Below are 72,089 nucleotides of genomic sequence, written 5' to 3'. Positions count from 1 at the left end.
CTTATGTTTGGCTGACGAGAAAATGGAGGGGAAAGGAGATAATAGAGTACTGTGCGAGCTGTTTTTCTTTGTTTATGAAAGTTTGAAGAAGTCAAAAGTTCACACGGGAAATTGTGCTTTTTGTTTTGTTTTGTTTTTTTTTTTTTTTTCTGACGAAATAACAAGTTGGGTAATTGTTTATTATTTCTCTTTTTGGATCTGGAAGAATTTAAGTTTGAAACAAGTAATGGATTAGATATTGAGGGCAAAGACCGTTTAATTTGAAAGAACATGGTATGGCGTTACCTGAGTTTGGACTTTGGACTTGGAACTTCTGTTTGTTAATATCAAATGCACTGCCCACTTTTCATACATTAGCAGCCTTTAATTTTCTGGCTTTGTTTTAAAGTCTTCTGCGGGAGTTGGGATGATAACTTGACACCAAGAAAGAAGTTATTTGATTGCAATTGTATAGCATATCATGAACTGATTGTGATTGTTCCAACCGAACGTAACCATTTGCCACTTTGTGATTTTACCTAATGTGCATCCTTTCCTCCATAGTTTTGAATTCTTAATATCAAGGAGACGAGAGTATTTGTGTTTCTGGCATCTGCTTGCTCCAATGGTTTGGACTTGAGTAGGCTGAAAAATAAAAGTACCCTCACTACACTTTTTGATCATCTTTAGTCATATATAGCATTTATTATAATACCGATTTTTCAATATAACCACTACTATGTTGAAAATCTAACTACCCCCATCCTTTTAGATTTATGTAGCATAATATAACTGGATTTTTCGATATGTTTTAAAATCAATCTTCCCTCGGTTGGCCGCTATTCGTGGGAAGACATCCAAACTTTCATCCCTACACATATCAAACTGTCCCAGAAGTAAGCATCGAGTGAGATGAAATCTTTTTAACGTCATAACCACCATAAATTTCTCTTGTGGTCAATAAAGGCCAATGAAAATAATGAAGGGTTTAGAGGGGGTAGGTTCAAACCATGACTTCCAACTGCTTACTATTTAATATCCTGTGTTTACTTATGAACCAAATACGGTAGCACCATGCATTAGTTGATCTTAACTCACTGATTTTAAAGAAGAAAAATGTCTCACACTTGGAAATTGATTGAACTAGGAGGCAACTGTTACGTTTCCACTGGTATTGTTCAATGCATGTATTAACTTAAGATTTTACTTCTCATACTTTCATTTCAGACTGTTCGAAGGTTTATTTAAAATCAGTCGTAACACATAAGCTCATGATTATTTATTATTTATTCTTCTGGTTGCTTTATGCAGATTAAACGTGAGATATCAACAATGAAATTAATTAGGCATCCAAATGTCATCCGTATGTTTGAGGTTAGACTTGTGCCTTGTTGTTTGAACTAGATTGTTAATGTTCTTGTTTGTCTGCCTTAATGCTCTCAATTTCATGTATTCGTTCCTTAAGGTTCTTTTTATGACCATTATTCAATGTACACTTTGCATTTGAGATGACATCTAGCAGATCCTTTGTGTAGGTGATGGCTAGCAAGTCCAAAATATATATTGTGTTGGAGTTTGTCACTGGTGGGGAACTATTTGACAAGATTGTAAGATTGTGATTGCTTCAGTATTCTGCCTTCTTACATGTGAACAATCTTTGGATGGTGCTTTACCTCCCCCCCACCCCCAATCTCTTGGGTATTATTTTGGACCAGGTTAGTAGAGGCAGGATGAAGGAAGATGAAGCAAGAAAGTATTTCCAGCAGCTTATTAATGCTGTGGATTATTGTCATAGCAGAGGTGTTTCTCACAGAGATTTAAAGGTTTATTTCTTCAAATATTTATGGGAATCTCTTAACTGACTGGAGAGATTGAAAACAAAGTTTCTTAGATGATACTAGATTCAAATGTTACTATGATTTACAATCTCAGCCCGAGAATTTGCTGCTTGATGCTAGTGGTGTTCTTAAAGTTTCAGATTTTGGTTTGAGTGCACTACCTCAACAAGTTCGGGTGAGTTTGACAATTTCATTTATTATATATTTACTGTAATTTTGTGATCTTATTTGAAGTCCAAAATAAGCGTCACTAACACTCAAAGCAGCCTTCTAATCCATCCAGCCTTCACCTAACATAGTTCAATTACTAGAAATGTTTACTTCTCAATTTCTGTTATGATCATCTTTCCTTAATTTGAGGATCGAAATATTGGTAATTGATTTTCAATGCTTCAGGAAGATGGATTACTTCACACAACATGTGGGACACCAAATTATGTTGCTCCAGAGGTATATTGTATTAGATTTTGGTTCAATTTTATTTTGTTCATTTGCACAACTAATCCATTTAAATCTTTATTTTAGGTGATCAATAATAAAGGCTATGATGGGGCAAAGGCTGATTTGTGGTCATGTGGCGTAATTCTTTTTGTTTTGATGGCTGGTTATTTACCCTTTGAAGATTCCAACCTAGTTGCGTTGTATAAGAAGGCAAGTCTCCTTTTCCTGAACCTCTACAGGCATCGGTGAAGAAGAAAAAGAGCAGAAAGAAAAACTGCTTGTCACTTATTTTTCACTGAAGCTTTATACCTTAATTGTTTTCCCATGTTGTGTCTTGAACAACAAGAATCTAAATGCTCTTATTCAAGTACTATTAGGATTCACTCGAACTACTTTTACCGCTCTGTTTTGTCCTTAGTCAGTCACTCTAATTTGATGATGGCTTAGTTTGAGATTGTTGGTAACTATGCTTTTACAAGAAATTAGCTGTTATAGGAAACAAAGTAGTGTTTGGTAAAGTTTAGTTTAGGTTTAGACCTCAACAAGTTGGTTACAGTATTTGATAAATAAATACTAAATTATTATATTTTAGATATAATAACTAAAATAGACCTACTAGTAATTTTTTTTAATATAGTTTATAATTTTTTAAAATAATGTTTTAAAATGTTATATTTTGTTCAGTTTATTTAAAAAATCAATATGATTTGATCTAGAAAAAATGGTTCCGTCTAATTTAAGAAAAACTAGGAGATAGATTTTGGTTATGGGAGAAATATTCTAGATGTATAAAATAAATCTTAATTAAGAGATAAAATTGAAAATTTATTTGAAAGTAACATATGATTCTACGAGAATCTAGAAGCAAGTAGAGAACTGATTTTAAAAACGACGTGGAAGGAACATATGTTATAGGGATGATTTTAATGAATTTAAGCACACTCTGTTTTACCAAACAAAAAAATGATCAAGTTTCTTTTCAAATCAATTTTAACCCTCCCAAAACGCACCTGGAGAGATTTGCATATCTTGGACGAATCAAAACTCCTAGTGTTCTCCTTTGGCTAACATAGTGTTAGGAACCAAGGTAGTATGGGATACCTTTGTCCCACATTGGTTAGAATGGGATGACCAATGTGGTATTTAAGTGTCTTGGCTCTTCCACCTCAATAGATGGCTTTTGGGGTGTGGTTCTCCAAGGTGCTTAAGTACCTAACAATGATATCAGAGCTGGTTGTTGACGTTCTGGAGTGGAACCGGTGAAAAGTTCTGATCAGGTGTGGCCGAGTGAAGTACCGTCAAGATGTCGGCTTTCCAGGATGGGATATTGTTAGGAACCAAGGTAGTATGGGATGCCTTTGTCCCACATTGGTTAGAATGGGATGATCAATGTGGTATTTAAGTGGCTTAACTCTCCCACCCCAATAGCTGGCTTTTGGGGTATGGTTCTCCAAGGTGCTAAGTACCAACACATAGCTTCATGCAATTTTCTTAAATTAGGATGGGAAAATGGATTAATGAATTAAAATACATTTGTTCTCTCCATGAATACATAAAACCATTGAGAGTAAAGTATATGGTTATACCCTTTATCTCTTTTCTTAATACATCCTTTGTCTCTTCAAATTATCTAATATATATGCACAGATACAGCCAAATCAGTACATTTGTTCGATTCTCTGTTAAAACTTAATTGAACCATGTTATGATCCTATAAAATCATGTTGCCTTCTTATGTTGTCTTATTTTTCATCTCTTTACACTTTCTGCTACCATGTTTGAAAATTTTATGACTAGGGATTAGAATCTTTCTAACTGGATAATTGTTCTTTTGCTCTCACAATCCTGCAATCGTCCATTATTGGTTGGTTAAGCATCTATCCAGGATAAACAATGGCCTTGATAACTGCAATGTCTATTTGTTTATCAAGATATTGATCCAACTACATGTTATATATGTGTACGTGTATATATGACTGGTTTTTGACTTTCAATTGCCATTTGTTCTGATTCTCAGTACAGTACTTGAGTAATGTTTTTTTTTTTTTTTTTTGATAACTATGATGAGAAAAAAATTCAAGTTGTATAGTGTTCCCCGACTATATGATCAATTTTGTGATTGTATGCTCTTCAAAGTTCAATGGTTCTTTGTTAAGTTTCACATTCATTCTATCATCAGATACACAAGGCTGACTTCACTTGTCCACCATGGTTCTCTACAAACGCAAAGAAACTTATCAAAAGAATTCTGGATCCCAATCCCTCAACGGTGTGTTCTTGGTCCTTTCTCAATTTGGTTCGAGTGCTTTTTAGTTTTTTGCAGTCTAGAGTTTTTCTTCAAAGGCGAAAAGACTCCAAGATTATGCTAGTTAAATGACAGAATATCTAAGAAGCATAAATATGGGCACAAGGCACATATATGATATATATGATACTGACAGCGCAAGGACACATTTATTAAAAATCAGAATATAAATAATTTTTGTACAATGAAGAAATTTAAGTCAATTGGTTCATTTATTTATGTACTTTAAAAATCAGTTTAATATCCATATCTATTTATTATACATGCGTAACAAATGTTTGACCCATATTCACTTTGTACAACTACTGTTTGACAAACTACTATTGTGCCAATAAGTGTCTGACATGCATCCCAGCGACAATTGTTGGTGTCTAACATGTACTCAAATTTAGACATATAATCCAAATAAAGCATTCGTACTTCTTAGATGAATTTGGAGGGGTAGCAAAGATAATATGAATTTACTGATCAATTCGAGCTAATGTGAGAATTGTATTTCAGTTTGCATTTTTGTTGGATTGAAAATTATTCATATTGCTGATATTTTTATGTATGTTAGGAATGACTGTTTCACCAGAGCTGATTATTATTGAATAATGAACGTCTATTGCCATTAATTAGCATTTGATATACCAGCTTGATTTTTCCAACAGAGAATTACTATTCCAGAGGTCATTGAGAATGAATGGTTTAGAAAAGGTTATAAGCCGCCCACTTTTGAACAAGCTGATATAAGTCTTGATGATGTGGATGCTATCTTCAACGAAACAGGGGTAAGCAAAGTACATTTGGGTATTTTTCTTATTAAAAAAAAGAGTACATTTTGGTATTTCTAATCCAACATTTAAGCATGATCTTCACCATACCCTTGGCATTCAGGATTCGGGTACTCTCGTCGTGGAAAGGAAAGAGGAAGGATCTCAAGCCCCTCTTACTATGAATGCATTCGAGCTTATCTCTAAATCTCAAGGCCTCAACCTCAGTTCTCTTTTTGAAAAACAAATGGTGTGTTTCACTCTAGTACTTCATTATGGCATTTTTTGAGTGAGATCCAATTTGTCATGTAGAAAAGCTTTATCATTTTATCTCTTTAATGAAATAGTTTTTGCTTCTAGCAATAAAAGATTGTTAAATTGCAATATAGTAGTTCAGCTATCCATAGCCTACCGACTTCTTTTCTTATGATTTGTTCACAAACCTGAGTTGATAAAAATTGTGGTGCCAGGGGATTGTTAAACGAGAAACAAGGTTCACATCCAATCGACCTGCAAAAGAGATCCTTTCTAAAATTGAGGAAACTGCAGCACCTTTGGGTTTTGATGTGAAGAAAAACAACTACAAGGTAAATGCTTTTCCTTTTAAAGTTGTTGATGATAAATTTGGGGAGAAATGCAAGTTGTGGACACGATGGATGCTAATTTTGACTCTTTATCAAAGTCATTATATATGTGTGTGTGTGTATTTCCTTTTATATTCAATTTCCTTTCCAAATTCTGTCTCCTGAGTGTATATCATAATCTGATGCATTTCTTGTAGATGAAACTTCAAGGTGAAAAAACAGGTCGTAAAGGCCATTTATCAGTGGCAACAGAGGTGCTTCTCGTCTTACTTCTTTATATTTTAGAAGCATCTATTATATGCCAACTAGTTGAGCTATGATGGTCTTATTTTCAGATTTATGAGGTTGCTCCATCATTGTACATGGTTGAGCTTCGTAAGGCTGGAGGAGATACATTAGAATTTCACAAGGTAGGATCATCATTAGCGTATTCCTTGTTTTTTTTTTTTTTTTTGATATCTATGAGTGTTTGGGTCAGCTTACGTGCACCTTGACTAATTTCACAGGACAACCTGTCTGATCCTATAACATTTGAGTGTTAAGAAAACTCGTAGGAAATTAATTCTTAGGTTGGTGGCTACCATGGATTGAACCCTTGACCTCTTGGTCATTTATTGAGATTATGTCTCCCTTTTACCTCTAGGCCAACCCATGATGGTTTAACTCTTGGTATCTAAGAGACTAAAACATTGTCTTTAGGTATATGTGATTCCTTAATAGTTCTGTTTGGTCCGGTGATTTTGACCTTCACGTGTTCACAGAAGTTTATATGGATCGAGTCAAGCAATTATGTTCTCCTAACTGAAATGCAAATGATCAGCTACCCTGAAGTATAGCATTTTTGAAGTTTTTGTAGAAAGAAACCTGTTTAACTGGCTTGAGTGCATCAGAATTAGATTGCAAATCTCGTTGATCTTGTTGCATGTGTAATACTATTATTTTTAATATTTAAATGTAATATGCCACTGCTTTTCAGTTTTATAAGAACCTCAAGACTGGGCTGAAAGACATTGTCTGGAAACATGAAGAGGAACCTGACGAAGGAGATTCTGGTTCGTAATTTGCTCATAAACCTCCTGTTTATTCTTTCGTGCTTTCTTTTTGCACCTTCTAGCTTCCTCTCTTAGAGTATTGCAAATGGGAAGGTAACCAGGATCAATACCCAATACACACACAACACACATATCAGCCACCTCTCTGCAGTCAATACAAAACCAAAGACAAGACAAAATACAAAAAGAACAAGAATGAATTCTAGTCGTATTCCACACCTTCCAATGAGTTTCCCCTTCTAATCATCCTCGAATTTCTCTCTTGCAAAATGATCCACAGGATAGCAAAACCCAAAGCTCTCCTCCCTCACCTTGCAGCTATTAGGGGACATTTAATTTCACTTGATAGTGTGAGGGAGTTGATGCATACAAATGGCAGCACCCTGCTGTTGGGGTTTGATTACGACATTAATGGTTTTGGTTGTGCTTGAAGAAAAGGAAAATAAAAGAATAAAACATTTCTCTCTATTGCAGGTGCCAGTGTCTCGCAGTCGAGGTAATTATATTTTTCTCTGGAAGTTGTTTTATATTGGTTGAAGTATGAGAGTGGATAATTCAGTCGACTTCTTGTACCTTGATTTTAAATTCATATGGTATTTTGCTGTCATTTGATTTAACCAAGAAGTTCTCCCTGGTTATTGATAGCAGCAGCATATTTGAGTCTGTATTGTGGTTTCATCCATAACGTCATAAATGGTTAAAGTATTGTTTCTATACGTGAATAATGCCATTGCAAAATAATAATTTTATGTTCTATACATAACTTCCTAAGTGGTTTTGAGTTAAGGGGAGAAACGTTTTTGCTCGGTTTTGACAAGGATTCATTTGGAAAATGGTAAAAGAATTCAGATCAAACTTGAGTAGGAAGTGCATTTTCAGTCTGTTTTTCTTCATCTATTCTGAATACAATACACTGCTAATAAAATAAACTTACACGAAGCTACTAGCGGAAGAAAAGAAAGAATGAAGAGACCAACTGCTAGTTGTTGGTCTGAAGGAAAGTTAGAATGAAATTAATGGGGGGGACTAATTACAAAGATAATAATGAATTCTTACAAATGAAAGTTGTACTCTAAAGATAAGGTCAAAAAGGTGTTGTACTGCTTTAGATGCTTGCAATGCAGAAAAGAAAAATTGGGCTGCTATCTTTTGGCGAGATTCACCTGAAATTAGAAAAGGGCACCTATGCCCGCCTCAAGGCTCGGTCTAGGTAGACGTCAAGGGCTTTTGGTATTTAACCCCTGTGGGTTGCTTCTTTGAACTTTATGATATGCAATTGGCTCCTAGGAATATGCATGATCCTAATGATTTTGCGAACCCTTTTTGTGAAAGATAAAACCATACTTTTGAGTACTAGAAAGCAGGAACATGGATATGTCCGAGTACATGGGAAGACACGATGGACACTTTACAGACACCATTTGCGCATAAAAAATTAAACATTTTAAGGACACGTTTGTGTTTGATAGAGTCAGTCGACAACAACGTTGGTTAGAGACTGTTGACTAAATTCATTTGAGAGGAAGGGAGATTAAAAGGTGGTGGGGAGAGAGGTTGGGAAGGGATATTGAAAGTTGGAGAGAGGGAGGAAAAACATGAGAATTGGATCAAAGGAAGGGTTAGGGTTTCTTTAAACAAAATATAAACCTCTTAATAAATGTTATTTGGCAGGGTTTAGTAGGATTTTCCCTCCTAAGGATAATGGTAAATATAGCACGAATTTGTATAGAATATAAAAAGAATTTACAAATATAGTAAAATCTAGATTTGGCTCTCATAGTTTAACAATGATAGATCATATCTCTTAGAGTGTATCACTAATATAAGTTTATCAATAATAGAGTTTATCATTGGTAGATTTGATATATGTTAAGTTAATTCATCGACTAACTTGAAATTGATTTGATAAATGATTATAAACTTTACATCTGCATAAATACTAGAGAAATTATTTTAAATGCTAAATTTACTGATTATATTTTCAGATATAGCTTAATGTTAGTGGTAGATCCCGATAAACATTGATAGATATCAGTTAGTGTCTATCAGTGAGCTATCAGTTTTTATCACTAATAAACATTGGTATTTTGCTATATTTGTAAATATTTTGATTCATTTTACATTTGAAAACAACCTTAAATACAATACATTGTTTAAATAATGATGAACATTAAACTATAACTATTTAGATTTTTTTAAAAGAATATTGTTGGGGACACCAAACAAATAGTCAAAACAAAATGATATTTTTGAAAAATGGCTAACTAGATTTTTCTTGGTGAAAATGGTCGACGTCTCATTCTAGTAGTATTTAAAATTGAACTAGTCAACAAACATCACATGAAATCTTGTAGGTTTGATTAAGTTTGTAAGGAAAAAATATCATTTTGATCTCTTAATTTTTTAAAATAGGTGTGTTTAGTCCTTAATGTTTCAAGTAGTCATTTTAGTCCTCAAGAACTATATGAAATGTTGCCAAAAGGGCCAACATAAAAGCATCAATCTTTCCAAGTCAGGCCTCGATCAATTTATTAAAAAAATATAAAATTAATAAAAAAAAAATATGATGTGGCAAGATGAGTTAGACAAAAATATATGGGCTTCAATATCCTATGTGGGAAGATCGTATAACCCTTATATCACCATTTGGCTAAATATACCATCTTTTTTCTTCTTTCAACATGTGTACCCTTATTTAACAACTCTCTCAGTTTCTTCACCTCTACTTCTTATGTCTCCTCCCTTCTCATACCTGATCGTCAATCTCTTCTCCCTTCTTACTACCCACCTACATTTTTATTTCTTCATTCTTTTCTTGAGTTTATTCATTATACTTTGATTGTAATTTTTTTCCCACTATATTCATTTTATTAAGATCAGTGTCTTATGATAGAGTGTATTAATAATTTATTATTTATAAACTATGTCATCCAAGTTTTCATTTTTATTTGCTTAGTATATTATTATTTATCTATATAATGTCCATTAAAAAAATCACAATATTTTGAATTAAATCTTTGTACACAATATCTCAAAAAAAAAAAACTCTTCATATACAACATCAATATTCAAAATCTACTATTCAAAAGTCCATTATAAAACCTCACTAGAAAACTCATCCATGAATATATATGAGAAAAGTCTCAACGAAATCCCTAAAATCAAATAAAAGCATAACTTTTTTTAAATGTCTCACTAAAATAGTTAACTGGTCATTCATAACCCTCTAGTTCTGGATAGTTTTAAAAAAATAAATTTATAAATACTACTTTCACTCGTTTATTTTTATTTTTTATTTGTTTTATTTTTGAAGACTCTTTTCAAAATTCAAGTCATGATTGAAAATTATATATATAGGATTAAAAAGTGGGAAAGTGTTTTAGAAAAAAAGTTGGTTCGTTCATCCCTGGCTTAGAATTAAATTTCGTATTTTTAAATGTTGTTATTTCATTGACTATTTACTATTAATCTTAAATTTTGACTGAATTTTTTAAAACAATAATAATAAAGAATTATTTAAAAGACAATAATTGAATATAAAAAGCTGGTAGACAAATTATTTTATAGTACAAAAACTGACATATGAACTCTGCACCTCCAAACACGGACATATAACTTAGACATAACAACTTTGTACACTTAAATACAAACATATGAACTTACGCAATACAATTTTGCATTCCAAACACAGACATCAGAACTCCTCATATCCTATATCATCTCAACGTCCAAACAACCCCTATATTTTTTTTAATATTTTTTACTTCTCTCTCCTCTTTCTTCTTTTTCTTCTTCTATCTTCTCTCTTCTCTCTCGTCCTCTCTTCTCCATCTCCATATTGTTTTAAGGATAACAAGTAACACTGCAGTAGCAGGACCAGCCCATTCCAAGTGTAAAACTTGATGAAAAAGGCCAACATATTTATGCTTCAATGGTTTCATCTAATTGTCATTCACTCTCTAATCCAATTTAAAAAAATATATATGGATGGAAAAGAGAGGCTAGAGAAAGGAGGGAAGAGGAGAAGAAAAAGAAAAGAGGTGAGAGAGAAAAGAGAGAAGTGGGAAATGTTAAAAAATATATATTTTTGGTAATTCATCTTGCCACGTCATAATTTTAAGGGCAAAATGAACTTTTAGGCCCTGAAGTATGATCTTTTTATGTCTATTTGATCTCTAAGATTTGAAAATGAACATTTTAGTCTCTCAAGTTTGAAAAATAGTTTTAAATGGTCCATGAAGTTATTTAGACCGTTAGTCAACTAATGGTAAAATGACGTGCAATCAAATAAGGAATTAGATAGTTGATTCGACAAATGTTATTAATTTAATATTAATTTTTTTTAATGACGTGACAATTGTGGCTCATAATCTTCTGTTTCTCTTCTCATTTGTTTCAATCCTCCTCCAACGAACCTTGAGTCACCATCGCTGCACTCCCCAGTTGCCCGTTGTCATCGACCAAGAAAAACGAGGACCTTTGTTGTCGATGTCGAACTTTGTTGGGTAAAAAACAAGGAAGAAGAGGTTTTCTCCTTCGTTCAATTTCAGATCTGAACGGAGTCTTTGTCCTCTTCTCGTTTATGTTTCGTATTCCACCCTCTATTTTGGAAAATTGTTTCTGTTGTTGAGTTGGTTCCATGGGAGGCTAGTCCCATTTGGGAAAATTGGATCCCTCACTTGTAATCTTCACCGAGCGTCATGTCCAATAACCAGCTGCTTCTTCTCCAACAACATTTGTTAGTGCTTATCTTGTAGCTTTCTAGTAGCTCTTGTCCAATAACCCGACTAGCAACATTTGATTGAGGTTGAAAGAGGTATAAATGAAGGAGTTTCTAATATGAAGCTTTGTTGTTTGGCGGCATCGGAGAAAATCAAATTTGAACCAAGAGGTCGTTGATAATTAGATCTTAAAAAGAGGGAGAAAATGCAAGGCAAAGATCGACACACGAAGCATTCGGAACGGTGTGGTGAGGGTGGCAACTGGAAAAGCACAATGACAGCAACAAAAGCTTCTTTGGAGGAGGGTTGAAGAAGATGATGGTGAAGATGAAGATGGAAAGAAAAGAATGTCAAGTCATTGAAAAAATAATATTAAAATAACAAAATTTCCAAATCAACTATCTAATTCCTCATTTTATGCCACATCATTACTACCGACCTAATTAGCTTTAGGAACCATTTAGAATTATTTCTTAAATCTTAGGGACCAAACGTATCTATTCTTAAAAATTCAGAAACCAAAATGGTATTTTCTCTAATTTTTAAAAGTGATTTATTAAAATATAATAAATAAATATTATAAAATATTATGTTGGTTACCATCAACTTTTGAATGTTAGATAATGAAACCATTTTTATTTTAGTGTTTTCATATCATTGTTTTGTTTGAGCAAAAAATACATATAAAAAAATTAGCCTAGAATTTGAAAAAGCTATCGAAAGTGTCGATATAAAAAATCTAAAAATGCAAACTAAATTACTTGAGGTGAGTTATTCATTGATGTATTTTTGTAGGTTGTTTTCCTTGTCTAATTTTTAAAAATAATTTTGGACAATGTTAAGTCTAACTTTTATCCAAAAAAAATGTCTAAACCTAAAATATTTGATTAAAATATACTTTAATTATTTGAACATGCAGATCGATATGCCTCTAATTGACCATCACCATAATTACACACCATATATGTATATATGTATATGTTTAAATACAAAACTAATTAAAAAAAAAATTAAAACTAACAAAAGAAAATCTAACAATCTAAAACTGAGGATCCGTTTGGGTTGATTTGAGAAAAATATTTTCCGAAAAAACTTAGTATTATTTAAACTCTTTTGATAAAAATGAGGTAAAATACACTTGAAAATATATTTTGAATGGTTATATACATATTTCAAAATGACTTATTTTTTAAATTAAATATTTAAAAATAGATTTCAAATACACTCTAATTAAATAAAATTAGAATTATTGGCAAATAATACTCAATTAAATTAAGTAAACTTTAATTCTAAAAACCAATATTTAAAATAATATCTCACAAATCAATATCTTTAAAAGCAAGGTTACCTTAAAAAATACAAAATTTAGAAAATGTAATTACACATTTAAAGTGTATATAAAAGATCACTATGGAATGAAGTTGAGTCACAAATACATACACTATACTAAAATATAATATCAAATAACTTAAATATTTGTTAGACTAGGCCCATAAATACCTCGTAACGTATATCTCTTCTTCAAATTGAGTATGTAAATACGTATATATGGTATACTAGATGTTCTTAGAAAATCTTGGCACACCCTCAGAAATAATTTTCCTATCTTTGTTAAATTATTGATATTCATAAAAAGAATCTTCTTCGAAAATTCATGAAGAAACAAGGTAATGTTGACTTTGTGTGGATTGAAATTTAAAATTTAAAAATCTAATCCCACAACATAAATGAGCAAAAAGAGTGATGAACTTTGAATTAAGTCCATCCTTAGTTTCCAACTTTAATTGTCTCCATAATCAAATTCCTGGTGACCTAGGGTTTTCTACACTCTCTTTATACCCTAATCATACTCTTGTTATTTTTTCAATAACATAGATCTTTGTAGCTTCATTGAGGATTACAATAACAACACTAAGGTCATCTATCTACAATTAGTAAATTTTGTTACGATCTCATGACATTTGCTGGTTATAAGTGTGTTGTACAAATATTTTGATACATAATAAAATAAAATAAGTATGGAAGGAAGATGAATTTTGTAATGGTGGGGAGAGTATGATCGTTGTTGCTCATGTTGAGCCCTTGCATTTAGCTGCGTAGCTATGGAGTATCACACTCTAAGGAAGAAGGAAGTTTGACATTTCGGTATGGATAAAATTCTCTGAAATAACACATAAGTTTTTCTTACAAAACTAACATGATTTTTCAAAATTCATTAGAATAACTTTTCTCGGACGATCTATCTCGCCCGAGATCGGCTACCAAACTTTGATTAAAAAAACAACTTTTTCTAACTTATTGATGGTTTTGAGCCTTTTCGATGCATCTCGCCAAAATTACACACTAAGTTTTGCTAATTTTTCCAAATGTTCTGTAATCTTCCCAAATCTTTCCAAAATTAAAAAATCGCACTAGACACAATTTGGAGAAATTTGAAAAGATAATTGGTAAATCAATTTAGAAATTCGTGTTATGTGGATCTCGATGTTAGTTTCGGGCAAAATAATACTGAGATTTTATATATTTGAACTTTCTTGATGAAATCCGGGCATAATTAATACTGAAATTCGATATATTTGAGCTTTCTCGATAGAATCTCGGGAGGATTAATACCAAGATTCAATATATACCCCAAAGCTTACCCAATTTTCGCAAAATTTGATATTTTCCAAAATTTGAAAATGACAGTGTAATAATTTTGAATCAATTTGGAAAATATATTTTAATAATTGGAAAACCGGCCATTTGAAATTTTGGTAATTCATACCATTGTAAAAGCATAAATTATGTTAAAGATGAAAAATTACATAATAATTTAATATAATATTTAGTAAAGATAACCGAATTTGGAGAAATTTTGAAAAGGTAGAAAATTTGGGAAGATTACATACAAAACTAGCAAATCTCGGTGTGTAATTCGGAGAGATATACCGAGAAGTCCAAAATAATCAATGACTTAGAAAAAGTTACTTTTTTAACAAAATGTTGGCGGCTAAGCTTGGGTGAGATAGACGGAGAAAAACTATTCTAAGAATTTTCAAGAAGTGTATTAATTTTGTAATGTGAAAATTTAAACGTGTTACTTGTGACAATTTTCCAAAAATATGTAAATAGATAGTTTATAGAATCAGAGGAAATTGAAAATACTAAAATCTATAATTACAGATTCACGCTTAAATTGTAATTAAATGAACTAGACATAATAATTAAGTTTATTAAATAGAAAGATACTCTATTCAGTTTGTAGTTAATCTCAATACTAAAATCAAATAAAAATTTTTACTTAAAAAAACATCAAACAGTCTTTAAACCTAAAAATTAGGCATGCAAATTGTTGGATGGCAGATTTGAAAGAAGCCATAAACGAATACATAGCAATTGAAAATTTTATACATTTTTCAAAGAATTTTTAAAATAGATATTTTCTCAAACCTACCCTCTCATTTTAGATATTTTCTACAAGTTCCCAATCTTTTATATAGTATAAAGAGAGAAAAATTATGCTAGTAATTAAATGGTAATAGGTTAATATTTTAGTATTGTAATATAAATAATGCAATAATTTTTATTTTAATATTTTCACATATTTATCAGGAAGTCATTCACATACACGAAATGATGCATTGTTTCATTTTATAACTACTTTTATCGGATTAAATTCTCTGAATTTTATTTGTACTTTTTCTTTAAATTTGGATCACATGAATTTATTTCATGTAAGCAAAAGTAATATTTTGTTTTACTTTTACACTTGCATCTCACACGTGCAATGAAAAAGTCGTTGCACTAGTTTGATGTCTAGCCACCTCCATCCTGAACATATTCATCCAATTGACATCAATTACATTTAATAGGTTCAACAGAAAAATACTATGGGAGAGTTACATGTCCACTCAATAAAGGGCAATATAGTAGTTTATAAAAAAATGTAAGGGTAAAAGGGTATGTAAAGATGTTTAATTTTAAATATAATATAGATAGTGGACAAAAATATCCATTTAGAGAAATCTATACGATTATGGTGTATTAAAAAAATATATAATAAACAAAACCATCCAAACAAAATAAATAAGGTTGTTTTTAAATATAGTAAAATGAATCAAAATATTTATAAATATAGCAAAATTTTATTTTATTTTTTGTTTGAAAAAATCAAACGAGGTAGACCTCATCAGGCCCAGAAAGGGCAGTGCATGATACAAATAATTAGCATATGGTTAACCTAGCCGTACGTGTAAAAAATGCATCTTATATCTTCATAAATACGATGTATATACAAAATAAATAACAACCTCTATGACTCTACGTGGGAAAATGATAGGCATATTCAGATCTCCTTCAAGTTTTGTCATAATTAATGCTAAGTTTGTGCCATTTCCTTATATAGAACTGTAATGCGTGGGACATTTTAGCTAGCTGAAAAGATTTACAAAAGCATTATGATAAGAAACTTGAATTAGGGGAGGGTGCAAATAAATAAAAACCGATTACATACCCTTTGTGTTCAAATATGTACGTATTCTTTAGTAATTATTTTGTTTTTATTTTTGTTTTTCAAAATTAAGTTTATGAACACTACTTCTACCTCCAAATATCTTCTTTCGCTATCTATTTTTGACCAATAACTTAAAAACCAAACCAAATTTTAAGAACTAAAAAAAGTAGATTTCAAAATTTTGTTTTTATTTTTGGAATTCGGCTAAGAATTCAACCATTGTATTTAAGGAATATGCAAATCATGTTAAAAAAATGTGGATGAAATTGACTTAATTTTCAAAAATAAAAACAAAAAACCAAATAATTATCAAACTGAACCCAAATTATCAAGTAATGTCATCTTGAGGCTTGAAGAACAGTCACATAAACACTCATCTCTGGGAGAAAGAATAGCAAAAGCGTTGATGAAAATTACTGTATTTAGTTAAATTTTCTTAAAAACAAGGCAAAAAGGAAAGTATGTTGATCTAGGGATAGGGACACTACAAATCTGATAATTAATTAAGAAAAAGAAATAGAATTTTAAGTTTTCAAGTCCTAAAGTAAATCGAATCTCAAACCAAATTTGTTTGTTTATTTTTTTTCAAAACCACCTAAAAAGGAATCCACTTACATCTTCCATGAATCATGTTGCAATAGAAATATAGGGTATTCGTCAATGTAAATATGGAAAAACTTAACAAGTCGTGGGCTCCTCCAAAGAAATCAGTGACTATATTTTAATAAATTCAAAAAGTAACTATCTTTCGAAACTACACTCACATTTCAACCATCTCTTTATAATTTTTCAATATTGTTTTATGGAGTGAGTTGACATTGGGCATGGGATGGGCCCATTGTGGGCCACAAGGCCATCCACTCTCGATGAGGAAAAGATATAAACCCCTAAAACTGTTTTTACTAGTTATTTATGCTTAAACCTTCTTAATTATGTGTTTAATGTCATAGTAAGTATATGTTTATGATAATTGTAATGTTTGTAATAATATAAAGTGTAAGGGCATATATGTGATGTTAAGGAGAAGAAAATTTCTAAGCGTTATAAGATGGGCTATGGCCGTTTTGAAGGTAGGAAATGTTCTAAGTATGAAGTGTTGAGCTCTCGGATGAATTGAAGAGGAGCTCAAAATGGAAGGTCCATGTGACAAAGTCATGTCAATGTATACGGCCAACCCTTCCAAAATGCTATGTGACCAAGTATTTAAGGAAGGGAAACTATACCCAAGTATAGCCCATGAAGTAAGTGGAAGTTCATGAAAGAAGTCAAGTTAGCTGTCGAGTTTTATGTGTAGCCGAGGCTAGTGAAAGAGGTATACGACCAACTTCACCTAAGGTTGAGAAGGCTAGTATAGGTGGCATGCAAATAGCTAAGTTGCCTAGACAAGCACTCCAAAGGGGACGCTAAGACAGAATACTAGGATGATCGCAAGAGAATTAGGCCATGAAGTGTAGAAGTTGGCAGGTAAGACTACCATGGACAGATGCAATGATGGACCACTCAGTTGATGTGAAGAGGTGTGTTAAAGAAGTAAAGATTGACAACGTAAGGTGTGCTAAGAACAACTAAGACGCGGTGATGCGATTACGGCTAGGAGTATGCGATAACTAGTGATGGGGCCTAAGTGATTGCAAGCTTTATGCGATGAAAATTAAGCTAAGCATTCAACTTAATCACCGATTAGTAGGCTAAGTGGTAGCCTTAGAGATGCTAAGTTAAGGATTAGCATGCTAGGTGGCGTTTAGTTGAGATAAGCTCATATGCAAGCTCAAGTATAAATATAGCTTACAAAGAATGAATTGGTTTTGCAAATTTCCAATGCCTAAAAAGAAGGGTGAGTATCATTTGAAGCTCTCAAAGTATTAAGAGATTGTTGAACAAGCTTGAAGGAACTTAAAGTTTTTCAGCCAAATCAAGAGGATTTGATGCTCAGATTCTAAAGTTAGCATGTTAAGAAGTTTTTTAGCACATTCATGGAAAGAAATTTAGTTAACTAATGGCTAAAATTAGAATTATAAGGTTTAAAAGATTAGAATTTGAAATGATGTTATGGATGAATGAGTAGGTAGCTGCATACAAAGAGGAAGCAAATAGTTGGCTTGCCATAGAACATGCATGGGTGTGAAGTAAGGCATGCGGAGGTTGATTGACGCATAGACACAGAAGTGTGTCCTCGTGACCATTGAGCACCCAATAGAAAAGGTAGTCAATCTTTAGCCAAGAGGAAGGTAACATGACTAAGTATAAGTGATGCAATGAACTCAGTCATGATGCGATAATGATAAGTTAAGAGTTATGTTAAGCTCAAAGGGGAGTTAATGATATTAACACAGGGACCTTTTCTTATTACAGGGCAGGCACAAGTGAGAGAGGCTTACAGACCCCTTGGATAAGTAGCTTAAGATAGTAAGTGCAAGTTTTTTTACGATGTTTTCCAATGCTAGTTTTCTTGAATGAATTTCAACGCATGTGCAATTCGTATGAAGTTTTATATCATGGTTTTCTCTAAGCATGCCTTAAAATGAATGTTGATTGCATGATCATGCTTTTTAATGATGAAGTTATTTATGAGTTCAGCATGTATTAGTAAGCCTATGTCCATGTTTCATAAGCATACTTGATGTTATAAGGCACTATGCAATGATATACAATTTATGAAGTATGATCAACTCAAATGAGTATTCTGTTTTATGTTCATTAAATGTTTTTAATGTTGCGCCTTATATGTTCACTATTCAGAATTATTTAAGAAGTTAATGCTCAGGTGGTTCACCATGTCTCTTTAACCCTAAGTTGTCTGTACATGTCATGGGGTTCAAAATAGAATTTTGAGTTCAGGGTTGTAAATATAAACGTTTAATATCGTTATGTTTGTTATGTAAGTAAATGTGAATTTATTTGCATGGTAGCACCTGAGTTAATAAGTTGGTGTGGAAGTTATGCATATATTGAGTATAAGTTATGAACTGTATCTTAGGTTAATAATGTTGGGATTGATGCTCTAAATCTCGTAGGGTTCTGTAGTTTATAAACTCTTATATGAATAAACAGTTTTGTGATATATAATATGAGATATTTTATTCACTTCAGTCACAAAATATGAGATATTTTAGTCACATTAACCACAAACCAATAAACTAAGATCCTTGGTTATCGTTGTAACTTAAGCATGTATGTCAAGACATACAAGTGGATCGTGTTTTAAGTGATAACCTAAATGGTCTGTAGTATATGGATAAAGGAGGAAAACCTTATCCCGGTGACACTACGAGTGTGGCCCGTTTTATAGGTGTTACAAATGTTGTAAAGTGCTACAAACGGTCTGATCTTGATCATTTGTGTATTAAACATGCGAGCGGGGATACTCTATACAAAAGAGTTTGTATAAGACCGGACCACAAAATGTTTAGTCTTGTTATATAACGTCGTTCACGACAAAGACTTTCATTTCACTAGGATGACTATAGGTAACATGTCCTTAATCCTGAGTGAGTTGTGAACTTCTGCCTATGAGGGCGGTCCTTTGATTTGCATGGGTGTGAGTGGCCAGATCGCCCACTTAAACCTACCACTTTGGGAATTCATCTGATTAGGGAGCTGGGAACTCAGCTACACAAGACGAATTCACTCCTTCCCCGAAGCAGGGGTAAGTAAATAAATTGCTCCCTTAAGGACTGATTCTAGGGCTTGAACAATGTGGCACCACACCTTTTTTTGGCCCAAGAAGGGTTTAGTCATAGTGGGACTCTGATGTATTGTTCATTAACGGAATCAGTGGTACTTAAGGAGTTAGAGGTAACTATTGGGGCAAAACGGTAAATTGGCTTAACTGTACTTACGAGCGATTTTTGAAGGGTCACCATACTGTTGATTGGTTATATCCGATGGACACAAAAATATATCTGTAGTGCGAAGAGTGCAGCTGTCGATCTTTAGTGGAGTGTCCGACAATTAACAGATGGTGGATATCGTGATTAAAGAATTTAGTCAGTTATTCAGATACCATTGGAGCTTCAAGCTACAGGTCCATAAGGTCCCTTTGGTAGCTCAATGGATTCATGTTGAGAATCAGTTTTTGGGTTAATTTGAAGTATTCAAATTAACAAAAGGGAATTTTATTATATATGATATAATTAAATTCGTTCAATTATATATGATATAATTGATTTTATGTATTTGATACATTATTTGATTGGAGGAATTAATATAAATATGATTTGTATTAAATGCCATAAAGAAGATCAAGAACTATGGTTTATATGTTACATATGATATAATATTAAAACTATAGGTTATAAATATAATATGATAAATTAGTTATTATATTTATTTATAACAAATTAATTATGAGATAATTGATTTTAGTTTTTTTTTCCCCTCAAAATAACCACCTTAGTGGGGAGGTTTTAATCGGTTTATGGCTAACTGATGGATAAAATGAAAACCGTTTTCATTTTTTCATTCCATGCGAAAAAGGATCAAGTAATCAGATTACTATTTGAGAGAGAAAACGATAAGAGTGTCGAGTGTTCTATAAAAGTGTTGAGTATTTTATACGATAGTTACTCGCTTCCTAAACGATCGAGTACACAAGTCTATACGATAGGCTTATTCCTTCTCCCACTTACTCAATCATCTACTCAATCGTCCAATTCCTCCCTACCTCTATCCAAATTCATACAGAGCCCATACCTCCTGGATTCTCACATCGAGAATACCAAGGTAGCCGAGTGGTAGTGTCAAGTTTCCGTTCGAGGGTCGAGGATTGAGTTTTACTCAATTGTGATTGAGGATTTGCCAGTTCGTGCTGTTTGCTGGGTTTCCTAACTGCGTTTGCATTGTTGGATGCTTTGTTGATTGATCAAGGAAATACTAGAAGAAAAAGTTCTTCAAAGGTATGTTTACTCGATCCTTGTTATTTAACTTAGAAGCATGCTATAATTTACTCTTTAATGCCTAAGTGTTCTGTTTGATTGTAAATGTTCTTATTCTTTCACGATGGAATTTGGAACGATCTGCTTCCGCTTATTGCTTCTCTAGATTTAGAGTTCCTTCAATTGGTATCAGAGCCAGGTTGTTATGATATTCCAAATTCCATTGATGTATTGAATTACATTTGCAGTCTTGGTGGGTTTTATGTTTCTACAATGCATTTAAGTTTTAGATGTAGTTGTGGATGTGAATTGATGGATGTTTATGGGATAATTGCTTCTGTTTATGCTTTCTTTTACATTTCAAAGTTAATTTGTAAGAACCTCTGCGTTTTTTGGCATAATTAACTTTCTATCGAGTCTGTATTCAAGTTTTAGTTTGTTATTTGAGTCGTTCGTGATGAAGCTTCAACGCATGGAGATGTTGTTCACTTCGAGGAGGAAGACCAAAGGTTGCATCGTGTAGCACAGGTTAAACGATCGTTTAGATTTGGCTATGCGATCGTGTAGAAAAGTTCTACTCGATCGTGTAGCATTTGCCAAACGATCGTATGGCTGATGCTATGCGATCGAGTAAAGAGTTTACTCGATCGTTGGCTACTCGATCGCGTGGATGCTGGGGGTGAAAGATCGATGATACTCGACGCATGGTAGGCGCGCGCACTAAATGATCGAATAGGCCAGCATGCTCATCGCATAGTCATTGGCTACTCGATCCTCAGTATGAGATACTCGGCGCTTGCTCCTCGATCATTTAGACGATCATGCTTCATCGCATAGTTGTCATCTACTCGATCGTTTAGGCATGCGTTGCACGATTGCCTGGCCTTCATGCTTCAACGCATAGTCAAAGGCACTCAATCCATGCTACACGATCATTTATACTTGATCAGCATTACTTGAAGATCACAAGGAGCTGGTGCACGATCAAGAAATGAGGCTTCATCCGGGTGGTTCAAGACCCAGTTCAACTGTTTGAACCTGTTGACTCGATCATTTATGTAATAGATAGCTTTTATTTTTGGTTTTTTAGGCTAATTGTCCCAATCCATCAATTTTTAATGAATGTAAAAGTGGTGTATGTTTAATTATATGTCATAATGTATGTCATATAGTTTTAAAACCCACCATAGGTTATGCATTTTTTTCTCATGCATCATCTTTATATGATTAAATTACATTAAAGCGTGCTCATGCATCATATAATATAAGAGTTATAATATATGAATGCATTAAGCATATCCATGCATCATCTTTATATTATAAGTGTTATAGTATAAGGGTGTATGAAAGCATGTATGCTTAGTTCCATTACAAGTTATATAAGAGTTATGTATAATAATGAATGAACATTGCATGAAGCATGACACTTAGGTTAATTTATAAAAGTTATAAATACCTAGTCTAGCTTAGCAATGTGGTTGGTTTTAGTTGTTTCATTTTTTGTAAGAGTTATAATTAATGAAATTAGAACTAAAATCAATAAGAAAGACATGCATGCAAACTTGGGCTTTAATCATTTTTTAAAAGAGTTTTAAAATTTGATTGAGATAGACTTAAGATCACAGTTCTAATGAGATTAGAAACCTATGTTTAATCTTTTAATTCGGTTTAATAGGATTAAATTGACTAATACAAGATTAAATATGTACCAAATCTATCTATAAGGGACCTTTTGTCTAAGGCGGGTTCTGGCTAGATTGAGGTATTTAAGCTGATGGAAATGGAACACATATTTGGGAACCTACCTGGAAAGGTGAATTAGATAGATTTGCTACATGCATGCAATTTTGATGAAAGTCTATTAAAGAGTTTAATGAGATTTGAATCAAACTTGTTTAATTATCAAAAGAAAGTGTTGTTTTTTTAGCAAATTAAACACCCACTTAATTAAAATCAGTAGCCGGATTTACTAAGTTAATAAAACCCTAGGTAGAACATTCAGTGGGAAGTACTTGGGATATATGATACTTCATTTAAACCTCTACACGTTTCTCCCTAAAAGTTCACAACATGAGATCTATCCTCAGCCTCGAGGCACTCTAAGAGTGTCTCTCTATAGGATGGTGTTTCGATAGGTCAATACCAAGGTGAATGGAGAGAATGTTCATAGTAAGTGGGAGTGGGACGTGTGACAACATATCCCACGGTCTCTCTTATTAGGGTGGATAACATTTCCATGCATCGCCTCGAGGCACCCTGGGAGTGTCCCCCTAAGAGATAGTTGTATTTACACAACTCTTTATCTGATCTCCTGAAAAGGATAGGGTTGCTTTAGTCTCTTGTCCTAATTTACTTTTTCCCTACGGTGGGCGCATTAGGGCAGGAGTCTAAGGCCTAAAATGAGGGGGTTACACTTACGCAAAATTGTTAAGGTTGTTAACAAAATTTGGACCGAACAATAGTGACTGTTAGAGTCAGTTGCAAGGAGTTGTTTCTGTCTAATGGTTTAGAATGTCTCATCCCAGTGAAAGGACACTCGATCACCCCATCGGTGACTTTTGTCCTGCCTCGCTGGGGCATCATTGCAAAATAGATGTCACTTAAGGTACAATAGAACTATTTTGCTAAAACCTAATTGGTGTTAAAAGTGGTAATGATAAAAGACTCATTAGTTTGTTCTTGTTTCAGCAACTTTTAAAAAATGGAAACCGTTATTTTAGCTCTGTTAGCCATCGATAAATTGACTGGCGAGAATTATGCTAGTTGGAAGAACACGATAAACACGATACTAATCATCGATGACCTCAGGTTCGCCCTTATAGAGGATTGTTCTCCTATTCCACCTCAAAATGTCGCTCGAAATTTTCGAAAGGCGTATGAGAAATGGACACAAGCGAACAAGAAGGCCCAAGCATACATTTTGGCCAGCCTAAATGATGTTTTGGTCAAGAAGCATGAGCCCATGGTCACTGTACATGAGATCATGGAGTCCCTGAGAGGAATGTTCGGAAAACCATCCACGCAACTCAGGCATGACGCTCTTAAGTTCATCTTCAACTCCAAAATGAAGAAGGGAACATATGTTCGTGAACATATTCTGAACATGATGGTCCACTTTAATATGGCAGAGATGAACAAGTCTTGCATCGATGAGGCCAGCCAGGTTAGTATAATTTTGGAAACGTTGCCAGAAAGTTTCCTACACTTCGTAAGCAACACTGTTCTGAACAGGATTGATTACACTCTTACAACTCTCTTCAATGAGTTACAGACATCCCAATCCTTGCTGAAAAGCAAGGAGAAGAAGGCTGGTGAGGCAAATGTTGCTTCTGTTAGGGTTGATGCCCTAAAGTCTCGTGTTCTATATTTTGTAAACAGTATATACGAACACCAATGATTGTTAATATATGATATTTACTTCACATCTTGTTGTTTTTTCTAGTTATTTGTTTTATTTGCTTTACCACAAACCAATAAACATAAAATCCCTGGTTATCTGTATGTGATTCAAGCATGTATGTGGTGACATACAAGTGGATCATGTCTGAGTGATAACAAAAATGGTCTGTAGTATATGGATATAGAAGGGAAACCTTATCCTAGTAATGATACGAACGTGACCCGCTTTATGGAATGTCACAAGTGTTGTGACTTGTCACAGATGGTCTGATTCTGATCATTCGTGTTGGGGACATGCAAGCGGAGGTGTCCTATATAAAGAGTTTGTATAAGACCTGACCACGAAGTGTTAATGTCTCGTTATATAACACCGTTCATGACAGAAACTTCACTTCACTAGGATGACCATAGGTAACATGATCTCAATCCTGAGTGAGTTGGGAACTCCTGCCATTGAGGGCGGTTCTTTGATTTGTATGGGTGCGAGTGGCCAAGTCGCCGATTCAAACCTACCATTTTGGGGATTCGTCTGATTTGGGAGCTGGGAACTCAGCTACACAAGATGAAATTCACTCCTTCCCCGAGGCAAGGGTAAGTAGATAGATGGCTCCCTTAAGGGCTAATTCCGGGGCTTAAACGATGTGGCGCCACACACCTTCTCTTGGCCCGAGAGGTGTTCACACATAGTTGAACTATGTTGTATTGTTCATTAGAGAAATCAGTGGTACTTAAGGAGTGAGATATAACTACAAGGGCAAAACGGTAAATTTGCCCAGCTGTACTTACGAGCATCTGTGAAGGGTCATCGTACTCATGATTGGTTATATCCGATGGACATAGAAATATATCTATGGTAAGAAGAGTTCAACTGTTGGTCTTTAGTAGAATCACTGATAATTAACGGATGGTGAGTCTCGTGGCTAAAGAGTTTAGTCAGCTATTCACGTACCATTGGAGCTTCGAGCTACAGGTCCATTAGGTCACCTGGGTACTTGGATAAAGTCGAGAACCAGTGTTTGGGTTAATTTGAAATGTTCAAATTGACAAGAGGAAGTTCAATTATATATGATATAATTGGACTGGTTAATTATATATGATATAATTGGCTAAATGTATGAGATACATTATTTTGTAGGAAATTAGATATAAATATGATTTATATCAAGTAGAGGAGAAAATACTATAGTAGATATATGATATCAAACTATAGGATATAAATATAATATGATTATATTTATTAATTAAATTAATTGATTAATTATTTGATAATTAACCAACTAATCCACGTTCGGATGTGAGAAGTGGGGCTGCGAAGGTTATGGTAACCGGCGAGTTAAAGCTATAAAAATCGTTTTCATTTTATTATTTCAGTCGTGCATTCGTATCGCCAAGAGCCAAAAAGAATCTGTGAAAGAGCAATCGCAAGTTCCTATACGATAGAAGCTCGTTCGTCTAAACCATCGTTCAGTTTTTCCTAAACGATCGTGTAGCTCTACTATACGATAAGCATTTTCGCGATACGATAACAGAGTTCATCTCCCACTTGCTTATCGTCCACACGACGTCTTCTCCTCCGTCCTCTACCAAACTCACCAGAGCCCACTCTTTAGGTTTTTGACACCGAGGATACCCGGATTTCTCTTGTGGTGGTGTCGTCCCCGCGGCATTGTTCGTGTACGATTGGATCGTGTTGTTGTAGTCGATAGACTCACCGGGTGCTGGTAGATCAGTGGGAGGTTTTCCGCTGCTTTGGGTTCACACATGCGAAGACAGTCTTCATTTGGTATGAACCTTTTTTCCTTGTTAATATTTGTATTCTGAGCATGCCGATTATGAGTTTAATATGCATAACTATTTGTATGAAATGTAGATTGTTTATGTTTCGGTCACTGTGAAATCTGAGCGATCTAAGCCCATTCATGGAACTCTTGGTATGAGATCTTTTAGCTTCATCATCTAAGAAGTTCCATCGAAGTTCGACTTTTGGAACTAAGTCTGCACCTTCTTCTTTCGGCACCAGCAAGTGGAAGAAGAAGAAGGGTAGTAAGGGAAAGGGAAAAACACCTGCTAACCCATAACCTGCCGCTCCGCGGGGTGGGCAACCAGTGCCAATTGACAAGGGAAAGTGTTTCCACTGCAACCAGGATAGGTACTGGAAGCGGAACTGCCCACGTTATTTAAAGAAGAAGAAGAAAGCCAAACAAGGTAAATATGATTTACTAGCTTTGGAGATTTGTTTAGTGGAGAATGATGATTCTGCCTGGATTATAGACTCTAGGACCACTAACTATGTTTGTTTTTCATTTAAGGTGATTAGATCTTAGTGGAAGCTTGAGGCTAGTGAGATGATGATGCGAATTGGCATCAGGCACATTGTCTCAGCTATGGCAATGGGAGGCCTCCGGTTAACTTTACATAATAGATTTATCATTTTGAATGATGTATATGTTGTTCTCGAGTTAAAGAGGAACTTGATTTCTATAAAGTTGTTGCTTGAATGTAAATACACCCTGAACTTTTCAGTTAATAAAGTGTTTATTCTGAAAGATGGTGTTGAAATATGTTCAGCAAAACTGGAAAACAATTTGTATATGCTAAAATCGTTAGCAACAAATTCCCTCCATAACATAGAGATGTTTAAAATTGTCGTAACTCAAAATAAATGACTTAAGGTTATAGGGCCAAAAAGCCTCTAGAGTTGGTGAATTCAGACCTTTGTGGTCCAATGTGAAGGAAATCGGACATGAGGATTTCCATGAGCAGTGGAATGATCGTTCTAAATTTCATTCGTATTTGAACATACACAATTACAATCAACAAACAGAAACTAACTGGTCATGCAACATACCAAATTACAACATACTTTTCATAAGATCAAGGGATAAAACTATACATACCTTTGAAGACTCATCTTCAAACACCCTCGATCATGAACGCTCGATCAATCAGCAAGACTGCAACACACGAACACTCGTACACCATGACCGCAACACAACATAATCACAGTAACCACGAACACAATTATCTCTAAGACCACGAACACAGTGAACGACCTCCAAATACCTCAAACTATGTTCAGTTGAGTACGACACCACCATAATGGCTACCTTGGTATTCTTGGTGTGAGAATCCAGAAGTGTAGACTCTATGTGGACTTGGTTAGAGGACGAAACCGGAGGAACAATTATGTAAACGATTGAGCCAGTGGGAGATGACAAGGTCTATCGTATAAACGATGCCCAATCATTTAACAAATGCTATGCGGTCATTTAGCAAAAGTTGCATGATCGTTTAGCTAAAGGCTAGCTGAGTGAACTATCATGTAGTGTCACTCCACAATCGTATAGTCTCTCTTCAGCTATCGTTTAGTGAATCTCATTCACTTAACAGCCACCGTGAGTCTTTCCGAGAATGGAAAATCTCAATCATCAACTACTAAATTTAGGAAAATATTTTTTCTTTTTATCTCACGGTTACCATGATACTACCAATAACCTACCACTCAATTGGTTATTAGAGAAAAATAGATAATGATCCAATAATTAATATTATAAATATATATGATAACCAACTTACCATAGTATACTTATAAACTATAGTTTTAATATTTCATCTCATGAAACATATAAACCATAACTCTTTTTCTATTTCATGGTACTTAATATAAATCTCATTTACATTAATCCTCCACTTGATGTATCTCATACATCACACCGATCATATCATATATAATCGAATTACCTCTTGCCAATTTGAACATTTCAAATCAACACCAAGAACTGATTCTCAACTTGAATCCATTGAATTACCAAGGGGACCTTATGAACCTGTAGCTTGAAGCTTCAATGGTACGTGAATAACTTACTAAACTTTTTAGTCACGGGATCCACCATCTGTTAACTGCCAGGCACTCAACTAAAGACCGATAGTTGAACTCTTCTTACTACAAATATATTATTTGTCCATATCAACCAATCAACAGTGCGATAACCCTTCACAGATCGCTCATAAGTACAGCTGAGCCAATAATTGTTATGCCCTTGTAGTTACATCTAACTTCTTAAGTACCACTGATCCCTCTAATGAACATAAGTCATAGTCCTACTATGATTAAGTCCTATCTTCCAAAAAGAAGTTGTGACCACTATGTTCAAGCTCTGGAATCAGCCCTTAAGGGAGTAATCTATCTACTTACCCTTGCTTTGGGGAAGAAGTGAATTCCATCTTGTGTAACCGAGTTCCCAGCTCCCAAATCAGGCAAGTTCCTAAAAAGGTAGGCATATTGAGTTGGCAATTTGGCCACTCTCACCCATACTAATCAAAGGACTACCCTCAAAGGCAGAGTTCCCAAAACACTCAAGATTGAGGTCATGTCACCTATGGTTGTTTAGGTGAGATGTAAGTCTCCAGTATCAATTGCATTATATATAGAGACTAGTCATCTCGTGGTCCGGTCTTATACAAACTCTTTGTATAGGACACCTTCGCTCGCATGTTTCCACATGAATGGTCAAGATCTACCATTTATAGTAGTTCACAACACTTGCAAACCTTTACAAAGCATGCCGTATCCGTAGTGTCACTAGGATCAGATATCCCTCCTTAATCCTTATACTACAGACCTATTTAGGTTATCACTTAAGGCATGATTCACTTGTATATCTCATATACATGCTTAAGTTTACATACAATAATCATGGAGCTTTGTTTATTGGATATGAGTAAATGTCAAATAAAATAACTCTTATTTTATTCACAACAATGTGTATAGATTACAAACTACGAGACTCCGGTAGAATTACGACACTAATCCCAACACGATAAATGTGCGAGCAAGGGGAGGCTACGAGTATTTCATCACTTTTACTGATGATTATTCGAGGTATGAGTATGTTTATTTAATGCAACATAAGTCAAAATCCTTTGAAAATTTCAAGGAGTTCAAGGATGAAGTTGAAAACGCATTAAGTAAACAAATTAAAACACTTCAATCTGATCGGGGTGGATAGTTTTTGGATTCTGAGTTCAAGAAATGTTTGATAGAACATGAAATCATTTCCCAACTCTCAGCATCTGGTACACCTCAGTAGAGTGGTGTATCGAAGAGGAAAAACAGAACCCTGTTGGACATGGTTTGGTTGATGATGAGTTATACCCAGGTAGATGGGGTTAAACCTATAGGTTGTAAATGGATCTATAAGAGGAAATGGGATGCTGATGGAAAGGTGCAAACCTTCAAAGCTAGACTTGTGGCAAAGGGTTATACCTAGGTAGAAGGAGTTGACTATAAAGAGACTTTTTCACCTGTTGCCATGCTTAAGTCTATCCGCATCCTCATATTCATTGCCTCATATTATGACTATGAGATATGGTATATGGATGTCAAGACGGCTTTTCTGAATGCCAATCTTGAGGAGACCATATATATGGTGCAACCTGAGGGATTCATAGCCCAAGGTCAAGAGCAAAAGGTTTGCAAGTGGAATCGGTCCATTTATGGACTGAAACAGGTATCTCGATCTTGGAACATAATGTTTGATAATGCGATCAAATCTTATGGCTTTGACCAAAACGTTGATGAGCCTTGTGTCTATAAGAAAATCATCAACAGTTCAGTAGTTTTCCTAGTGTTGTATGTAGACGATATCCTACTCATTAGGAATGACGTAGGTTTACTGACTTCAGTTAAGAACTGGCTAGCGACACAACTCCAAATGAAAGATTTGGGAGAGGCTCAGTTTTTTCTTGGGATTCAAATCTTTCGAGATTGAAAAAACAAAATACTAGCAGTGTCTTAGGCATCGTACATTGACAAGATGTTGATCAAGTACTCGTTGCAGAACTCCAAAATGAGACTTTTGCCTTTTCGACACGGAGTTACATTGTCTAAGGAACAGTGTCCTAAGACACTTTAAGAGGTTGAGGAAATAAGACGGGTCCCCTATGCATCTGCCGTGGGCAGTTTGAAGTACGCGATGTTATATACTAGACTTGACATCTGCCTCATTGTGGGGATAGTCAGTAGATATCAGTCTAATCCAGGACAGAGTCACTGGACAGCCGTCAAGAACATCCTCAAGTATCTTGGAGAACGAGGGACTACATACTTGTGTATGGTTCTAAGGATTTGATCCTTATAGGATACACGGACTCTAAATTTTAGATTGATAAGGATTCTTGGAAATCTACTTCAGGATCAGTGTTCACCATTAACAGAAGGGCTGTAGTCTGGTGAAGCACCAAACAAAGGTGCATTGCTGACTCCACTATGGAGGTCAAGTATGTAGCGGCTTGTGAAGTTGCTAAGTAGGTCGTTTGGCTCAGAAAGTTCCTGATTGATCTAGAAGTTGTTCCAGACATGTCTAGGTTCATCACTCTTTATTGTGATAATAGTGGTGCTATGGCGAATTCCTGTGAGCCTCGGAGTCATAAGCCCAACAAGCATATAGAGCGAAAATACCATCTCATCTAAGAGATTGTGCATCGAGTGGACGTGATTTTCACGAAGATAGCTTCGGAGCACAACATTGCTGATCTGTTTATGAAGGCTCTCACGTCTATAGTGTTTGAGGGTCACCTACGGGACCGACCGCGACTAGACTAGGGCAAGTAGGAGATGTTGTACTAGACCTTTGTGTCCTATTTATTGTTTTGTGTATTTGTAATATGATTATCTTGTACACCCCACTAGCTTTAGGACAAGTGGGAGATTGTTGGGGTTGATGCCCTAAATCTCGTAGCGTCCTGTTTGTAAGCACTTGTATGAACAAACAGTTTTATGATATATAATATGAGATATTTTATTCACTTTAGTATATGAAATATGAAATATTTTAGTTGCATTAACCACAAACCAATAAACTAAGATCCCTGGTTATCGTTATAACTTAAACATGTATGTGAAGACATACAAGTGGATCATGCTTTAAGTGATAACCTAAATGGTTTGTAGTATATGGATAAAGGAGGGAAACCTTATCCTGATGACACTACGAGTGTGATCCGCTTTGTAGGTGTTACAAATGTTGTAAAGTGCTACAAATGGACTGATCTTGATCATTCGTGTATTAGACATGCGAACGGGGATACTCTATACAAAAGAGTTTGTATAAGACTAGACCACGAAATGTTTAGTCTCGTCGTTCACGACAGAGACTTTCATTTCACTAGGATGACCATAGGTACATGACCTTAATCTTGAAGTGAGTTGTGAACTTTTGTCTATGAGGGCGGTTCTTTTGATTTGCATGGGTGCGAGTGGCCAGACCGCTGACTCAAACTTACCACTTTGGGGATTCGTCTGATTGGGGAGTTAAGAACTCAGCTACACAAGATGAAATTCACTCCTTCCCCGAAGTAGAGGTAAGTAGATAAATTGCTCCCTTAAAGGCTGATTCTGAGGCTTAAACAATGTGGTGCCACACCTTCTCTTGGCCTGAGGTTTAGTCATAGTGGAACTATGATGTATTGTTCATTAGAGAAATCAGTGATACTTAAGAAGTTAGAGGTAACTACTGGGGCAAAACAATCATTTGTCCTAACTGTACTTACGAGCGATTTGTGAAGGGACATTGTACTATTGATTGGTTATATCCAATGGACACAGAAATATATCTGTAGTGCAAAGAGTGCAGCTGTCGATTTTTAGTGGAGTGCCCAGTAGTTAACGGATGGGGGATATCGTGATTAAAGGGTTTAGTCAGTTATTCACGTACCGTTGAAACTTCAAACTACAGGTCCATAAAGTCTCCTTGGTAGCTCAATAGATTTATGGTGAGAATCAGTTTTTAGGTTAATTTGAAGTGTTCAAATTAACAAGAGGGAATTTGATTATATATGATATAATTAAATTAGTTCAATTATATATGATATAATTGATTGATGTATTTGATACATTATTTGATTGGAGGAATTAATATAAATATAATTTATATTAAATGTCATAAAGGAGAAAAAGAACTATGGTTTATATGTTACATATGATGTAATATTAAAACTATAGGTTATACATATAATATGATAAATTAGTTATTATATTTATTTATAACAAATTAATTATGAGATAATTGGTTTTAGTTTTTTTCTCCAAATAACCACCTTAGTGGGAGGTTTTAATCGGTTTATAGCTAACTGATGGATAAAATGAAAATCGTTTTCTTTTTTTCATTCCACACAAAAAAGGATCAAGTAATCAGATTACTATTTAAGGGAGAAAACGATAAAAGTGTTAAATGTTCTATAAGAGTGTCAATTATTCTATATGATAGTTACTTGTTTGCTAAATGATTGAGTACACAGGTCTATACGATAGGCTTATTCCTTCTCCCACTACTCGATCGTCTACTCGATTGTCTAGTTCCTCCTTACCTCTACCCAAATCCATACAAAGCCCACATCTCCTGGATTCTCACACCGAGAATACCAAGGTAGCCGAGTGGTAGTGTCGAGTTTCTGTTCGAGGGTCGAGGATCGAGTTTTACTCGATTGTGATCGAGGATTTGTCAGTTTGTGCTGTTTGTTAGGTTTCCTCACTACGTTCGTGTTGTTGGATGGTTTGCTGATTGATCGTGGAAATACTAGAAGAAAGGGTTCTTCAAAGGTATGTTACTCTATCCTTGTTATTTAACTTAGAAGCATGTTGTAATTTACTCTTTGATACATAACTGTTCTGTTTGATTGTAAATGTTCTTGTTCTTTAATGGGATTTGGAACGATTTACTTCCGCTTATTGGTTCTCTAGATTTAGAGTTCCTTCAAACAAGTGATCAAGAAACAGGACTACAGGAGTATGTTAGGTAGTAGTTATCATAAGAGGATTGACAATTGTTGTCTTCACATCTCTTTTCGGATTAAAGAGGATAATTTGGGGAGGGGTATGAAAAAGGATCTCCTCAATCATCTCCTGATTGAGTTGAGGCACAACATCAATTATCAAAAGTGAGACATGACATAGCATTCAAGTCTCGGTTGAGGTGATGGATATGTTAAATCATCAAGCTCAAAATTCTAACTTAAGTATTGGAGGGTAAGGAACATAACACCATATCGGTAAAATATTTAACTTGCATAACAGAACAACCACAAAAGCATGAAACCTAGGTAGCTTACCTAAGGTAAAACTGTTGGCTAACTTTTGCATCAAGGAACATATTACCAAATTAGTTAGCTAATGAAGTATGAATTAAAATGTTCGTAAACCAGGTCTTTGAAAAAACATAAATATAATTTATTTTTTGAAAACAAATATATTAAAAGAAACTAACCAAAGTTCGAGAAGAACTAATGCAAAACAAAAGAAACCCCATATGCATCTTTAGAGAGGGAAGAAGGGGGGTTGGCAAAAAAAGCTATAAGACTACCAAAGGACACAACCCTTCAGGCAAGAAGATGCCCCGCTCTATTCACCACTCTCGAGCACCAGGAAAAGGACAGAACTCGAGCGCTCTTAAACATGGAGATAATCTTCTCAATCAAACCACTCAACTCAGAAAGATCACTCCCAAAAAAATTAGTAGCATTCACAAAATCAAACACAATCAGACTCATCCAACAAAGGAAGAGAAAAAGAAGGACCCACACTAGCGATGAGGTTAGACATCCCTTTAAGCACTGTCAGGGCCTCTAGATATTTCTGAAGGAACTTTAATTACAGAGAACCTTTGAGCGGAAGAGGATCGTCCAAACCCCATTGTGAATGAACTCATACATTTACAGTTATACAGAACAAATTATGCACAAAACTTAAATTAGAACATACTTCTGATATGAAAATAAAGGATAAGAGATTATACCTTTGAAGAACTCTTCTTTAAGTAAATCCCTCGATCAAATTTGTTCACAAACAAAACGAACAACTCGAACACCCTTGAACATCAACAAGCAGCAACTCGATCCTCGAACCAATCAGACACTACCACTTGGATACCTTAGTATCCTCGATGTGAGAATCCAGGAGTAGTGGGCTCTGGCTTTTCTTGATTAGAGGAAAGATTTAGTGTGGAAGAGGAAGACGATCGTGTAAACAACAACACGATCGTATAGATGAGAAAGTCTATCGCATAAACAAGCTACTCGATCGTGTAGTCTCTCAAGTGATTGTATAGTAAGACTTTCTTACTCGATTGCTAATCTCGTCAGTAAGTTTTAGATTTTGAATTTAAATTTCATTTTATCCCAAATTTGCCATAGAACTAAATAACTAACCACTAAGGGTGGTTATTGAGAAAAAGAATTTAATTATCAAATAATTAATAAATATAAATAAATATGATAACTATCTGCTCATATTATATTTATAACCTATAGTTTTAATATTGTATCATATACAATATATAAACCATAGTTCTTTTTCTTTATTTTATGGCATTTAATATAAATCATACTTATATTAAATTTAATGACTATGAATCTAATTCATAGAAAATATATTTGAATCATATTCAAATATTAGCTCATCCAATTAAACAATAATGTATCAAATACATTATATCAATTATATCATATATAATCAAATTCCCTCTTATTAATTTGAACATTTCAAATTAACCTAAAAACTGATTCTCAACTTAAATCCATTGAGCTACCAAGGGGACCTTATAGACCTATAGCTTGAAACTCCAATAGTACGTGAATAACTGATTAAACTCTTTAATCACATTATCCACCATCCGTTAACTGTCAGGTACTCCACTAAAGACCGACAGCTGCACTCTTCACGCTACAAATATATTTCTGTGTCCGTTGGATATAACTAATCAACAGTATGATGACCCTTCACAAATTGCTCGTAAATATAGCTGGGCCAAATTACCATTTTGCCCATGTAGTTACATTTAACTTCTTAAGTACCATTGATCCCTCTAATGAATAATAGATCATAGTCCCACTATGACTAAACCCCTCTCGGGCCAAGAGAGGGTTGGTGCCACATTGTTCAAGTCCCGAAATCAGCCCTTAAAGGACCCTGAGATGTAGATCATCCAAGGCACATTAGCATGGTGTACTTACCCCTGCTTTGAGGAAGGAGTGAATTCCATCTTGTGTAGCTGAGTTCCTAACTCCCCAATCAGAAAAATCCTCAAAATGGTAGGCTTGTTAAATTGGCGATCTGGCCACTCTCACCCATGCAAATCAAAGGACCGCCCTCATAGACAGGAGTTCACAACTCACTTAGGATTAAGGTCATGTTACCTATGGTCATCCTAGTGAAATGAAAGTCTCAATTATGAACGGCGTTATATAACGAGACTAAACATTTCGTGGTCCGGTCTTATACAAACTCCTTTGTATAGAATATCCCTGCTCGCATGTCTAATACATGAATGATCAGGATCAAATCATTTATAGCACTTTACAACATTTGTAAAACCTACAAAGCGGACCATACTCGTAGTGTCACCAGGATAAAGTATCAAACCCTATCCATATACTACAGACCATTTAGGTTATCACTTAAAACACGATCCGCTTGTATGTCTCCACATACATATTTAAATTACAACGATAACCATGGATCTTAGTTAATTGGTTTGTGGTTAATGCAACTAAAATATCATATATTTCATAGACAATGTGAGTAAAATATCATCTATTATAAATCACAGAATGTTTGTTAATACAAATGTTTACAAACCACAGGACTCTACGAGATTTAGGGCATCAATCTCAATAATTTCATGGTCTAGCACACGTCCAACCTTTCACATCCCATGAGAATTAGAGACCCAGAAGAGTCACGAACAATCCAGCTTTCACCTGCTCGCACCAAGAAGCATCAATATTAAGCTTCCAATTTAATAAAGTGGTAAATTTGTCAAAGTAAATTCAATTTAGTAGTAATTGACATATATTCCTTCTTTTGAAATCAAACATCTGATTTTAATTTTTACCTATTGTTATAAAAAAAAAACATAAATAAACATGAATAAATGAAGATTGTTTTATGAAAAAAAAAAATCTAACTTGCACAATGCATTTTAAATTCACCCATTATAAAGTGGTGGTATAAATCACATACTTTCTTTTCTAGTTGAAATTGAATAGACATTCTTTGTCGGCTTGACTAAGCTAATATTTATTTATTATTGTTTTTTTTTTTTAAAAAAATACAAAGTGTAGGAGGCAATATTAAGCAAACCTAAGCTAGAAGTGAAATTTTTAACCTTCAACCTAAATTAATAAGTGTTTTAGCTCTAGTTTATTATAAGTTTAAATATTTTATGGATAAGTTAAAACATTTTGTTTGATTTTCAATTTTCTAAAATAATATGACAATCATGGATGTTTTTTTTTTTTTTAGTCGTGGGAGAATTGAAAAAGGAAAAAAAAAATAGTGGTTAAATTATTTATAAAAAAATATTCCTAAATCTTGTAATTTATAAATTTTGTAATTTATTTAACATATATACACACATTTTAAAAATACCAATATTACCTTTGATATTATACCAATTATTCAAAATATCTTCAAAATTAAAAATCTTTAGAATTTGAATGAAACTCAGAACCAATAATGTGTGATGGTAACTTAGAATGAAAATTTGAATCACGATCCATTCTAGGTCACTGGCACACCATCGTGTCCTAACTTTTGGAAGAAATTTTAAAGAATTTATATTTTGAGGAAAGTTTTTTTTTTTTTTTTTTTTTACACATTTTAAAGAAAATTTTGAAACAAATAATTTTTGAAGTATTAGTCAATATGAAATTAGTTTAGCAGCAATTAACATGGTCAATGTCCAATCCCACAACGATTGTACTCATGAAAGAAAGACAAATTTTTTTAAATAACTTTTTTTAAAATATAATTTTGCAAGAAAGAAGAAGGGAGTAGTTGTACAATAGACGTGATCCATATTCAATACAATAAAATCCACGTGATAATTATTACTTTAATTACAATTTTAATTAAGAAGGGAACGCCATAAGTTACGAAATGGCACTAATGGCTAGTTAACGCTCTCGAATTGATTATAAAAGCAAGATTTAAGCAAAGTTTCAATTTTTTCTTTGAACCTTTTCAGGCATCAGTTGGTTTTTCTTTGAACACAGTTCCTCAAAAATCCCAAACACAGAATCAATCGTACGAATGAGGGAAGAGGTAATCAGCTCAGCTGGAACTGTTGATCCAACTCCGGCCGCCAGGTACCGCTCCGCTTCTTTCTCTTCTCCCTTTCATCACTTCTACGACTCTCTGTTATTTGGTCAATCTAGGGTTTTATGATTTTCTTCTTCTCCGCTGATTTGAGGTCCCAAATTCTTCAACTTATTCTCAATTGAAACTCAAGTTTGAAAACATTCTCTCGTAATTGCTTTTCGGGAAGAGGGGAAATGGAGGGTTGATTTAGCGAATAGGTTGTGCGGAAGAGAATCTACTGTATTTGTGCTCGTAATGTGAGGCGGGTGCGAAGGGGTTATATGGGTTTTTTTTTTCTCTGTTACATGATTAGCAGCAACAAGGAATTTTTGGGTTGAATAAAATTTTTCTTTAGGAGCTGTATTTGATATTGAGGTATAATTCGACAAAATTCGAGGAGTATATTTGAAATTATCTCAGTGGATACTGATCAAAGAGTAAGATGCAGCTTGATAATTTGAATTCACATTGTCTTCTTTAGTTCTTGTAAACAGTTCTTGTTGCTCTATGAATCTTATCAGCTCTGCTGGAGCCTCATCACCTGCTGTTCCAACAAACATTGGAAGTGTTGATGGGTCAATTCGTGGACTTGGTTCAAAAGCTGCGTCTTTATCTTATGTTGGTTCACAACCACCTCAGCCTTCCTTGAGCACTGGTGTTGGTGGTTCTGCTTTTGGCATGTCGAGATACTCTTGTAGACCATGGGAAAGGGGAGATTTATTAAGGCGTTTGGCTACCTTTAAGCCTGGAAATTGGTTTGGAAAACCTAAGGTTATAATTTTTATGATTATTTACATAAATCCTGCAGTATACATGTAACATTGTATGTATTTTAATAATTACTTTGCATATTTGGTCCCTTTGCATAAAGCTCAGTTATATAATTTTCGATTCATAATTTTACCTTGAGTCCAATATGGAAAACTCTTGGAACTAGCTGGTTAGAGCATCAAACTCTTTGTTACTTCTCGCTTCAACAGGAAACTGTTTGTTTTCTTGGGTTTTGGTACCATTTACGTAAAATCAGACCTTCAAAGGAAAATAACGTCTTTATTCATTTTCTCACAGAAGACAGACCATCGGTGTGCTTTTATTGTTTATTATTCATTTGGGATGTGTCTTTAATTAAAATAATAACCTTTTTGACCCATCCTGTTCATTCACATCAGATTTTTGTTTGTGGTTTTGTCTAAGGAGGCTAAGTTACATCCAGTTTTATGTGAGGATATATGGGAGGAATATTGAGCAGATTTTAGTCTTTCTTTGTTGCCTTATTCTTGGAAGTATTAACAATTAATACAACTATTTTCATGTATTAGTCTAAACCTGGTCACTTCTTTTACTTGTTAATTTATACGTAGGCTATCTCTTAATCTTATGCTCAATTTAAGTTTAGAGAACTTCTATGACTACAGTTGTTTATAGGTGGAACTGATGTAAAGCGATGGTATAGGTTGTCAACTTTGTTAAAAATAAGAATAGTTTTTATAAATTAATTGAAACTTTGGAAATCATAAAGGCTTTCATATCTCAATTCATTTTCCGTACTACTCTATTTTTATCTCTTATGTACTCAAAGTAATAATGAAAAATATTCTAATGGCAATGAATTTTGAGACTTGGGAATATTATTCTTTCTTGATATTTGCAGGTAGTCAATTCACTTGCATGTGCACAGAGAGGATGGATGAATGTCGATGTTGATAAAATTGAATGTGAATCTTGTGGTGCCAGTTTGAGCTTTGAATTACTACAGTCGTGGACTTCTGCCGAAGGTTAGATTCATTAATGTAGCGTTATTACTGAAATATATATGGTTATCATATCTATAAGGTGCCCACCCACTCACTCACACACAAACACAAAAAGAAAAAGTATTTCAAACGCCTGGAAGAACCTATAGACATATACCGAGGTTAATTGATAGTTCACGAATTAACTTATGAATTCTGACTGCTGATAATAATGACCCTTGATTCTCCTCCTTTTTGGGTGTTAATGAAGTTCAACTTGCTGAGTTTACAAAGCAGCTGGATTCTGGGCACAAAGTCTCTTGTCCTTGGAGAGGAAATAGCTGCCCTGAAAGTTTGGTGCAGTTCCCTCCAACGCCCCAGTCCGCTTTAGTCGGAGGATTTAAGGATAGATGTGATGGGCTTCTGCAGTTTCAATCTTTGCCTTCTATAGCTGCTTCTGCAATTGAACAAATGCGTATTTGTCGAAGTGCACAACTTGATCGCCTTTTGGCACAATCCCTCAATTTCACCATGGGCGAGGTAGATGTAAAACCAGAGGGTACACGTGAACTTCTTGACAGCTCTCAAGATGGAGCATTCTATTTGTATTCTCAAGTAGGCTACTTTTTTTATGATTAATTTTTGGTCAATAATCTATATCCCATTTATTCTTCAGCTGATAATTTATCATATCTGATTATGTTTTGTTTTTCTCATTTTCCAGGCTCAGAAAATTATTAGCCTTTGTGGATGGGAACCAAGATGGCATTTAGATGTTCAAGACTGTGAAGAGCATTCTGCGCAATCAGCTCGAAATGGATGTTCTTTTGGTCCAACTGAGGCTCAGTTGCATCTTTCTTATGATGCTGCTCGAAGCAAGAAAGCACTCTCTACTTCCATAAAAAAAGACACTGGAAAGGGTAAATTGCTGGTTAAGGACTCTAGAAGTGAATTGAGGTCACCCATACTAGATTGTAGCATATGTGGTGCTACAGTTAGGATATTGGACTTTCTAACAATTTCTCGACCGTCTCATTTTGCACCTAACAACATTGACATTCCTTCTACAAGTAAGAAAATGGGACTGACACGTGGAGTAAGTGCAGCTAGTGGAATTAATGGATGGGTGACTGCTGATGATGCCGATAAAGAACGTATTGAAGACCGTGATGAAGTAGCAACAACGAATGAGGCAAGCTTATTGCCAAACACGGATGTCGATTTGAATCTGACAATGGCAGGGGGCTTAAATGTTTCTCAATCAGAAAAGAATACAACCACTGAACATATTCCCAATGGGGATCTGGGAAGGGATCTAATGATTGGGCAACCTTCAGGCAGCGAGGTTGGTGATCGTGCTGCTTCGTATGAATCAAGAGGTCCTAGCTCTCGCAAACGCAGCTTGGATAAAGATGGGAGTTCAAATGACAGGGCACTAGTTAGGATGCATCAAGCCGATAGTGTTGAAGGAACTGTTATAGATGATGAAGTAACAGATGATAGACAATATTCAGCTGGACCTTCAAAACGTATTCGTGATTCTGAATTTTTTGATACTTTCTGTTCATATCAACGAGATTCAGCAGGCGCTGGTCCAAGTCATTCCATGGGTTTAGACCTTTGCATGGATGGGGAAAAATTAAATTCATTTCAGCAAGGAGGTGATCAATATACCGGAATTCAATCAGCTAGGGATTCAACCCGTGCGTCATCTGTTATTGCGATGGACACAGTGTGCCATAGTGCTGATGAGGACTCTATGGAAAGCGTTGAAAATTATCCTGGTGATGTTGATGATGTTCATTTCCCCTCTTCGAGTACACATGGGAATTTAGACAATAATGAAACATCAGAATTGATTTTTAGCAATCAAGCTCAGCAGAGCATTTTTCTTCGACCGGCTTCTGAAGTTCCTGGCGAAATGGGTGTCAGTAGTACAAACGATGGTGAAGAAATATTCAATGCTGATACTGTCACTACTCAGGCTAGGGATGTGTTTAGTTTTGGAATAAGTGGTGGAAGCGTTGGAATGTGCGCTAGTCATGAGGCTGAAATTCATGGGGCTGATGCATCGGTTCATAGGACAGATAGTGTTGTTGGTGATGTTGAACCCAGAATAGAGGACGCCGAGAATCAGGGACAAACTGGTGAATCTGCCCCTGATCCTGGGCTAATGGATGAGATTGTTCCTGAGGACATCATCAGGGAAGATCCTCATGGTGATAGCCAAGAGATGTTTTCTCGGCCTGTAGAAAGAGCTGATAGTGGATCAAAAATTGATGGCTCTGCTAAAGATGATTCTGTTGAAAGTGGTGGAAAGACAAGTCAAAGTTGCAAGACAGTCCTAGTGAATAGCAGTCACAATGCTGATACACGGCCTACTCATGGCCAAAATAAGATTGAGGATCCAAATTCGGGTATATTTTAAGAATTCAGCATAATAGAATCTTGTGTAGTTGTAAACGAGATATGTATAACCTATCCACCACCTTCAACATCAGTCCTTTCACTTTCAGTTTTCAATAGTCCTCAGTACCTAAAATAACTTAACTTCAATAGTCTAGCTAAAGTTTTATCAAAATTTTCTTCTTTCACTGATGGCCAGCAATAAGTGGTTTTGGGGCCCTTTACCGTTTTATTATTGAAAATCTTTCCTTTTCATTTTGAGCTGCCTATCTGAATTTTCTTTTTGAGTTGGGTGAAGACTGATACTGTGGTTGTTAAAATCTTGAACACTAACGTGAAAATCTGGATTTATAACTTAATCTACCATTTGGTTTGGGCAGATTGGAAATCGTATGTGTCGTCTCTTAAAATCTGGCATAGCAATTTGACCTTATTAAATGTGTTATTCCAATTTTCTTCTGTTAGTGATGTGGAACCTGTCTTTTTCAGCGCCACAAAAAGGGGAAAGCAATTATGAAATAGAGTTTGATCCGATAGTCCATCACAATCAATTTTGCCCTTGGGTAAATGGAAATGTTGCTGCTGCTGGCAGTACGAGTAGTAGCTCCAATGCAGATGTAGTTGCTCTCAGTGGCTGGCAGCTGACGTTAGATGCACTCGATGCTCTGCAATCCCTTGGGCGTACTGGAGTTCAGACATTGCAATCTGAGTCAGCAGCATCTCTTTACAAGGTCGGCTTCCTTCTAATATATATTTTGCATTTCTACAAATCGTAAGAAAATGAAGGAAGATCTTGTCTCTTTTCTCATCGAATCAATACATGAATTCTGGTTTTTATGTTAGCAAATCAACCATTTTGCTTGTCTGACATTAGCAGCTTTGTAAAAATGCGTTATAGTTATGGTAAAGAATTTATGGCTGCAGGGCACTTTCAGTAAACACAACCACAAAGTTGCACTTTCTAATTTTTTGGACGGTTGTCACCATCATTGTAGAATCTATGGTGCAATAACCTTAATTATTGGCAAAGTTTTTGTTTTGTGTTGTTCTGGTTATATAATAAAAGGGTGTAGTGTGTACCTTTTATAGGAGAAAATCACCTTCACTCGGTAAGGTGAAGAAACCCTTTTTTTTGGAGTAAGATAAGAAACCTCATGCGAATGTGGGTTTGAGGGGACATCTTGTGTACACAGAAGCACAAGTGTCAAGTTTATGTGTCTTCATGTGTAAGTCCTGTCAGGTGAATAACTCTATGCCATCATATGAGTGATAGAGGCATAGAGCTAGATTGCCTTAGGAACACTATTGTATGTATGTCATTATTTTTCCTTCTTTCCAAGAAGAATCTGTAAGACCCCTAGTTATGGTTATATTAGGATTATTAGTATGTCTATGAGCGAGGGCATATTAGTAATTAGCTAAAGAGCTTGTTTGGTTTTTTAGTTATAAATAGAGGAACTGGGTTGGGAGCAAGGTATAGATCATTTTTGAAGGAATTTTCATGGTAGGAATTAGGGAGAGAGATAGCTCCCTCAAAAAGTTTTGTTATATTGTCACTTCTTTGAATATTGCAATATATATATATATCCGTGAGTGTCCATGCTAGCTTCCGTGCACCTCGACTAATCTCACGGAACAACCTGTCTGTCCCTACAATATTTGGATGTCAAGAAAACTTATAGGATATTAAATTCTAGGTAAGAATTGAACCCATGACCTCTCAGCCCTTTATGAAGATTATGCCCCCTATTTACCACTAGGTCAACCCATGATGGTTGCAATATGTTTCTATCTTTTAGTGTTCTTTGTTGTTCTTGAGTTTTCTTGTTAGGTGGTAACCTAACTGAATCACAACTTTCATGTAGATACCGAAAGAATACAAAACACCACCAGAAAATGAGCCAAATGAAAAGAACCAAAAGGTTTACATAAAGTAAAGAATCCAAACATCCAATTTATTAATAATAACCAAACTTAAAGAACAACATAGAGCCCTCATTTCATCAACAATTGGAAAATGGGAAATTTCTTTCCTCTGCGAAAGGGAGAAAGCATTAGAGTGCATAGCACACAAAATCTCTATCATCTTAGAAAAACTCATGTTTTAAACCAAAGAGCCCATAGAACAACCGTGAACCATATGACCCTGCCAACCAACCTTCCAATTTCATTGGATGTCCTCGATGGGACAACCCTGCCTCAATCAACGAAGGAAGGATGAGAGAGGAACTCTCATTGGCCCACAAAATGCCTACAAGAAGACTCTCGGTCCCAATTTAAATCATAACTCTGTAACGAGTGGCCTAAATATAAAAATACAACTAACAATGAACCAGCCAGTGATGACCTGTGTCTTCAGTCACCTGCTTGTGCTTGCTGAAAATGCAATACTGGAAAAAGAAGGTATGGAGGAATTGTTCTTGAAATGCGACATCTGTGGTTCAGAATATCACCTTTTTGGGCCCCCAAAGTTGCTCAAAGACCACTTGTGAACCCTTGGATATGGAGTGAAGAGGTAGAGATTGGAAAAGAAGGAAGCACAAAAACTGATCTAGAATGTATCATTAAGGAATGGAGAAACAATGTAATACATTGGGAAACTTTGTTGTATTATAAAATCATAGATAGAAGTTTCCCTGTAACCTTGCTCATCTAGAATATACAGTATCTTTCCTCATAGTAAAATGTAATTCTAGAATATTGGATCCTTACAAAATGTGAGTTAAATGCATGATGGTTACGACAGTTAATGGAAATCTTTCTTTAAATAACGTAATACAGCCCATGGGAGTTTTTCTTTGGTCTAAAAATAATTTAGTTTAGAAAGATTCTCTAGGTCTCCCATCCAAATTCACTCTCAGAAAAATAGTTCCGTTCCCTCACTTTATTCATCTGCTCACAGGATCTTTCCTAGTTTCAAGGTTAGCTTAATTTGAGAATGTAAACATCTGACCACAAATACCTAATTACCTCACCTCCTTTCAGAATCTGCCACTTGTTTCAGCCTTAATTTCTCTTTCTGGACTCAGCTTCCTTTCTTCTTTAACTAAATGAACAAAAGGAAATTATTGACGTCTTTTCCCTGAGGCTTTGAGGAGCTTTTGTGCCATGAGAAACAGCCTTTAGGCTAGTTGAAAACTTGTAGCCTCCTGTGAAGAAGAGATCATAAACTACGAAATACAGGGGATGTTAGAACAAAAAGAAAGTTAGCTCTTTTGACTAATATGCAGTTCGCGGACATGAACAGTTCATAAGATACCGATTGATTGAAACGAGCAAGTGGCTGGGTCGATCATTCACAGTGCAGCAGTTGGTCTCGGCCCATTTTTGTGTATCTTCATTCCTGTGATGCTGGTCTCTTTGCAAAAAGGAATTATAAGTCAAATAGGAGGCCATGTCTTCCTAAATCAGTCCTTTGCTGGAAACTCTTAGAATTATTCTCTCCACTTTTTAGTTGGTATATAGCCCTTTACATGGACACAGACGGTGGGACAACCTTTTTAAAGACAAAAAGAAATGCCATGGCTTCAATTCACTTAATATATATTCTTTTTCCACTTTGAGCTTGTGGCTTGAAGGGAACATTAGAATCTTTAACAACAGGAAGACAACATATCATTGCCCCTTAACTTATGGGAGTTGGGCATTTGGTGAGTGAATCAAGGCTTTGGAGTGATTTCAAGAGGGAGGGTGCAAATAACTTAAATTACTTGTTTATCTTGTGGTTTCTTCTTGATACTGGAATACAATGGTTTCGTATATTTTCTATGTTGGGATACCTTGCAGAACTCTAAGTTAGAGTTCGTATTGGAGGCGAGGGATAAGCAGCAGGTAATGGTCAGAGGAGACATCAACTATCCACAGAATGGAAAAGCAAAGTCGTAATTTTGTGAAGGGTGTTGCTCTAGGATTAGATTGGATTCTATTATTGTCATTGTCTGGTTTTTTACTTCAACTTTCATACTATCTATTGCAGGACATCCTGTTTGGATCGAAAATATAACCATATTTGAATGTTAAATCACTGAATACAGTATCTACATCAAATTGAATATACTCTTGCAGGATGATCATCATGGTAAAAAACTGCTGCGACAACACTCAGCAAGCAGAAGCCAAGGAAACCTTGAGACATGAGCTTCCAAATTGAAAGTATTCACAAACCCGAATTTGTCATCTCCCGACTCTATGAAATATCTGCTGAGTATTATATTTCTTCTTGTCAGCACTCTGCTAGTTTTGCTGCTGATGGATGGGCCTCAAGTTTCAAGAACAAGAAAACCAGGCAATTGTGGCCATGATTCTGAGTTTGATCTCCATCATTTCTTTTTCCAGTCCTAAGTAATAATTTCTCAGCACCTGTTTGGTGCAAGTATTAGTAACACTACTCAAAAGATGGTTATGCTTGTGTTCCATTTGGAGAATACTAGAGTAACTCTCTCTCTCTCTCTAAAAATCTCTGTTTCTACACAATTATTGGTTTTGCAGTTTTTTTTCTTTTAGTATTAGCATCTCTCTGTTTATGTCGACTGATGTAACTGTAAACACTTTTCACTGTAAGGTCATTGTCCAAAGTCATGGATTTCTTTTTCAAATATCAGTTTATAACTTACTGGAAATGTTGTTGATAGATATAATAGTTGAAGAATATAGTTGTATTAAGAATATTCATTCGTCAATTGGTTGCCATTTTAATCACTAATTTGGTCAATCAACAATGACAATGAAATTTATTTGTTTGAAGTGTTTTTAAGACATTAGTGTGAAAACTTATGGGATCGGACTTTGCTTTTTATTGATGCCTTTCGTTGTTGACCACCATTTGTTCTTTATATATATATATATATATATATATATATAAACTAGCCAGTAAAAAAATAATGAAAATTATTTACACAAAATAATAAAATTTTAATATTTTTTAATAAAGGTTGATAGAAGTTTAAATTGATAGAAGTCTAATAGACGTTGATAGAAGTCTAAGTATATATCAATATTTTTTTTGTTATTTTTATAAATAGCTTGATATTTTTTCTATCTTGAAAAATTTTCCAACTTAAAGAGGATAAATTTTGAGTTTTCTTTTGCAAATTTTTAAAATAGTATCATACAAGTTCGTGATTTAAATCACGAAAATCTTTGATCTTTATTTGAATGTTAAAAAAAAAATCATTTTCATAATCTTTTCAATGAATTATAAATTTCTTTCCTTATTTTCCGTCCACAATTTTGAAAATATCTTTCCTTCCTCTAACAACTATCCAAACTTTTGAAAGTTATTACAAGCATAATAAATTAGGGAAATTGCAATGGAACCAAAAAAAATAAAAATAAAAATAAATAAAGTAATGGTTTTCTAAATTTATAGAATACAGCAAAAATTTTAAAATTAATTTTGGTTATATTTATTGTTTAAATTTTGTATGGTAATAGGCATATTTGATATATTTGATATATGGTATATCAATCAATTTATATACCTTATATAAATTGTATCATTTATACCATTGATATATCATGACTCAATTATAATATAGTGGTGGATGTTTGTTCAATGATGTTAGTTATTGCTTTTTTCTTTTTTCTTTTTTTCATTTTTCTATACAAACTCGTTCTCATTTCATTAGTTCGATTTCGATGGTATGATTTAGATTTTCACATTAGTTGTGTTATGTTTTCTAGATTTTATTTGATTTTGATGGTATATCTTAATTGTTTTATCAATTGTGTTGACGCATAGATCAATTAATTTGTTCGATTTACAAAAAAATGATACGATTATGATAGTATATAAGTTACTAGTACTAATTCAAAATGTATTTCAAGCAACTATTAGTGCATAATATATCATCATTTGTTCAAAATGCAATACTGAATAAGTAAGCATTACATTGGTGCATCAATAGTTTATTAACACCCATTCAAAATTCATTTAAAATATAAAATTGTATATTCCTAGTCATTAAAAATTCATTTCAAGTATATTAATAGTTTATCAATAATGTATCAAAACTGATTCAAAATGCAATTTTCAAGTAATATTATTGATGTATTAGTGATTTATCAACACTCATTAAAAATTCATTTAAAAAATAACATTAGTGTATCAATAAAGATCAATATCCATTAAGAACGAATTTCAAGTATATCATTAATGTATTATCGACATTGATTATAATAAAATTTCACGTATAACATTTATTTATTAATAGTATAGTTAATTAATTCAAAGGTTATTTTAAATATAACATTGGTGTCTCTATCATTAATATGTTAATACTTCTTAAAAATAAATTTGTTCAAGTATATCAGTAGTGTATCAATACTTGTTCAAAATTCAATTTCAATGGTAACAATAGTGTATCATTAACAGTTTATCGACATTTTAATACCGACATGACGAAGTGAACAATTATAAGTTGATGACAATGTACTAGAAAAATAATGTTATGAAACAAATAAATAAAAATTCAAATTAAGTATACGAACAATAAGAAATGTACAATCACTTGTTGACGGATAAATTTGATATGTGAATGGTAATTTTGGTATATTAATTGCATAACTGATATACCAAATATAAAGTATATTATATATACTACTTATATACATGTTGATACACCAATGAGAGTAAAATTGAAATAATAAAAAATGAAAATAAAATATAATGATATTTACTATATTTGCAAATTTTAAAAAAACCATGCTAGATTTGCAAATTTAAGAATTTTTTTTTCTATTCTTGCGACAAGCCCAATAAATTAAAAGTTTAATTATACAAAATATCTTTAAATTTTGGAGTTTGTTTGATCAATTATGTCTCTAGACTTTGAGGACTTTTATTCTTGTCTTTGAACTTTGAAATTGGTTCAAAAAATACATTTGAAGAGTTTCTTTTCTATTAAAACTAAGATAGAAATGGGTGTGACGACTAATGTGTACAAATGAAGAGATATACGTAACATATTTTACAAATCATTTCATGCATTGAGGTGATAAAGGTTGTTATAATTTTAACCATATTTTTTTTTGAGAAAAAACAATATTAACAATCTTGATCTTCAATAAAGTTGTAAATAATATCAAGTAAACTTTCTAATTTTTACCCCTCAACTCCCTAATCAATTTTCACCCTTAATTTATATAAGTCTTAAGGTATTTTTTGAGAGTAAATTTCAAAGTTTAAATGGATAATAAAATTTTCCAAAGTCTATATATATAATTAAAACAAACTACAAAGTTTAGGTATATTTATATAATTTTATTTAAATTAAAAAAAAATACATGTATTTTCCGAATATAAAAAAAAAAAAAAAATTTAAATATCATTTTAGTCCATATACTTTTTGCTCTAATTCATTTTGATCTTTATATCCTTCAAGAATCTACTTTGGTCCTTATATTTTAAACTTTTGTTCTTTTTGGTCTATATACATGCATAACTAGTATTTCTCAAAAAGAGCTAGTTTATCCTTAACTCTATCTATTTTGTACAATTCTTATGCATAAAATGCTTGTTTTATAGGAAAATTCATCCCGAAGGCCAACGGAGTCACAGAAGAAAAATACCCCAAATTGGTGTCAAAATGAACCCTAAAAGCATCCAAATCAAAGAAGTCACAAAAATTACAAAATGCCACTCAATTGGAGCATACCAGGATTAACATCACAGCCCTAGTTCAATGCTTCAATGCAACGCTTGAAGGCAGTAGTTTCAAAATAGGATAGCGTCACAATACTACAGGTATTCACGAAAAAATCAAACTTCCGCGTGCGCCTCGTCGCAAGCCAACATCACACCACTATTGCAACCCCAACGCTTGATGTCTTGAATCGACAAGAGAGTTGCAACGCTCTCTTCAATGTTGAACGCTATACCTATTGTATAAAAATAAAATTTAGCATTTTCACACGAGAGATCAAATCCAAACTTGATTTTCTTTCAAATCTCTTACCTTTCTATACTTTTTCTTTCATTCTTCCTTTATCTTTGATGCATCCATGCTATTCCTTGATCAAATCTTGAAGGAGATGCTTCATTAAGGTAAGTACTCTAGCTTAATTTATGGTAGATTCTTATTTTCTTGGTATGAGATTGAGTTCTCAATCATCTCTCAAGTAATTTCTTGGTTTTTGTAATAAATTCTTGCTTACATTGATTCTTGAATGTAAAATAACTTCTATGCATTGGATTTAAGAATTTTTGGCCAACTTTCTTTTATTCAATGAATGCTAGAAATAGTAACATGTCTATGTGCATAATTTCTTAGGGCACCACAATTGTAAAGTGCAAATATGTGAATTTAGGTTATTGGGATTAATCTTGTTCGCAATTATGCATGATTGGTAATTCAAGAACAGTTGGACTATTAACCTAGGCTTTCTGAGCTACTAATCCAATCCTAGTCAAGAACTACTCTTTCTTAATGCAAATGAATAATTAATTAGATCACTATCGATTCTTATTAATTAAATCATTTAGGTTTGGTTACTTGTTTAATGAAGAAATTAAGGTTATGCATTTCTATGCTTTTAGGGTATATAGACTAAATGAATAACTAACAAGAATCTTGATTTTGTTAAATGCCTATGATTACCAAGAAAAATTAAGAAAAAACCTAACTAAACTAGATCAATAAATAAAAATTGAGTTTTCTATTTTTCAATGTCTCATTTACTATTCTTTTGCACAATTTTGTCATTTTCTTTACAAAACCCCTCTATCACAATAGAGTTCGTTAATTGTTTTAGGGTTAGTCGATGGTGCTCTGTGGATTTGACCTGTACTTACCTCTTATACTACCTATATTTTTAGTGTAAGTTGTAGGAATGGAAAAATTACAAATAATATTTGTTTAGGCTAGGGTTTAAAAGAACGACATTAAATCTTTTCCTGACAATAACATTCATGTTAGTCTTTATACACTTAAAAAGTGACAATTTTGGTCAAATTATTTTTACTTTTATCTTCCATCCAAATTTTAGAGACTAAATTCACCAAAATACTTGAAAGGTAGGCGTAAATTTTATTATAGGATTTAATTCTAAAACAGAATATTTTGAAAGTGGGGTGAGGTAACGTGGGAAGTATTAGAAATAAAACAAGATAAATAATAATAATAAAAAAAAGGAAAACATGAAATAAAATATTGAGATCAGAATATGGATGGATAAAAAGAAGAGAAATAAAAAGTGATAAATCCACCAAGAAAGTTAGAGGCTTTTAAGCCGATTTCTTACCCAAACAAAACAATCTTCGAAATCCAATCTTAGCCAATCATCTTCCACCAAATTTCGCATAAAAAATAAAATTGCAGTGGATCTATGTTTCTTCTTGACAAACAGTTCATCTCTCTCTCTCTCCCTTCACCATGCCTTCTTCAACTGCAACTGCTTTTCATTCTTCTTTCTGCTTTTCTTCTCATAAACTTTCTTCTTCTTCCTCAAGTTCCCATCAACCAAACACTTTCTTATCAGCCAAACCCAAAACCCTTTTCCATAAGCATCCTCTCTATACACCACTTCATTCCACTCTCTCTTCTCAAATTAAAGAGAAAATCCTCTGCCTTGAAATCATGGGTGTTGATGCTGGCAAAGCTCTTTCTCAGAATCCTTCTCTTCATTCTGTTACTCTTGAATCCATTCATTCTGTCATCTCCTTTCTCCAATCTAAAGGCATTCACCAAAAGGACTTTGCCAAAATCTTTGGAATGTGTCCCAAAATCCTCACCTCAGATGTTAAAACTGACCTAATCCCAGTTTTCAACTTCCTTTCTGAAGACCTTAAAATCCCAGATCAGAACTTTAGAAGGGCTATCAACAAGTGCCCAAGATTGCTTGCTTCAAGTCCCAAAGACCAGCTCAAGCCAGCTTTGTTTTACCTTCAGAGACTTGGGTTGAAGGATTTGGAAGCTTTGGCTTACCGTGATTCTGTTTTGTTGGTTTCAAGTGTGGAAAAGACCTTGATTCCCAAACTCAAGTATTTGGAGAGTTTGGGATTGTCAAGAAGTGAAACTGTGGGGATGGTTTTAAGGTGTCCAGCATTGCTCACTTTCAGCATTGAAAACAACTTCAAGCCAAAGTTTGAATACTTCTCTGTGGAGATGCATAGAAAACTGGAGGAGCTCAAGGATTTTCCTCAGTATTTTGCCTTTAGCTTGGAAAAGAGGATAAAGCCAAGGTATGTGGAGACAGTTCGGAGTGGAAAAAAAGTGCCTTTGCCACTTATGCTCAAGACCACCGATGATGAGTTTAGACAGCTGTTAACACAAGGGGATGGTTGAATCTCTCTCTTCTTTGAAGCTTAGAAAGGGAGGCTGGTTTTTACTGCTCTTTCCCCATCATTTTTTCTCTGTAAATTACATGACTTAAAAAAAGCTACATGGTAGTTATTCACCATGATCTGGATGTCTCTGATCTGGATTTAATACTCCTAATTCTCCATACTTTACACTTTTGGATATAAATAAAGCCATGAACTTCTTCAACTTGCCAAACAGATGTTAAAAATTGATTGCTTTGATGCAATTTCTATCAACTTTTCAGAAAGCTGTTTCTCTTTTCTTTCCAGCACATTCACTATATAAACAAGACAAGTGATCCTCGTTCTGATCAACTTTCTTGAAGTTGATGATTATCACCTTTCACGTTTATTATCTCATTTTAAAATCATAGCTCAAGCAAGATCAAGCACTAGAAGAATATGTAACTCACTTTTCAATGGCCAAATTTTCTGTATGTCTCTCTGTTTATGAACTTCAATTCAAGTTCGTTTTCAAGAAAAATTTGTAGTTTATGAGATGACATTAACAGAGGCATTGTGATTGAACTCAATGGGTTAACTCTGAAGAGGCCTTGGAAATAATTTCCGATATCAAGGAAAGAACTTGGGTCTGAACGTGTATAAATATGTATATAAATCTATCCAAATGTGTTTGTACATATGCAAAGCACAAGTGTTCTGCGATTATATTTAGAACGTAGCTGCACGACGAAATATGAGTCTACACGAACTACAATAAGTAGACATATCTTACATACAGGCTGTAGTTGACCTGATTTCTGTTTTATACACAACTTTCTTAATATCTAATCAGGTCTACTTTCAAATTCTTAATGCAAAAATGGGTATCAGCTTGTGGATGTTCCAGACTTGCTTGCTACTTTCTTGAGCTTCACACTCAAAATGACTTCTCAAAAGATCCCAAATTAGGCTCTAATTGAGGAAGGCATCTTGGGATATATATACAGACCACGCTTCCTATATAAAGCACAGAAATAAATAAAATCAAAATCTTGCAAGTAAATATTCTATTCAACATTATTCTCACCACTTCAGTCTTAATGATCTTTTCTTTTTAAGCCAGATACATTGTTGATCTGGTGTTTGATTTCAAGTTCTTGATTGAATAAGATGGTAATTAATTATAATGCATGAGCCAAGAGTTACCTGAAGGATAGTAAAAGCCTTATCTGCAACATATTTCTGTAGCGTCGTCGCTCCTCTTTGCTGCAGCTTGTCTGGGTGGAGACATAATCTTGCTTTTTGATAAGCCTTCTTCACTTGTGAGCCTCCTATCAGGTTTGTCAAGGATATTGGAGACCAACCACTACTTGACCACAATATCTGTAATAATCCCAATGGTTGCAAATCGTTAGATCGAAGTTTATACCATGGAGAGGAGGGACATGTCCATGATGTTATCTGGCACGAAAGAACTTACATAATGAAGTGTAGAAAGTAGCAGGCGGATGTTGGTTTCCTTGCCAGCTGACCATAACTTTATTTTTTCATCTAATCCTTCCAATTCTCTCTGTTATTTGAGATTAGGAGAATAAACAGAGATCAAAAACTCGTTCTTTACCCAGAAAGAATATGAGCAATAGGCCTAAATAACATGTTATTAAGTCCTGAAAATTAAATTAACCCATCTAGTCTTTGTTCCTTTTAAGTGACATAATCCTTTGTGAAGAGTAAATGATGAAATGACTATACAACCACTTTTTATGATCTTGCGTTAATTAACTAGCTTGACTGTTCTTTTTCATCTATTCAGACCAATAGGAGCCAATCAATCAGGAAAACATCATATACTTTAAAACTAATGTGAAAATGAAATGATGCCAAGCTTAAAAACATGAAGTCCTGTGTCAAATACTTACATCGTTGTCCACCTGCGGCTTTTCTTCTTCAACTTTTACATCTCTCTGTTGTGTCTGAGGCAGAAACAAGAGCACACAGTTAAGCAAAGCAATTTAGCTTTATTACACAATTGCAAGAGGACTTCAATCGATTAGATGCATAGATTCTTCCAAGTTCTAGGCATTATCCAGAATGTTTTCCGACCGATATTTAGATGAATGGCATAAAAGGACCAGTAGGTGCAGTAATATGAGCAAAATGTTTTCCTATTTCTGATTTTTTCTTGTGAATAGCAGAAAATCGTTACCTCTGCAGTCTGCGACAATCCATTTCCATTCGACTGCTGATCTGAATATTCAAATGCAACAGGTCTTCCTGCAAAATGAGAAGAGGAGAATACTGTTAGACTTTTCACCATTGAGCACACACATTCATATAAAACAGATCCTACATAGGCAGTTAATGAAGTTTACCTTCTTCTTCCCCAGATTGCTCACTTTCTTGCTGTCTAACACTCAAATCTGTCTCAGATGCACTTTGATACTTCGATTTAGCCCAAGCAATCGCTTCATCGATGGAAACTTCTTCTCTATATTCTTCTCTGTTGATGGAAGTTATCTCAATGACATAAGAGCTCATAGCATCTTCGTCGTCATCATCATCTTCTGGTAAAACATTACAATAAATTCCACCATAATAAACTGGATCTTCACAGAGTGAAGAATCAGCCGATGATGGGGAGTTTAATTCTAAATCATCCACACAGATCTGGATGCTTCGGAATGAATTTGGTTCCAGCATAACAGTTTCCGGGGACGACATGGGCTCTCCAAATCCATGGTCTGAGCTTCTGTAACTATCTTCATATTCATCTTCCACATACCGGTTATCGATATGGGGGGTGAGATCAGGTTGAAACTGTGGCATTTCTTGTTCCTTGAACATGGTTCTGTATGAGTTCCATTGTGTTGGGACATTGCTTGGCCTATTTCAAGTCAAGAGATAGATATTGAATTTTTTCAGTCAAACTAAATTAAGGGAATGATAAAAATCAGCTTAAACTAAGTGCTAGACAATATGCTGGTCAAATCAAGCTTCAAAACAGTATCAATTTACATACATATTTATAATCAAACTTTCATGCTTAAGCAAAGTCATCAATAAAACAAAATAGGTTGTTAGTTCAAATAAACTTACTGCTATGAATCAAAACCTAGAATGATTACCATTTCTCTTAATTACCCTTATGAAACAGCCAAACAATATCAAACAACAGATGAAAAATGACCTAAGCCTTAGAGGGCATACATGTCCAATTGAATAATCCAAAATAGGGGTTTGGCCCCCTCACTTTCTGCAGTACACAACCAACCTGTGATTTGAAGACGACGAAGGGAATGCCACGTCATCAGCGATGACCGGCCGGAGAGGACTGTAGTCGGAAGACGAGTTCGATCTGGTGAATTCCTTGGAGCTCGGTTCCGACCTATCTCTCGACCGTCGGCCGTCTTCCGATCCAAAAACATCGCGGTAGAATCTATCCTCCTTAACGGGGATTCTGAAGGCAGGCAAACTCCGGCCACCCTTCTGCGGCCGAGAAACTAACTCGGTGGAGCGGAATACTTCTTCGTAGAAGGAAGTGGAGTCTTTACCTTCAAACCTGTCGGAGAATTGGCGGAAGAGGATGGTCTGTGGTGGACCGCCGAAGACGTCGGAGAAGTCATCGGCGTGGAAAGTTCCGGCGCGGGAACATGTGGGTTTGGTAAGGGTTTCATCTTCCGATCTCCGGGAACGGAACCGGGGAATCCCAAAACGCACTCGCCAAGAGTGGTCCATTTTCCGGCGAGAATATGAGGAAAAAGAATGAAGGAATATGATTGGGGACTGGGATTGAGAGTGAGAGTGAGAATACACCATGGAAACAAATGGAAGCTCTGCCTTCATATATTTATAAGACAAAGTGGGCTTACCTTACTGGGAAAAAAGTTGTTAACTACTTTTTACTGTTAAGAATTTTAAAATATATTTGTTTATTTATTTTTAAAATATTTTAACAACTGTTCATGTGGAGCAAAAAGTAAAGAAGGGTATGACCTTTTTTCTCATTAAAAAAAAAAAAAAAAAGCTGAGAGGATTTTTTTTTCTGTAAATAAATAATAAATAAACAAATAATTAATGATGTTTGTAATATACTCTGTTTTCATTTTCTGGGACAAAGATTCAAGTGTAATAAATAGGTTTAGATTCTTTCTCAAACTACAACCTAAATGTACAAAGAAAATGTTTTTTTTTTTCTTTTTACTTTTTTGAATTTTCTATTTTCCATTTTGTTAGTACAACATTTCACAATGAGAGACCGAAAGCCATGTAAATTATTATTGAGTTAAACTCACATTTGACCCTATTTTGCATGTTTTTAAAAATAAGTTTTCATTTTGTCTTTCAACATTGAACTTTAAAATATGATATCAAATCGAGAATTTTACTAATTTAAAACTATTATATATTTTTTTCAACATAAATATTATATGGTCATTGAAATGTACTCTACAAGTTGGTCTTCAATTTTGCTTTTTAAGTGCGGTTAAAAACACTTGGAAAGTGTTTGGCTCATCAAGGCCCACTAACTTTAAATGTTGGTAGAGTTGGATTTCTTATTTTTTACTAATTCGCCCAAAATCAACCCCTCTCTAATGGCTTCAATGGCTTCACTTGTATGCCACCATCGGCTTCTATTGCTGCCACACTCCGACAACATACTTCGACAACCAACTCCGATAATCACCTTTGCACAACCAACTCCAACCATCAATTTCATCGTTCATCTCTAACAACTCACTCTGACAACCAATTTGACTGATCATATACTAAAAAAAAAAAAAAAACTTGGGTAGCCCAAAGTGTTTTTAAATATAAATAAAAAATATTATATTTATAATGTTTAATAGTCGTTTTTATAGTAATATGCTATTGATGGATTGGTTGAGAATGATCAGGTCATCCTTATAGACTTATTTTTCACAGACATCCAAAAGAACAATTGTTTTTAACACTTCACCAAAATCTAGGAAGATTTATTATTTATATTTATTTGGTAGGACTGACTAACTTGACTATCTTAATGAACAATATTTTTTTTTGTATGAAAGAAATTGACTCATAGTCAGCCATGTTTATTTATTTTTTTGTGAATATGTAAATAGAACCTTGATGACAACCTTAATTTTTATGCATATTCAACTCATACATTACATGACTGTTAAAATATGTCATAGAGTTGTTGTTTATATATAATAGTATTTTGTTTACATTAAATGCAATAATTACACATAGAAAATTGTAAAATATATCTTTATTTATTGAGTTCACATCTCAAATGAGGGTTAAGTTTGGGAAAGTATGTGTAGTTGAATGGTGGAACATAAATTAAGAAAAAAACAAAAAAAACCCCATAAAAATCCATGTTTTTTAGGTTACAAAGTAAAAAAACTGGATCAAATATTCATAACTCAATACAACTCAACTCTACACTTTAAACACAGACAATTACCAACTTAATTCAACTCTGTATCTTAGACAATTATTAATTCAGCTCAACTCTGTATCTCAAACACATACCATTATTATCAACTCAAAAAAACTAAGTTTACGTGCTAAACCCACCTTTATTGTTCTTCGATTGCAATACACATTTTAGTCTCTAAATCAAGGCCATCACTTTTTCCCTTTTTTCTTTTTTCTTTTATTCTTTTTAATATAGAATTTAAAAAAGATGAAGATCCTTACTTAAGCATGGATGGATCAGAGGGAATTTTTTTTGAAAAATTATAAGAAATAACCTTAATCACTTTCATATTTCACAACTAACACAATTTTAGAAAATTCGTTGAAATAATTTTTCTCAATTCTTTCCGTCCTAGATCAACGACTGAGATTGAAATAACTATTGATTCTTTTGGGCTTTCTCAATGAAATCTCACTGTTCACACGAGATTTCTGGAGAAACGTGTTTCGTGGAGTTGAATTTGAGTTGGTGTTGGTGTTGGAGTTGATTTGATGCGATGTGGTTCGATCTCTAATATTTGATCCTCTGATTCTCTCTCAGTTGGGTGAATATGCTTGACTTGGAGAAGGAAAGCACCGAATGTTCTTGAAGTAGAAGTCTTGGAAGCCTGGAGTAGAAGTCTTAGAAGAGTATTTGTGTCTTCAAAGGTCTTCTGCCTTATAGGAGTGCAACTTTATGAGTGAAGTCTTGGAAGAGTATTTGTGTCTTCAAAGGTCTTCTGCCTTATAGGAGTGCAGCTTCAGGAGTCTTGAGAGTCCTCTGCTTGTCAGTGAATTCTCTCTGGGTCTTCTGAGTATAGAAAATGCTACCTTTACAAATGAAGAGAACGCCTCTATTTATAGAGTTCTTAGGTGGGCTTCATGGGCTTGGTTGGTCCATGGGCCTGACCCTTGGGCCCAATTAGTTGGTTTTGGGCCTGATCTGGAATTTGGGTTCAATTCAACTTTTTTTGTAGTTTGGACTTTAAGCCCAAATAGTAATATCAAATTGGACCAATTTAATCTCATCTGATTCATCTGCGTGACGTCATCGAAACTTGTCTTCAATTCAATTCAGAACATGTGTCAACTTCTAATTGGACCCAAAGTCAATGATTTAGAAATTCATCGTTAATTTAGCAAACGACGTGGTGACTTGTGATTGGTCCAAAATTTCTCATTCAACAAATGCCCCCTTTTCGAGATTTATGCATGTATATGGGTGGATGAATCTAAAAAAAATGTAATTTGAGATCAAAGTATGAACTTTTTGACTCTTTCAATTTGATGCATCATCATGATCAAAATATGAGAATTTAGCTCAAAATTTTGATTTGAAATCTTGTTCGTTTGACACACTTTTGCTAAGTAAACTTTAATTTGAACTAAAGTAGAATTTATGTTCCACTTTAATTGCAAATTTAATTTAATTCGAATTCGGAATAGAATTTGGGGTGAAATTGAATCTTAATCAATTTTGGTTTGAGATAAAAATTTGGGATATGCTTAATTTTACTTGGAAATGAGTATAGAAACTAAGGTTGATTTAAATTTGAGATAAAACTTGGAATATAGCCAAATTTTGACTCGACATTTTATTCATAACTCAATATCAAGGTTAATCATTCGAATATTGATAAAATTTAGGATATGACCAAATTTTAATTTGGGACGGATTTGACATTTATCTCACCCAATTTGGCTGGCTTGAATTTAGAATAAAAATTTGGATTAGAAGACTTAGACTGAGATTTGGAATAACAGTTGATTTTAATTCCAATTTAAATGGAATATGAATTTGAACTTAAATGGAAGAGATTTTGGAGAGCCAACGTATTGGAAGACAGCTTTACTAGCGAGATCAGGCTATTACCAGTGATACCAAGCCATTATCAGCAAGATCAGGCCATTACCAGTGATACCAAACCATTACTAGCGAGATCAGGCCATTACCAGCGATACCAAGCCATCACTAGCGAGATCAGGCCATTACCAGTGAGATCAGGCCATTACCAGCGATACCAAGCCATTACTAACGATACCAGGCCATTACCAGCGATACCTTACCAACTTCATGGTGATACCCTACCAACTTCACTAAGAACTTAATTTGAGAATCGAATTCAATTCGTTTAACAGCTGAAGAAGGAATGATACTCTGTTGCCGGAGACAAGAAGAAGAAGAGGACGAAGAAGAGTGTAGAAACGTAGAAGATCTACATCTTCAAGGTACCGAAGCAAGTTCATCCAGACATCGGTATTTCCAGCAAAGCCATGGGTATCATGAACAGCTTCATCAACGATATCTTCGAGAATTGGCCAAACACGTTGTCTCTGAAGGCACCAAGGTGGTGACTACGTTCACAAGTTCCTCTCCTTTCATAATCTTCTGTTTGCAGTGCTTGCAATTAGCACATGAAGTTTGTTGGAGAGAACGAGATTTTGAGCGAGAAAGTGGGAGAGAGCGAGAGTTTTAGGAGAGAGTGACACTGGAGAGAGCAAGATTATGGAAGAGAGTGACACTAGAGAGAGCGAGATCGTGGGAGAGAGTGAGATCAGCGAGAAAATGCGAGATTGTGGGAGAGAGCGAGAGTGGAGAGAGCGAGAAAGTGAGAGAGAGCGACACTAGAGAGAGCGAGAAAGTGAGAGAGAGCGACACTAGAGAGAGCGAGAAAGTGGAGAGAGCGACACTAGAGAGAGCGAGAAAGTGAGAGAGAGCGACACTAGAGAGAGCGAGAAAGTGGGAGAGAGCGACACTAACGAGAGCATTTCGAGCGAGATTCCCCTTTTTATTATTATTATTATTTTTTTATTAATAATTTTTTTTCTTTTTTATCTTAGACAGTCGTCTGCTTTGTGGCTAGCGATACAAGCCTTAGTGAGATTTCCTTCTCCATACTATTGGCTTATGCCAGATTCTCTCAAGTCTTAAGCCCAAAACTCCCCGCCGTTGAATCTGGGGATTCAAAACTCCACCGTTGCCCCTAATTAAGGCAGCCTTCAATCGAGCATGATCTTTTTTTGTTAACTCTTAACTAATTTCAGCAAGAATTGGAGTTCCACAACAAAAATAAACAATATTCAGTTTGAATAACCCGTGATTTTATCAGATTTCAACTGCTTAGCTATATAAATACTGGCAGGACGCATGCTCTTCGTCATCTTGTAGTGTGATCTCCTTTGTTCTTACGTTCTTTCCATCCTTTGTCAATCAGACTTGGATTGCAATAGGAAGCTGTAAGTGAGGAGAAGGGAGAAAGAAGGAAGGATAGGGAATTAGGGCTTCCCTTTTTTTTTTTTTTGCTCTATTATTATTATTATTATTATTTTTTTTACTAACTTGCCCCCCTACTATTTTTTTTGTAGGAGTTACGGTGCAACCAAAGGAGCACAACAAAATAAGTTTTTTTTTTTAATCTCATCGACCTGTCTTTGGTGCGCTCGTGTATCCTAATCGTCATGGGAGGGGCCCCGCAAAGGCTTGCAACTCTCTCATTCGATCATCCTAGGTGGTTCCCGAAAAGGTCTACTTTGTAGCACCGTTCGTACATCCTGATCGTCATGGGAGGGGCCCCGCAAAGGCTTACAACTCTCCCATTCGATCACCCCTAGGGAGGATCTTGGAAAGGTCTACCTTGTAACACCGCTCGTGTATCCTGATCGTCATGGGAGGGGCTCGCAAAGACTTACAACTCTCCCATTCGATCACCCTAGGGAGGATCTTGGAAAGGTCTACCTTGTAGCACCACTCGTGTATCCTGATCGTTATGGGAAGGGCCCTGCAAAGACTTACAACTCTCCCATTCGATCACCCTAGGGAGGATCTCGGAAGGTCTACCTTATAGTGCCGCTCGTGTATCCTAATATTCATGGGAAGGGGCCCCGCAAAGGCATACAACTCTCCCATTCGATCACCCTAGTGAGAATCCTCGAAAGGTTTTCTTTGTTATGTTACTCCTTGATCAAAATTTGAAGATAAGAGAAATATGCCATTGAGTATTTGAAGATGAGGTGGATATGCCATCAAACCTTGAAGATGAGAAGAATGTGCCATCAAGATTTTGAACGGATTCAGGTTGGCTAGAGTCGATCTTGGTACAAGGCGGAGCCAGACGGACCGGAGTCATCCTCGCATATGAGGTAGAGATAGACAAACCAAACTTGATCTCGCATATGAGGTGGAACCACACCCACATTTTTGGAGAGGAAACGAAGCTACACAAATTTTGGAGAAGAGATGAAGTTGTACCAATATTTTGGAGAGGAAATGAAATCGCACCACGACTTTGAAGATGGAGCGAAGTCGCGTCATCAGTTTGGAGATGAAACGAAGCCACACCATGACTTGGAGATGAAGCGAAGCCGCGTCATTAGTTTGGAGATGAAACGAAGCCACCCACGACTTTGAAGATGAAGTGAAGTCGCGTCATTAGTTTAGAGATGAAGCGAAGCTACATCATGATTTTGTAGACCGAGTCATTGAAGATGGAGCCGATGCACACCAACCTTGAACTTGAAGATGGAGCGGAGTCATGCACACCGACCTTTAACTTGAAGATGGAAGTGGGGCCATGCATCCAATCTTGAACTTAAAGATGAAGAGGTATCAACGAAGCCTTTGAACTTAAAGATGGAGAAGCATCGATGAAGCCTTTGAACTTAAATATGGAGAATCATTGACAAGACCTTCGCACTTGAGTTTGACAAAGCATCGACAAATTCTTCGCATTTGAGTTTGATAAAGCATCAAAAAATTCGCATTTGATTTTGATGAAGCATGAAGATGAAGCATCGATGAAACCTTTGAACTTAAATATGGAGAAGCATCGACGAGACCTTCGCACTTATTTGACAAAGCATCGACAAATTCTTCGCATTTGAGTTTGATAAAGCATCGATAAAGCCTCTAAACTTGAAGATGGAGGAGCATCGATGAAGCCTCTGAACTTGAAGATTGAAGAGCATCAATGAAGCCTCTGAACTTGAAGATGGAGGAGCATCTAAGTTTGATTTTAAAGAGGAAGAGAAGCGTATTCCAAGTGGGTGCCTTTTATTTTCTGTGCTGGCTCTCTACGAGCGATGAACATCTTCAACCCATTATGTTGCCCCCAATAGGGATGAACATCTTCAATCTGAAGTGTCATTCTTTGACGAGGATGATCAACATCAATCTTGTAGTATTATACTTAGGTGGTTGTGGTACCTCTTCTGATGGACTAAACTTAAATTCTTTAAGTTTCCTTCGTACCTTTAAAGAAAGGGATCGAATCATGACGTAGTTCAAGTTTTTTTTTTAACTGGACTGAACTTGAAGTTTCTTTCAAGCTGCCTACATACCCTTCTTAATGATAGGGATTAAGTCATAATGTAGTTCGAAGAGATTTTTTTTTTCTTTTTATGCGCGACTGAACTTAAATTTCTTTAAATTGCCTACGTACCCTTTATAATGAAAGGGATCAAGTAGTAACGTAGTTCATACAATTTTTTTTTTTGGCGTTGTTCACATTTTAAGCTCATGCAGGCTAGGAGCATCATGCAATTTAGGCACTTGCAATGATGAGCTTCTTCATTTAAACTTCAGAAGCTTTTATTTCATCATGGTTTTGATTATCCTCTTCATTTGTAGGATTCGTCAATATGATGAGTTTTGGCTTCACTATCAAGGAACCTTTTGTACTTATGTCAACAGAAAATTTCCTCTTCATGCATGAAGGAACACGACTGTGAATCTTTTCGTCGTTGTTTTCTTCATGGAATAACGTTGGCTTCAAGATTTTCATCCTTCCTTTACGTTGATCGCTTATTGTCTTGAGACGATAAAAAAACAGATACTAGAGATTGATCTTTCTTTGATGTGGATATACTTAGCCTTTTGAAGGTTGAAGTTCGAGCATAAGTAGTCGTTGGACATTGGTCTTCTTTTCCTACCGTGGCCATACTCAATCTTTGAAAGAATGAAGATCGAGCACTTGAAGGCTTAATATGATCGAAGACAGAAGTTCTTTGCTTCATTTCTTCTGAGTCTTTGACTTCTTCAGCAGTCACATGATTGTTGTCGACTTCCACTATGCCGACAGTGTGACATGCAATAACTTCTGATACTTTCTCTAGATGATTATTGAGAAAGCTTCTTGGGAGAAATTCTGCAGAAGTTGCCGGCCGTCGGAATTGAGGGAAGTCTTTGTCTTCTTTCTTAGCAAGCTTAGGCTTTTGTGTCATCTTTTTGCCTTTCTTTTTATGAGTCTTGTTTCTTCTTTTATAGCTTCGATAGGAACACGACTCTTTTTGGGTGAAGTTTGGTTTTCTTCTCTTTCGATGAGTCATTACTATCCACCCTTCGTTGTCATCTTCAACAAGCTCATCTTTCTTTTCGGAATTTGTTGTTTGAATCTCTTGTTGGAACCGAACAACTATAGGCTCGAATTCTCCAAACTAGATCAGACTTTGGCTTTGCGCATGGGACACAGACAGTATTAGAACATTTGAAGTCACCGCTACTGTAGCGTGTTTGTCTGAGCTACTTCATCCAAATCTAGCTCAATCTTCTTTTCACGAGTCAACTTCATAATTTATTCCTTCAGCATAAAGCACCTTTCAACTGGGTGACTAATGACCCGATGATACTTGCAGTAGTTAAGATCATCTATTTTTCCTTCTTGTTCTGGTCGCTTGAATTTCGGTAGCTGAATAAGTTGTTTCTCTAGTAGTTGCTCCAACATATCTGCCACATCAGAGTCAAGGAATGGATAAACCTTCTCTTGTCGTTCTTTAAAAGTTGGATGACGCTTCTCGCCCTCATTGTATCTTCTTTCAAATTTTGTTTGTTTTTCTTTGGAGGAAAATTTCAGCGGGGTCACATGAACGACCATAGATTCTTTTGTGGCACTACCTACGATCTTTTCAGTGCCCTTGGCATCATTTTTGTATTTTCTCCCTTTAGAGACTAGGAAATCTTTAGTTCCCCTATCGGCAATGCTCAGCTTCATATCATGAGTGCGTGTTGCCAGCTCCTCAAACGTACGAGGTTTTATCCCTTGTAGGATGTAGAGAAGCTCCTAGTGCATGCCTTGAGTGCACATCTCCACTACAGATAATTCAGTAAATCTATCTTTGCAATCCAGACTTAAAGCTCTCCATCGGTTGATATAATCGATGATTGTCTCTCCCTTCCACTGTTTGGTGTTTGTCAGCTCCATCATGCTAACAATACGCCTTGTACTGTAGAAGCGGTTCAGGAACTCCCTTTCTAGTTGTTCCCAACTGTCAATCACTTCTGGCTCCAAATCAGTATACTAATTGAAAGCATTTTCTTTCAAGGTACAGACGAACTACTTGACTAGCTGGTCTCCTCTGGTTCCTGCATTTTCACAGGTTTCAATGAAGTGTGCAATATGTTGTTTTGGATTTCCCTTTCCATCGAACTGCTGGAACTTTGGAGGTTAATACCCAGTTGACATTATGAGGTTGTCGATTCTTTTGGTGTATAGCTTGGAGTACATAAAAAGAAGTTTGCAACGGTCCTCCGTACTGAGCTCTTATGGAGTTTGTGATCATATCTTGGAGTTGTTGAACTGACAGGGAGGCAACAGAGGTAGATTGTGGTGGCTGACTTTCCTACAAGACAGTCTTTCCTTTGTCATTGGCTTTTGTAGCTGGGGATTGACTTGATTCAGTAGTATCTCGAGTAAAGCAGCGATTTCATGATCTCGCTCCTCTACAGCCTTCATTAGGAGATTTATTTTTACCTTCATCTTTGCCATGGTCGACTTAGTCGTTACTCAGTCATCATGATAGACACTACATCAAAATGTGATTCTTTCTCTGATAGATCAGTAATAGAAGCATAGTTTTCAAATAAAGGATTTTCTCTGATGACGATCCCGCCTTTAGGAAATTTCATCAGCTGACCCCAGATTTCCTTCGTGATGACAGAGCTTATGTAAGTGTTGCTTACGATAGTAGCTTTGGATGCAACTTTCTTTGGTGCCATCTGTAGAATTCTTGACTCGGATGACGAGAGAGATGAGAGGTAGAGATGTCCCATTGGGCGTGTCAATTTGTTCACACGAGGTTTCCGGAGAAACGTGTTTCGTGTAGTTAAACTTGAGTTGATGTTGGTGTTGGAGTTGATTTGATGCGATGTGGTTCGATCTCTAATATTTGATCCTCTGATTCTCTCTCAGTTGGGTGAATATGCTTGACTTCGAGAAGGAAAGCACCAAACATTCTTGAAGTAGAAGTCTTGGAAGCTTGGAGTAGAAGTCTTGGAAGAGTATTTGTATCTTCAAAGGTCTTCTGTCTTATAAGAGTGCAACTTTAGGAGTCTTGGAAGCTTGAAGTAGAAGTCTTGGAAGAGTATTTGTGTCTTTAAAGGTCTTCTGCCTTACAGAAGTGCAGCTTCAGGAGTCTTGGAAGCTTGAAGTAGACGTCTTGGAAGAGTATTTGTGTCTTCAAAGGTCTTCTGCCTTATAGGAATGCAGCTTCAAGAGTCTTGGAAGCTTGAAGTAGAAGTCTTGGAAGAGTATTTGTGTCTTCAAAGGTCTTTTGCCTTATAGGAGTGCAGCTTCAGGAGTCTTGAAAGTTTGGAGTGGAAGTCTTGGAAGAGTATTTGTGTCTTCAAAGGTCTTCTGCCTTATAGGAGTGCAGCTTCAGGAGTCTTGAGAGTCCTCTGCTTGTCAATGAATTCTCTCTGAGTCTTCTGAGTATAGAAAATGCTACCCTTACAAATGAAGAGAATGTCTCTATTTATAGAGTTCTCAGGTGGGCTTTATGGGCTTGGTTGGTTCATGGGCCTGACCCTTGAGCCCAATTAGTTGGTTTTGGGCCTGATCTGGAATTTGGGTCCAATTCAACTTTTTTTGTAGTTTGGATTTTAAGCCCAAATAGTAATATCAAATTGGACCAATTTAATCTCATCTAATTCATCCGCGTGATGTCATCGAAACTCGTCTTCAATTCAATTCGGGGCATGTGTCAACTTCTAATTGGACCCAAAGTCAATGATTTAGAAATTCATCGTTAATTTAGCAAACGACGTGGTGACTTGTGATTGGTCCAAAATTTCTCATTCAACACTCACCATCTACATAATTTTTCTAAATATTATTATAATATTTTCAAATCCTATACTAAATCTCATATTTTCAAAATTTCTACATATATGTAATCATTCCCAGATCTTATATCAAATGTTATATAATCTTTCAAATCTTACACCTAATTTTTGTTTCAAGAATTATTGAATTTCCAAACAAATGTACCAATTATCCAAATGGATATTCTAAATGAATCTTGGGTGATTGAAGTGTGATTTTTAAAAATTTAGAAAATATTTGAAAAATATTAAGTTAGACCAATTTGGAAAAGATTAAGTAAGATTTGAAAAAATTATGTAGAATCTCAGTATTCATCCTGGCCGAGATTCGACTAAGAAAGTTCAAAAGAATGGATAGTTTCGATATAAGATAAAAAATTAATTTTTTATTTGAATCTCGGTGCTCAATCTTGATAGAAAAGCATCGAGAAAAACTATTTAAACTCTTTTTCAAAAAGTGTGCTAGTTATGAAATGGAGAAATGTTTTGGGACTACTTTGACAATTTTCTAATTTTTTTCCAGGACTTAAATAGAAATAATGGAATTGTATGTGTTACCAAAAAAAAAAAAAAAAAAAACTAGTGAGTAGGGGTGTTCATGGGTTGGGTTGAGTTGGGTCGAAAGACTTTTTAGACCCAACCCAATTGTTCGGGTTGTAAATTTTTTCAACTCAAATAACCCTTATTAAAAAACGAACCCACCCCAACCCAACCAAGAAATATTTAGGTTGGGTTGGTTCGGATTAATCGAGTCATTTTTATTTAAAATTTTGTTCTAAAGAGAAATAAAATGTAAATATGTAAAAATCTAATTTAATTATTTTCATATATTGAATTAAGATTAATAACTCAATTTCAATTTATATAGCGAAAATTTTCTTTTTATAGTGTAAATAAACTACTTTTAAGAGTTGTTGAAGAATAAATTATTAAAAAAAATATTCAAATTAAATAAAATTAAAATCAATATATGTATAAATATTTGTGTTATAAATGATAAAAAAAATATATTTTAAAGTTAATAATAAACTTGGGTTGGTTGGATTGGTTTAGGTTATATCAGGTGAACCCATGAACCAACCCAACCCATAAAATTTTCATTTATTTGAATCCAACCCAACTCAAATGAGTTGACAACCCAACCCAAACCACATGGATTGGGTTGGATTGATCGATTTTTTCGGGTCATCAGATTTTTTGAACACCCCTACTAGTGAGGGACTAAATGTGTTTAAAAGCTACCAAGACTACAAAGATACATAATAAAGTTAAAGGTTAATTTTGAAAATGAAATTTTTTACGATACTAGTTATTCTAAAATTTAAAATATAAAAATTAGGTCTCGTTTGATAATCATTTTGTTTTTTATTTTTGATTTTTTAAAATTAAACATATTTTCTTTTCGTATCTTATAATGATTTACATTTTTCTTTAAGTATAATAGTTGAATTCTTAGCCAAATTCCAAAAAAACAAACTTTTTTATTTTTCAAAATTTAGCTTGATTTTTTAAATGATTAGTAAAAAGTAGATATTAGACAACAAGGAAGAAATTTGGAGATTGAAGTAGTGTTCATAAATTTAATTTTAAAAAAACAAAAACAAAAAATGAAATGGTTACTAAAGGAGATGTAAGTTGTTATATATTAAAATTGGAAACTAAATTTTTACTGATAAGTAAAAATTATTTTTTTAACACTTTAAATATTTCAAAAGGTTTTTACTTTTCAAATGCCCAATCCTAATGTAACCCTACTTCAATTGGAAAATTCTTAATATCCCATTTGATAACTTTTTTGTTTCTCGTGTTTCTATGGGTTGTTTTTTTTTTTAAATTATTTATTTTTTTAATTTTTAAGAATTAGAAATAGAAATATATTCGTAATCTCACTGTTTCTAGTTTTTTTTTTTTAAAAAAAAGAAACAAAAGATTTGTTTAATAACTATTTTTCTTTTCTCGTTTCTAGTATTTTTTTTCTTACTTTTCACCTTGTTTCATAGTTTAAATATAATTTATTTATATAATATAAAACATATATAACATACACTAAAATATATAAAATACAATAATAAAAGAATTCACATTATTTAACACAATTACACAAATATAATTGAATGAGAATTCACAATAATAATACAATTGTATTCATCCTTTAACGTTATCCAAATTTGATCTATAATATTATTTGCTTTCAGTTTCATTTGTCTTTAATTAATGATGACTCAAATTAAACTCTATTATATTGCTTATGTAAATATCGTGGTGGTAAGATATTAAAGCTAGACTAAACACATTCTTAATGAATAAAATTTATATATCGCAAAATTCTAACGAGTTTCAAAGTGTACTAAAAATTTAAATTAAAATTTCAAATAATATATAAATATGCATATTGTGAAATTTAAATAAAAAAAATACGTAAATTTAAAAAGAAAATTGAAATTTCAAAATTAAAAATTTAAATTAAGAAAAATATATAAATAATAAATAATAAAAATGTATGACCTTGGAACTGAATCCAGACTCGCCACGAGAAGATAATTCACACACGCTTATAAATCAAAAAGCAAAGAGCAATTTCCATTTATGGTAGGAAGTTATAAAGTAAAATAACAAAACATAAATGAAACTTGAAGAAACTACTTTCTTAATTTTAAAAACAAGAAACGAGATGAGTTATCCAGAATCTAAATAACAACGTTATCAAACCACCTCAGTATTTAGTAAAAAAAAAAAAAGTTAAAGAAAAAGTGTTAATTTGAAGAATTGATAATTTTTAATATATCATAAAGGAAATGTAGAGAGTGATTCATAAAAGACAAAGCGATTGGTAGATTAAATGAAGAAAAGAGCATTTTTGTAATAATAAACTGCGATGAACTTGAAAAATTGTCAATTATCTAATAGATTCTCGACCTTTAAAAATGTTAAACAGATTTATAACTTGTTACACAAAAAATTGAAAATATAAAGACCTACTATACATGAAATTAAAAGTAGTGAGTCTTAAGACAGGTATGAGAATGATTTCGAAATGGTTATAATCATTTTTGGCATTTTTAAAATCACTTTGAAACATGATTAAATCATTCAAAACCAATTTTGATGATATGAAAATTACATTTAAAAGTGTAAAGTTAAATATTAAATTAACTTTGAGTGATTAAAGACCTGTTCTAGAGTGATTTTGAATGAGACAAAAGGGATTTAACAAATTCAAAATTACACTCGAACATACACTTATTGTTCATACAATTCAAAACACAAAAATGAAAATACAGGAACTTTAGACACAAAAGTGAAAGTTTAGAATCTGTTTGGTAGGAGATCTGAAAAAAGAAAATTGAAAACAAAGGATTCAATGAAGTCAGAGTTATATATCTTGTTTTTAAATATGTGTTTAGTAGCACATCAAGCAATTAAATTTTAATTTAAATAATTATTTTAAATGTGCTTGATACTATATTTATAAACTATAAAACTATGTATAGTTATTCACTAAATATTAGGTTGATTATAAGTTATATTATTACTTAATTTATGAGCATGTTTTGTGTAATTATTATTTTATAATATTTTATAACTTATAATATATTACATAACAAATAATTTAATTATTGAATTGAGTTTATAACATGATATACTACATTTTAAATGTTTTTATTTTTTTTATTTAGTACAGTTTTGTATTTTAAAATTTAAAATTCAAAATCTTGATACCTTGAAAACATAAAAATGTTGTTTTCAAAATTTGCAATATTTGAATCATATAATCTGTAAGTAGGTTTTAGAAATAGAATTCAAATTGGGTTGCCAACACATATTTTCTAAACTTAGTGAATATAAAAAACATAAAATAAAACTTAGATTGCCAACCAAAGAAACCCTAAGGATTTATTAGATATATATTTTTAAATTTTTTTGGAACAATAGACATAAATCTAAATTATAGTGATTGAACTTGTAATTTAGCCTTTTTTACAGAAAAAAATCATATGTGCATGCACGCTGATAGTCCTAATTTCTTGTACCAATCAGATTGGTATCATGTAATGAACATATAAACTTATAACAGCACCTCATTAATCTATGAAACCGGTTGGATCATTACACTTTGAGTGGTTACAACTCCACCACCCAAAACGACCACTAATCTGTCCGACTTAACTCTTTCATAGATTGTCCATTATGACTTTGTACTGCTGCAACTAATCTCTCCATGGTCATCTAAGCTCACTCTAGGCTCCCTCAAAGATCCTCCTACCTCCTCTAGACTCCATCATGGGTTCTCTGAGTTTATTCTAGATTCACTCATGGGTCTTTTGAACTACCGTGGCTCCCTCATGGGCCTTCTAAGTTCAAAGTTCTCGAGCTCCCTCTAAGCTCTCTCATGTGTCCTATAAACTCCTTTTAAGCTCCCTCATGAGTCTTTCGAGCTCACTCTAGGCTCTTTTATGGATCTCGACCAATCCACTTGGACCAGCCTCCTAAAGTCTTGGTGGCTATTGGTCGGACTTGGGTCCCATCGTGTTTGGTCTGCCAACTTGAGCCTCTGTTTCTATCGGTAGGCCTTCTATCTCTCCAAACTATCAGTCTCAATCTATCTTGATAAATCTATCCATAACGTGTGTGTATATATATTTGTATGTGTGTATGTGTATATATATGTATAGTCATTATTGCATTACTAGATTTAGTAAATGGTCATCCAAAAAGTAAAATTAAAAGAAAAAATTGGAGCATGAAAAAGAAGATTGAAAAAGTGAGTTGAAAAGAAAGACATGAAGAGAAACAACAGCGCACGATTTGGCTAGTTGGAGGAGCAGCCAAGTTATGTTATGGCCCACAAACATAAACACAAATACACTCTACTTTATAACAATTTTTTTTTAATAAAATTAATTTTATTTTATTGTTTTTGGGTGGAGAAATTGCATCTGTTATGTCTCCTAAGCTTTGAATTAAAGCCTTTAATTGTTTCTTTTGCTAAAGATTACAACCCAAAGGACATCAGACTTTCTTTTGTCCTCTTTTTCAAAGCACAGACAACATTATTTTTGGATCCAACATCTTTCCTTATTTCAATATGCTTTACTTTGTTTCCTCATTTATTTTACTATTAATCACCTTAACTATGTTTTCAAATCTCATCAAATTAATTTCATCTTTTCCTTTTTTTTTTTATATTCATAAATATCATATTTGGTTGATAGTCAAAAAAACACATCAAATTTTATTATTTGTTCGAGTTTGAACTCACTCTTTTAAAAACCATTTGTTTTTTTTTTTCATTAAAATTTTTCTAATACTATGCGATAGTACATACTTCTTTTTCATCATTATTTTGACGCATCATATATATATATATATATATATATATATATATATCACACTATTTTGTAGGACAAATATTGAAGGGTGGTAGTATGAAAATTTTTTTACAAAGAAAATTTTCCATTGTCTCACTCAGCATTATAATCAAAGCTCATATATATATATATATAGTTTTTATTCTCTTTTTCTCAATTTTTTTTCCTGGAAGCTTGATGATCTTATGGTAATACAAGAAAAGTTTGTTTAATATGTGAGTGAT

The 72,089-nt window shown here is 34.3% G+C and overlaps 4 protein-coding genes across 7 annotated transcripts in view; 3 read left to right on the top strand and 1 right to left on the bottom strand.

Moving 5' to 3' along the window:
- The window catches only part of LOC120082998 (CBL-interacting serine/threonine-protein kinase 23-like), an 8,692-nt gene extending 980 nt beyond the window's left edge, over window positions 1-7,712 (top strand). Inside the window, exons 2-15 of one of the 4 annotated variants that reach the window (XM_039038456.2) lie at window positions 1,291-1,353; window positions 1,515-1,586; window positions 1,695-1,802; window positions 1,912-1,992; window positions 2,214-2,267; window positions 2,343-2,468; window positions 4,438-4,527; window positions 5,217-5,336; window positions 5,443-5,568; window positions 5,789-5,905; window positions 6,100-6,156; window positions 6,238-6,312; window positions 6,879-6,954; window positions 7,429-7,712. In XM_039038456.2, coding sequence (XP_038894384.1) covers window positions 1,291-1,353; window positions 1,515-1,586; window positions 1,695-1,802; window positions 1,912-1,992; window positions 2,214-2,267; window positions 2,343-2,468; window positions 4,438-4,527; window positions 5,217-5,336; window positions 5,443-5,568; window positions 5,789-5,905; window positions 6,100-6,156; window positions 6,238-6,312; window positions 6,879-6,954; window positions 7,429-7,454 — 1,191 coding nt within the window. In that variant the 3' untranslated portion in view covers window positions 7,455-7,712. Of the gene's footprint in view, window positions 1-1,290; window positions 1,354-1,501; window positions 1,587-1,694; window positions 1,803-1,911; window positions 1,993-2,213; window positions 2,268-2,342; window positions 2,469-4,437; window positions 4,528-5,216; window positions 5,337-5,442; window positions 5,569-5,788; window positions 5,906-6,099; window positions 6,157-6,237; window positions 6,313-6,878; window positions 6,955-7,234 lie in introns of all 4 variants that reach the window. The other 3 variants (XM_039038457.2, XM_039038458.2, XM_090316307.1) reach the window with 3 other exon arrangements.
- Window positions 7,713-37,339: 29,627 nt separating this feature from the next.
- On the top strand, window positions 37,340-46,336 carry LOC120083602 (IAP-like protein 1). The gene is made up of 8 exons (XM_039039424.2): window positions 37,340-37,586; window positions 38,100-38,349; window positions 39,230-39,353; window positions 39,583-39,926; window positions 40,036-41,728; window positions 42,207-42,448; window positions 45,783-45,869; window positions 45,944-46,336. The coding sequence occupies exons 1-7, from the start codon at window positions 37,531-37,533 to the stop codon at window positions 45,852-45,854; spliced, it is 2,781 nt and encodes a 926-aa protein (XP_038895352.1). The 5' UTR covers window positions 37,340-37,530; the 3' UTR covers window positions 45,855-45,869; window positions 45,944-46,336.
- A 4,484-nt stretch (window positions 46,337-50,820) lies between these two features.
- On the top strand, window positions 50,821-52,213 carry LOC120083485 (Mitochondrial transcription termination factor family protein). The gene has a single exon (XM_039039257.2). The coding sequence runs from the start codon at window positions 51,089-51,091 to the stop codon at window positions 51,998-52,000; it is 912 nt and encodes a 303-aa protein (XP_038895185.1). The 5' UTR covers window positions 50,821-51,088; the 3' UTR covers window positions 52,001-52,213.
- A 390-nt stretch (window positions 52,214-52,603) lies between these two features.
- Window positions 52,604-55,850, bottom strand: LOC120083484 (uncharacterized). Its single transcript, XM_039039256.2, has 7 exons — window positions 55,232-55,850; window positions 54,333-54,844; window positions 54,167-54,234; window positions 53,880-53,933; window positions 53,441-53,530; window positions 53,167-53,343; window positions 52,604-52,977 (listed from the first exon to the last, which is right to left on the bottom strand). The coding sequence occupies exons 1-7, from the start codon at window positions 55,801-55,803 to the stop codon at window positions 52,933-52,935; spliced, it is 1,518 nt and encodes a 505-aa protein (XP_038895184.2). The 5' UTR covers window positions 55,804-55,850; the 3' UTR covers window positions 52,604-52,932.
- Window positions 55,851-72,089: the final 16,239 nt, after the last annotated feature.

This window comes from Benincasa hispida, chromosome 8, assembly GCF_027475165.1.
Source record: "Benincasa hispida cultivar pf3 chromosome 8, pf3_genome.v1.1, whole genome shotgun sequence".
NCBI lineage: Eukaryota > Viridiplantae > Streptophyta > Magnoliopsida > Cucurbitales > Cucurbitaceae > Benincasa > Benincasa hispida.
The sequence above is the reverse complement of the archived record's forward strand: the minus strand, read 5'-3'. Positions and strand labels throughout refer to the sequence as shown.

What these genes read in the sequence shown, in the direction of transcription:
- LOC120083602 (XM_039039424.2), top strand. Translation starts at nt 37,531, where the DNA reads ATGAGGGAAGAGGTAATCAGCTCAGCTGGAACTGTTGATCCAACTCCG. An exon ending in GATTGAGGATCCAAATTCGG is followed by an intron (nt 41,729 to 42,206) that starts GTATATTTTAAG and finishes TGTCTTTTTCAG; the next exon opens with CGCCACAAAAAGGGGAAAGC. An exon ending in CAGCAGCATCTCTTTACAAG is followed by an intron (nt 42,449 to 45,782) that starts GTCGGCTTCCTT and finishes ATACTCTTGCAG; the next exon opens with GATGATCATCATGGTAAAAA.
- LOC120083485 (XM_039039257.2), top strand. Translation starts at nt 51,089, where the DNA reads ATGCCTTCTTCAACTGCAACTGCTTTTCATTCTTCTTTCTGCTTTTCT.
- LOC120083484 (XM_039039256.2), bottom strand. Translation starts at nt 55,803, where the DNA reads ATGAAGGCAGAGCTTCCATTTGTTTCCATGGTGTATTCTCACTCTCAC. An exon ending in GCAATCTGGGGAAGAAGAAG is followed by an intron (nt 54,235 to 54,332) that starts GTAAACTTCATT and finishes CTCATTTTGCAG; the next exon opens with GAAGACCTGTTGCATTTGAA. An exon ending in TACTTTCTACACTTCATTAT is followed by an intron (nt 53,344 to 53,440) that starts GTAAGTTCTTTC and finishes GGATTATTACAG; the next exon opens with ATATTGTGGTCAAGTAGTGG.